Source organism: Chaetodon auriga, chromosome 9 (genome assembly GCF_051107435.1).
Source record: "Chaetodon auriga isolate fChaAug3 chromosome 9, fChaAug3.hap1, whole genome shotgun sequence".
NCBI classification, from domain to species: domain Eukaryota; kingdom Metazoa; phylum Chordata; class Actinopteri; order Chaetodontiformes; family Chaetodontidae; genus Chaetodon; species Chaetodon auriga.
The window spans coordinates 312,926-380,445 of NC_135082.1; the positions used below are offsets into that span (position 1 = coordinate 312,926).

General features: G+C 41.0%; 2 protein-coding genes across 7 annotated transcripts; both read left to right on the forward strand.

Annotated features, from left to right (window-relative positions):
* Window positions 1-2,197: 2,197 nt before the first annotated feature.
* Window positions 2,198-8,935, forward strand: slbp (stem-loop histone mRNA binding protein). 2 transcript variants are annotated; one of them, XM_076738337.1, is made up of 8 exons: window positions 2,198-2,395; window positions 3,593-3,715; window positions 4,620-4,733; window positions 4,825-4,896; window positions 5,102-5,224; window positions 7,040-7,195; window positions 7,337-7,445; window positions 8,360-8,935. In XM_076738337.1, exons 1-8 carry the CDS (start codon window positions 2,337-2,339, stop codon window positions 8,429-8,431), a joined length of 828 nt encoding a protein of 275 aa, XP_076594452.1. In that variant the 5' UTR covers window positions 2,198-2,336; the 3' UTR covers window positions 8,432-8,935. The 2 variants fall into 2 exon arrangements, with proteins under 2 accessions (XP_076594452.1, XP_076594453.1); XM_076738338.1 differs by having other exon boundaries at window positions 4,831-4,896.
* Window positions 8,936-9,643: 708 nt separating this feature from the next.
* Window positions 9,644-56,256, forward strand: immt (inner membrane protein, mitochondrial (mitofilin)). Of its 5 annotated transcripts, none has more exons than XM_076738780.1 (14): window positions 9,644-9,834; window positions 12,629-12,696; window positions 13,554-13,743; window positions 14,146-14,287; window positions 24,913-25,005; window positions 26,200-26,364; window positions 27,255-27,388; window positions 36,111-36,214; window positions 36,924-37,059; window positions 46,847-46,976; window positions 47,393-47,616; window positions 47,787-47,918; window positions 48,337-48,466; window positions 55,153-56,256. In XM_076738780.1, exons 1-14 carry the CDS (start codon window positions 9,799-9,801, stop codon window positions 55,758-55,760), a joined length of 2,292 nt encoding a protein of 763 aa, XP_076594895.1. In that variant the 5' UTR covers window positions 9,644-9,798; the 3' UTR covers window positions 55,761-56,256. The 5 variants fall into 5 exon arrangements, with proteins under 5 accessions (XP_076594895.1, XP_076594897.1, XP_076594899.1 ...); XM_076738782.1 differs by having other exon boundaries at window positions 9,654-9,834; window positions 36,123-36,214; XM_076738781.1 differs by having other exon boundaries at window positions 9,667-9,834; window positions 12,632-12,696.
* Window positions 56,257-67,520: the final 11,264 nt, after the last annotated feature.

The following is a 67,520-nucleotide window of genomic DNA, read 5'->3' on the forward strand; positions in this document are numbered from 1 at the left end:
TAGGAAACTCCGAGTTTCCGGTTTCAGAACAGGTGATTTGAGTTAGTTCAGTCAACTCAGAGTAGGTTAACTCAGGGTTAAGCGCGTGCACCACGACTATAAAAAGCCAACATCAATGGAGCCCCGATTCGACGAGTCACCATGGCGACGGGGAAGAGGAGGGCTGCGTTTTTTACCACACTGGAACTCGAACTCTAAATGCGCTCATACGACGAATTTGAGCATGTTTTTAGAAAAAAGTGTAACACCGCTGCAGCTGCAAAAGAGAGGGAGGCGGCGTGGGGGAACATTGCTGCTCGGGTCAATGCGTAAGTTTAAACGTAGTCCTTTGCAATCACAATAATATTACAGGGGAAAACTGCTTGAATGGCAGCTCATTAATTTATTTCATGTAGGTGCAATCCCGCGGGGGAGAAGTGCACTTGGTAGCAGCTCAAGATGAAACATAAAAACATTGTTCAAACAGGTAAGACACGGCATAATTTAATGGGGGTACCTCATTTTGATCATGTGTTATATTATAAAGTAAATATTAAGTGGCTGTTTGACTGTGCAGTTGTTTTATCACCAACATAATGCTGCGCAAAGAAACGCAGCGCAACACACAATATCTGCTGGGATGTGAGAGCATGACTCCGGCTGGTAATGTTGCAAATGTAAAGACGGATTAGGTTATGTATGTAGATGATGGACTGTGATGTGAAACGGTACCGTTCAAAAACATAATTGTCGGGAAATGCCAGAACATCTATGCGCGGTCTGATAACCATCTCCCGACGAATATTTAATTCCCTGCGCAGCAATGCTGCACCTTCATCCACGGGATCGTTGTCAAAAGGACATGTTAGTGAAAAAAAGTGCCTACTGACTGATTTTTTTAAATAACAGACGGCAGAACTATGTTATCCCAAAACTCGCCTGCTGACGAATGAATGAGGAAATCAAATACCGTGTGCGGAGAGGGCGGAGACAGAGAGAAACTCGAGGTTCATTGAGAAAAACCTGGTCCCGACCAGGTTAGGTTCATAGAGTCTGTTACTATGGTAACTGACCGAGAGCTTAAGTTACCTCTCTCTGTGAAACGGGCTAGAGTTACCCCTCTTTCTCTGGTTTGAGTTACCTCCCTTTGTGAAACGGAAAACTCAGAGTTTCCTTCATTTCAGGCTTAACAAACTCGGAGTTTTCACTAAACCTGCTTTGTGAAACGGGCCCGAGGGCAGATGGATATTTTTGACACTTAAACTGAGTAACTCTTATTTCATAGTTTGAACTTATATAGCCACAATCACCCTGCTCAAGCCAAGATTATGTTTACACAACTCTGTGATAAACTAGCTGCTTTTAAAAACAAGTACAAGGAAGCACACTTTATCATTGGAAGTGATTTTAATGATGCTCCAAATGATCTCATCGACAGAATTCCGGCAAGAACAACCCAAAACTCAAGATTTAAGAGTACAGCCTTTATTTCTGAACAACTCCCAGTTATAGATGTCTGGCGCTTCTTAAACCCAGGCAAAAAAGAATTTACCTGGAGTAATGCTAACAGATCTTTGACTTGGAGAAATTTCTGTTTAACAAAACTACAGTTGAGTTTCGATTTGATGAGAAAAATATTATTTTTGGTTTTTCTCCTCAAAATAATAAGTATAACATTGTGAACCTTTTTATCTTAATGGGCAAATTTCACATTCATAAAGCCAAGATGTCTAAAGCAATCCCGTCATTTACATTATTTTTAATTGAATTGAAACTTTATTTTGGGTCTCTGAAATATATAGAAAATAACAAGAAAGGCTTATCTGCCCTTCAATTTTCGGAATACCTTGATTGAGTTTGTCTGCCACTTTATGTAAATATTTACTTTTCTAACTTTGTGTCTAAGTTATTATTTATTCGTTTAATTTTTGATCCTTACTCCATTTACTCTTTTCTTTTCTTTTTTTCTTCCTCATCCCTGGTTTATTATATTAATTTAATTTGGAAATGTCTGATTGTTTGTGTATACTTTACTCCTGTTAATATACCTTGTTCACTGTTGAATTTAAATAAAGCTTTAAAAAAAATGAATAGACCACAAATATTGTTCACACTGTGAAATAAAGTTTCAAGATGTCAATAAAAAAACTGATATACTTCCGGGTCATTTCACGCAGATCGGAAACTCTATTCGACCCCTACCCGGAGATGTACAGCCACCTTTTCCGGCCATGTGACTTCTTGGACTGTTTGGGGTCGCGCGTCTTTCAGTGTTGGCGGGTATCTGTTGGGAACCTGCTGCAAAGCCTCTTTGTTTAACACAGAAATAATTTACCTCGACAGATATTATTAAGAAAATGTGTGACTGGACAGGAGGCAGAAGACATGAATCTCACAACAGCGAACATGACAACTGGTACGTGTTTAATTTTGTAGTTTCACCTAACGTTACTTAAATCATCGTTATTACGAGATTCCATTGTCTTCATTCACTCAATGGAGGGCATTATGTTCAGCTGAAATGCTTGCTTCGAAATATATTTTTCCAGATGTTTTGCTTGCTGCAAAACACATCTGCTGGTAACGTATGATTGACTAGTTACATAAGCGAGCGCTGATCCTACACCTTTCCTGCGGTAGCTATAACGTTAGTACTTAGTTTGTATCTAGTGACGAGCCACTCCTATCACTGGGACGTACACAACCTGTTTAGTTGTTCGTGGCATGTGTGGAAAGACTGAGAAAGGGGCGGTAAACTCGAACGTCGAGTAAAACAGTACAAGTATTTTGCCGCTTGAATTATAATTTTGCTCTGTGGTTATGTAATCACGTTGATAAGATGACTAATGTATATAGCATGAACCGTAAACCCAGTGGGAAACGACTGTCTGTCGGGATACAACTGAATTAATATAGCTACCTCGCGACCATAAAACATACCCTAAACAGGGTTGGGTGATGGATGAACAGACGATCAGAACATTCGAAAATAGGAAGTAGCAACTTTTTAACGAATTATTTATATTCGATTAAAAAAACGAAAGCTGGTTTATTTACTAAAATTATGCCTCTCTTGTATTATCATTACATTACATTCGAGTCACAAAAATTACTTTCGTTTTCTTTAAAAGATAACGTTCATCAACTGGTCATGTTAGCGCAACCCAGGAGCTTACACTTAAACCACTGTTTTAGCTTTATTTTCAGAATCCTCAAAGAAACTATTTGGATGAAATAAATACTCCGTCCGCTAACATTACACGATAACAAAGATTTTTACCCTGTTTCCTAATTTGCGACTGTGTTTCTTATCCAGGTAGCCGACGGTCTACCACTTTGTTTTGATTAAAAAACGTCGCCATTAAATACTTTAGCTAATTAAACATAGAGGGGCATGTAGTCTGCAAACCAGTTCTGCATTTGATGCATTAGGTAACAAGGCACATTTGGGTGTGTATTGCTGAACTTAGTACTGTATTGATTGTTCGAGACAGGTAGAAATCATCTTTTGAGATATGCCCGTAGTGAAGATTTGTAAAAATTAAGTTGAACATATGCTTGTATATTTGTATGTTTAAATACAATTCTTTATTGTATCTTCCCTGCCTTGGAGCTATGGCCCTTCTCGGTGGTCCCACTGCAGGAAGAGAGGGATCGATGGAAACCTGCGGGCCAACAGAGAGGCACACGGTCATGATAGGGAAACCAGTGGCCACTCTGACAGTAGACATGGCAGGTAAGAGTGTATACCCACAAGAGAAGTATATTTACATTTATATGTGCAAGTGAGCCATCTTTTTAAATAAATCTACACACAGTTGTACACAGTGACAGGTGGATGAAAAACTTAAAGCAGCCCTTCAAGGCTGGGGCTCAAGCTCTCGTGTCCATTGAAAGGCTAGGGCACCTGCATTTTCTATGTTACGTGTCTTTACTCTCACTAAGAGGTGTGCATTAAACCAAAGAGTTGTTGTTCAGCATGTTACTGTAAACTAATTAATAGAAGCATTGTCCAAAAAGCCTAGATTTAAATTTTTTTGTTGACTCAAAATATGGATGTAGGTTATTAGCATAGTTCAGGTCTAGTGTCGACTGTGAGTGCATGCATTTTTAAGATGGGTATAAATTTAATTACATTACTGCTTTGTATTAGGTGGAAATGCTCTCATAATTTTGATTAGGTATTTCTAGTGTACATCACCATTTATCTTAATTATTATCCTGTGTGCCAATCACATACTTAAGCTGAAAAGATTTAAGAACTGTCAAACTCAGTCAAGTGCCTTCTGCAGCATCAGGGACATTTGAAGCTTATCGTCATCAGTCACCTGGGATTTTTTTTTATTTGATACAAGAAGAATGGATTGAAGTGGTAGTTTGGAGTTTGGAGCTTTGGTATCATCTGTCCATCTCTGAAGAAAAAGCATTTTTGGAAGTGATGAATGAGTATTATCAATAAAAACTCTTAAACTGATTTAACTTGGTGCAGGCTACTATGGGCAGTGTTTTCGCACATTTTGTGTCCCTGGGTTAACAAGCTGATCACAGGCCTGTGGGTAGCCACAGCAGCATCTGCAACAGTAACTTTACATTCCCCTCATTATGTTTACTCTGGTATGTACCCCTTGTGTTTTTTTTAGTTTCACCACTCCAGAGAGCACAGGCCCAGTGTCTCGCTGTGGTAGACAGGCTGACTGGGGCAGCCAGGTGGAGGATGATGAGATGAGGAGAGATGTACACAGAGACATGCAGCGGTAACCAAACTCTGCCTCTGTTTCATTGGTTTTTTCTCTGATTTTAAGCACCCTCTTCATTGAGTGCCAACTTCACTGATTGTGTGTTTAGTTACAGGAGAAGGATACTGGGTGCAGAAGTCACCCAGAGAGAGAGAAAGACCTCCTCTGGCTCTTCTGGGAGGTATGTCACCATGTCTTTTTATGACCATTAAACTCAAAATATTAATTGGTTGATAAAACAGTCTTCTGAATGCAGGCCAACATGCTATGAAATGCATTACATCTGATATTTAGAGGTTCCATTCACAATTAGTCGGAACCTGTAGCACCTTTATTGTTTGAGTCTATTTGTGTGAATGGGTGGTAAACCTGTCTGTCTACTGCAGCTGTGACTCCAAAGAGGGAGAGAGCATGGAGACTGATGAGGCTGTGTTACTACGACGACAGAAACAGATAAACTATGGCAAGAACACACTGGCCTACGACCGATACGTTAAAGAAGTTCCAAAGTAGGTCTATGCACACACTCACTCACTCACTCACTCACTCACTCAGTCCGTTTTTTATATATATATATGGGTCAGTGACAAATATGGGTTGGCAAGATCATTCAGGTCTGTCAAAATGTACATCTTGTGTTCATGTTGGTTTCATGTCATTTGAAATCACATTTGTACCATTTTTTTTTACAAAGATCACACGGAATGTGCCTGAAAATGTCAAATGGTGTAACCGAAAAAGAATGATAAATTTGAAATGTTTAATCCACCTAAAATGCATATAAATGCAGCCATAAAAATAATTACCTGATTTTAAAATATCACATGAAAATAGATTTTATAAGGATTACCTCCAAAGTTAAATTTTAGGCTTTTTTAAATACATTGAGTGGGATATATACTGCGTTATGTAAAAAATGTTTAAAAACATGTTATTGCACTGCACTATAGAGGGTTACTTTATATTCCACATTAATTTTTCTGTATATTATAATATTTTCATGAAAAATACTGGTTACGCCAATTGACACTATCCAGTTACACCACCTGACTATGTTGCTTTTATAGTCAAAGGTCACTGTTTCTTGAAAAAATTGACACTGAAAATCAAGAATGACAGTCAAATGAATTCAAGCTTAATTGAACTTTATTTTTTTCAAACAGTTTAAAAGAGACAAAAACGTGTGTGTGTGTGTGTGTGTGTGTGTGAGTGTGAGAGAGAGAGAGAGTGCATGAGTACGTAACTCTGTGTGTGTGTGTGTGTGTGTGTGTGTGTGTGTGTGTGTGTGTGTGTGTGAGAGAGAGAGAGAGATAGAGAAAGAGAGATGGAGAGAGAGTGCATGAGTACATAACTCTGTGTGTGCGTGTGTGTGTGAGAGAGAGAGAGAGAGAGAGAGAGAAAACTACCTTTCACGTCTTTTGAAACTACTTAATTCTGCTACATTATTAAATCAATAATTAATACTTTACACTTAAAAATAGTTCCACATAGTAAGTAGTTTATATTACAACATAAATCAGCATCATAAACTACTGATATTTGATAAAATTGACCTCTAACAGAGAGGTTTGTAATAGGAGTCAAATGGTGTAACCAGTAACACCATTTGACATTTCAATTTAAAATCGAATTTGACAGGCATTATTATGGACACATATGTACACACACGGCCTTTGTGTGAATATTTCAAATATAATTTTTAAAGTAAATACTCATTTTTATAATTATGAAGATTAATAAATGTTTTCCTGGGGTCATACCATTTGACATGTAAACATAAGCATACCTGACCGTACCCCAAAAATGTAAGATTATCTCAAATTTGAAAGTGAGTTACTAACCTTGGCACATGGCAGTTAGTTTCATCAGGGGTCCTTCTCTGTGATGTCATTTCTTGTCACATTGTCTTCTTGCATCATATTACCAAAATAGCTCCTTGAATGGTGGTTCTGAACAACTGTGTTTTATTACTTTTATTTACTATTAAATAAATCTAATGTAAGATTATGCCAAACTAGTTGATAGCATGCTTTTTTGAAAATTTTAACCTTTTTAAGCAAGTTAAACAATTTGGTACCAAGTTTTTAGGGTTACACCACATGACATTTTTGCCATTATCCCCCAAATATTCTCTCAAAATATATTAAAACCATATATTTTAGACTAGGTCTTCAAAAAAAGGAATGTATGCAAGTAATAAAGTTAATTTTAACATTTTAACCTTTTTAAATGTAAGCAAATCGTATGGACACAAAAAAATAAGCGTATATTAATATATAACTTTTTTGTTTCCATTGTATTTCTTTTCCTTCTTTGTTTTCCAGACACATGCGTCAGCCAGGTGTTCACCCAAAGACTCCCAATAAGTTCAGGAAGTACAGCCGTCGCTCCTGGGACCAGCAGATTAAACTGTGGAAGGTCAAGCTCCATGCCTGGGACCCCCCAGCAAAAGACGGCCAAGACAAAGTCCTCAATAACATGTAGGAAGATATTTGGCCTTGAACAAGATACAAGTCACCTGAGGCCTGTAGAGACCAGATCCTATACACAATCTATCCATTATCAGTCCACTGTTCATCATGTTTATGTGTTTTGTCATTTGTGTCCATTTGTGCCTGCAGTGAGGAGTTGGGTCTGGATGATGTAATGGACATTGAGCTGGACTTCCCAACTTTGTCAGACTCCCAGAACGCCCCAGCCTCTCTCACCATATGCAGCCTTTCATTGGAGGTGAGTTTGACTGTTCAGTAGAACTGCATCACACCATATCTGAAGCTAAAAAACAAACAAACAAACAAACAAACACTTCTTTGTGACTTCAGGGGATACAGTAGACATAGGGTTGAAGTTAAATGGGATTAAAAACCCTTAGAAATCTATTTATGTTTTCTACATTTTGAAGTAGCAGAAATTATTAGCGCTAAAGTTTTAGTTACACATTGTTTGATGAGTCCATGATTTGTCGATAATTCTCTAACAATCTCCCAGGAAGTTTCCAATAAATAAATGTTATTGTAAAATGATTTAGTACTTTGTTCATTTGATAAACATCCAATAAATTAATTCAAAGCGAGTAAGAGTCTTTTCATCAGAGCACAGCAAGTCAGCTGAACGTGGAAAAATTCCTGCATTGTTTGTCAACAAATATAGAATTCAACATCTATGGATATTGATGTTTCCACATTCCGAACATTACATAACAAATAATGATTTTCTGTGGAAATCGACAACTGCTTTTAAGGTCAACACAGCTAACGTAACTCTAAAAACTCAAAGCTTTGTCTCCAGTTTCTCTAGATTGAGTACGAAATTCCCAGAAAGATCATTATTGCAAAATTATCCATAAAGAAATCCTGTGTTGACCTAAATTAGATGAATATGTGATTTACCCAGTGAAATATCATATTGCAGCAAATAATGAAAACTTCGTTATGAAGAATTGCGAACAAATGAAGGGGAGAAAGTACACATACAATGTGCAGTCTTTCCATCTGTTGTATATTTTATTTGTTATAGTAAATCTGTTGTGTGAGACATTAACACAGAATATAGAACAACATTACCTGAAGTGGAGATCCTCACTTAAAGCGGAGGGAAAAAAACGCTTCTTTTTTGAACTTGGTTACTTGTGCTCTCTTGCTCAGGGTGAAGACTGTTTGGGGACTCCAATAAAAGTGCAGAAGACAGAAAGCACAGCAGAGCGTGACATGGCATAGCTCACCATTGGCCCTCTCCAAGAATCTCCAATAACATGTACACACACATCTCAAATGGTTCACCCCCACCCAATCCTTAATGTTACCCAGAATGACTCTGCTCCAGATAGCAGTTAATCTACTCAGGGAGTCCTCTTTTATGACAAGATTTTCATTCAATCAGCACTGATATGTGGCCTGGTCTTGCAGGCATCACTCATATGCAATTGATAGGTCACATAATTGCTTTTTAGATTGCAAGAATACATAGAAACTGACTGTGATGAAAGGGCTCTCTAAATACTTTAAAAAAGATAGGCAAACCAAAGGCAAAGTATTTTACTTTTAATGATTGATATTGACAGGATTTTTTTCAAGTATGTACTGATGAGCATTACTTCAGTTATATTGGGCTGTTTGTTTTTACATTGGTTGTTTTTTAATTCAAATGTTACTGTCTTTCATATTGTTGTTTCTTTCATGATGAAGAATTTCAAATAAAACAAACTTGAATGTCTCATTGTCTTTATGACCAGAACTTTGATGGATTAATACTCAATGTGTCTTCCCAGTGCCATTGATTATTTGACACGAGCAGCTACTGAGCTTAATCAGTGTGTAAACTTTGTTACCATTCATGGCTTTATAGTGGAAGCACTCAACTCGTCATTGCTCTGTGTATACTATTAAATTTATGATAACTAGCCCTGTAAATTAAGCTTCCATTTACCTCTACCAGAACTTCTGTTTCATTACTATCCTTGCTGGACTAGGTTATATTTAAATAACTGAACGTTAAATGTTAAACCAAGATGCTCTAAGTGACGCTCTTTGTGACTCCAGTTGGATAAGTATCTGACTTCTGGTTTGTAAACTATCTTGACTCAATGGATCTCTGCAGTCAGCTATTCGTGAAATATTTTGTTGTAACGTCGACAGTGACTGTGTGGTGGCTATCATCGTTTCCCACTTGGGCCACAGAAAAGCATTACTTTGAAGAAAATGAACCTGAAAACGAGATGTTCTCAAATATAGCAGTGTTCACTCATCAAGCAAGCAGCTGTTGAGGTTGTCAACACAACACTTCTGACCAAAACCTGATGACCGGTTAAGTACTAGTGTCTATTTTGATACAGTATCCGTAAATCTCTTTACCAAAGGTGCGCGCGCTATTCCCCTGTTGTCTTCAGTTTTGAGACGCCTGCGTTTATTTCAATTTCTGAGTAGGGAGGCAGTATTGCGCACACAAGCGTTGGAGATACCAAGATTACAAAGAAGAAGAGGGCGAAGGAACTAGAAAACGAGAGGCAAGAGAGAAGGAAGTAGATACTACGAAGTAACTGTGAGAGTTAAATTGATTAGGATTTGATAAAAAGTGATTGAGGACCATGCTGAGGGCTTTTCTAAGAGGAGCTAATGCTCGGGTAAGACTTGTGCCTTAGCAATTAACCACAGCTGTGAGCGGCCATATTGGCATTAGCGTGTTGTCATTCAGTGACCGACAGCCTGCCTCAAAGTGTCATAGCGGATTGTAATAATTTGGATTGATAACAATAATATGCTACCAAACGTTAAAGTTTAGAATTAACGCGACTCTTTATTTTGCTGTCAGAAGAAAAGCGTGATCGATAATATCAGTGCTAGGTCGTTAGTTTCCAGTGACAGATGGCTAATGCCATTTTAACCTTTAGCTAGCAAACGAGTTGAGCTAATGCTATGTTTTAACATTACTGGCGAAGTCAGGCCAAAGGCCCGTCTACCATCTCGCAAAAGCACGGTACAGTCATCTGTGTCTTCATTGTATTTTTCATTATTAATTTATTGTCAACATTTTCAAAATATGCCTAACGCTAGCAAAATTTCCACTGAGGGAGATGTCCCCCCCCTCCCCCCCCCCCCCAAAGAAGTACCTTCTTCATATTAGGCAACTCAATAGCATTTATTTGGCGTAAAACCCAAGGTGTATCATATAGCAACAACACTCAGTGTACCATGGGCCATGTCTATGAAGTACATTTACATACGTATTGCAGCATCATGTAATGCAGCACTGTTTTGATGCTGTCTTTCCCAATTCAACAGTCATAAACCTGATGCTTGTTTGTTTATTTGCACGAATTATCAATGCTAATATATGCTCACATTATCCATTTCATCTGGTGCAATACCATTACATCTTGTGAAATTTTGAAGGTGTCTGTTTTTTCTCAACTGTGCAATAACAATATTTATTATCAATATTGGCAACAGTATTTTTATAAACTGTACATATTGTGCATATACATAGATTCATTATTAGATTAGATTAGATTCATTATTATTTAATTATTCCTTGTTTATATTGCTTGTGTGATATTTAATGTCCTTTTTACTGATGCCCTCTATGTTTGCTATCCACTTTGCTGCTGTAATACCTGAAATTCCTCCACTGTGGGACTAATAAAGGTATATCTTATCTTATCTTATATTATCTTATCCTCAATGGCCTGGCTATGCAACAGTATTTTCTCAAGTGCAATGCAACAAATGACACTGGTAGTTTTCTCATATGGCAGTAGTATTTTTACGGCATGTACCATTTTTAGAAAATGTACATAATGTACATATGCATAGTTGATTTTCTATTCTATAGTCTTTTATTGTTTGTATTTTTTATTATTTTTATCTCCTGTATCCATTTTTATCTTGTCTCCTCTATGCCACTGTTTTTGCTTTTTGTAATACTTGCTGGCTGTAAAGACTTAATGTCCCCCGTGTGGGATCAATAAAGTCTTATGTTACCATCTTATGGCAGAAACAGACATGTACCAACAGGACAGACAGCAGAGGGAGCTTTCATGTAACAACAAAACCAGCAGAGCTTGTGTTGTAGGATGGAGGGTTGAGATAATGTTAGCTCTGGTTATGTTATCCCTTATCACCCCCAGGGAAACAGGGAAATTAGCTATAGAGATCAAAACTGTTTTTTGTAGCAGGTTGCAAACATGTTTGTTTCTGCTTTAAATAGCAAAGTTCAGATCAATCAGCCACCAATATTTCTATGACAATTACCAAATGAGTGACTACTCATCTTTCCTACATGTGTTGTAGTTACTGGGAACTTTGTAGGTACTCTGTTTTGCTAATACCTCACTAAAACTAAATTCCTACTCCTGCAGTGAGCTATGTCCTCTTGCCTGTCCTACACCTACATGCCACACATCCACGCACTCCATGGCGCAAAAGGATGGGGAGGGAGATTACATTGTATATTGTAGTTGTCCTTCTGGACTTAATTGTAGGCAACTTGTTGCATTGCTCCTTGGGAGATCTTTACACTGCTCTGCTTATTGAACGGACTATGCTGATATAAAAAGAAACCAACAAGACTTTTTTTTTTTTTTTTTTTTCCCCTTCATTCTGTACAGTAATACAGCATTTGTAGTCTGGGTTACACTGCTACTGGTGGAGATCCCATACCAAAGTACTTAAATTGACCTATGACGATTATAATTGACCAAACAAAAAAATCAGAATCAGAATCAGAATTGGCTTTATTGGCCAGGTATGAGTGCACATACAAGGAATTTGACTTTGGTTTAAACATTGCACGCATTTCCTTGCATAGGAAAAAAAGGACATGCAGCTCAATGAGGACACAAGACAAAAAAAAAGCCCAAAGACTGAACAAAAAGCTACGTATACAAAAACAATCTATATACAAGAAGTGACATTTAAAAATTGCAGGTATTTATGTTGACAGTGAGAGTGAGTGGTGAATGTCCATGTTAAAAATGTTAATGGATTATGATTGGCCTGTCAGTGGATATATTGGTGTCAGAGGGTTAGTGTTAGTGTCACTGCATGACTAACTGTTCAACAGGGTGACAGCATGTGGGAAGAAACTGTTTTTGTGTGTGGTTGTTTTGATGATCTCTATATGTAAATGAGCTGTATCAGCCATGCATTGGCTGATGTGGTGCATAGACGATTGGCAGTTGGTATCAGTGGCAAAAAACATGATCGCGGCATGCCTGGTAATAAATGCTCTTCTGATTCTATCATTCAACCTCTAAATAGCATGTTAAAGTCATCATGCAATTTAAAAATGCAAAATACATCAGGTAGTGATTACTTAAACACACAATAATAATTTTAGACATTGAAGGTCAAGCAATAACAACGCATGAACGAGCTGTCTGTCGAATATTGATTTCCTCTTATTAACCTGCTCTTCAGAAGACCTTCGGCAGAACCCGTCTAACCAATCTGCAACACTGCCGGCACTACACAGCAGGAGAGACCAGGTAATACATACACACACGCACGCACACGCACACATACTGTACAGAGATGGATTGTGCAAAATTTCAAGTGAGTCGAATGGAGACTTTGCACATTACATTCAACCCTCTCAATGATAGTAAGACATTATCAGAATCAGAATCGGCTTTATTGGCCAAGTATGTGTTCACATACAAGGAATTTCACTCCAGTTTAAACAGTGCACTCATTGTACTTGCATAGAAAAAAAAAGACATGCACCTTAATGAGAACAAAAAAACAAAAAACCCCAAAAGATTCAACAGTTGTCAAACCACATATTGACATCGTTTTTTTTTATACGTTGGTGGCCTACCACAATATCAACACCGGCCAACACATATTGATCTTTTAGTTTTTTGCTATTTAAAATGGGTAAAATTGTATTTCATTGTAGAACTCCACGCAGCACATTGATTCACTTAGCCCCTCCTCGTCCTGCTTTCGCTGTCTCTGACAAACACATTGACAATGGACCCATCTATAGTGTTTCTCACACAAAGATGTAACCTGGGCAGTCTGGCCAGGTATATTAAGGGTTACCAAAGTATGTTTGGCTACCCATTTTAACATTTTTCATTTTCATTTTCTTTAGTCCAAGACAATGGTATCCTTGATTGAGTAGAGACAGTAGAGGTCTCTCCTGCTTACTGCAGGCATACTTATGCCATTATTTTGTAAAAGCTTCTTAGTAAGAGTTGTCTTTTTTGGTGACGTTACAAAACATCCTACTGACGAAGAAGGTCTCCAACCCCCACAGTTACACTGTCATTCTGGAGGAAACATCAACAGTGTTGACATCAAATTCATGTCTGTCCTTTGCTGTCCTCTTCAACCATAGTGGTGCTGCTAAAGTGGTTGCTGCTGGCCTGATGACAGTAAGTGGAGGCATTGGAGGAACAATACTCTATGCCAAATGGGACCCTAAATTCAGAGCAGCTGTGGAGAACAATGTTCCATACTCTGACTGGCTGTTGGGTCTGGCTTTGGGACCTGCTTCTCAAGATGGCGGCCTCCCCATGAAGAAACAGGTCAAGATGTATTCACAGCATGTTTTGACAATGTGCTACGATTAGTTGGATTCTACTTACTGCTCCTCTACAGTAAAGCATTTTGCTCCATATGGGTGTGAAAATGATTTGATGAAATCCATGGCTGGCTCTGTGCTGACAAAATTCAGCAAGGCCCGATGGTAACAAATCAGTTATTTCTCCTCTCTATACCATGTCTCTGACGGCAGGTTATTGACACCTATATATAAACTGTTAATGACAGCAGGACATTCATGCTTTGAATTGTGAATTTGAAATACGTAAAATGTTTTTGTACTATGTTCTATCCCTAAAACATTTAAATTACAGACTTTGTTCATAAGTGATTGTGACATCTGGCTCTGTACAAACACAAAAATGGCTACTGTTTCTACTGTTTAGATGGAGTTGGTGCAGCCTCCCTCTATGATGGAAAAACAAGTGGTGTCCAAAGCCAAGTCAGAGAAAAAGGTGAAGGAGGCAGAAGGGAGTCTAGAAAATGAAATAAGTCATGTCCCAACACAGCCTACAAAGAGCATAGAGGGTAAGTTTCTGGTTTGGTTTGCACTCATACATTATGTGCTGGAAGCTTTTTGAGTTTTTGACAATTGCTGTTAAAGAAGTCTTTCATTTCATTTGGCCATCTTGCTGTCCTGAGGTACTTTATGCCTTGTACTTTGCAGCATAATACCACTGGTCTTATTTCCAGTATTGTGATATCTCATCAGATATTGTCATACTTTATGCTAGTGTTTACAGTATGTTTACTGTTTACCATGACCACATTCTTTCCCTAACCATTACCAAGTAGTTTTTGTTATTTTAGCTTAACCATATTGTAATAATTATTGTTTTGTATTATATAATTTTAATTAAGTAATATCAAATATTTTTATTTAAATAAATGCCTGTTAAGTGTCTATTGACAAATGAGGTAATGGAGTTAAAAGCCTACTGTTGAAAGTGCTTCCAGTTTGCAGCATTAAGAACTGGGTGTCGCTAACGTTCCCAGAAAAAAATGCTATATTAAGTAACTGCTAAAGCTGACTGAACATTTCCTACTGCTGCAGCTTCACATTAACAGCATTTACAAGGTGAAACAGGAGTTGGCTTTCATTATGAAGAAGTCACGGTAAATGCAATGTGTTTGTCAGTAAGATTGATACTGACTGCTATCGTTCGTCAAAATGCATCTCCAAAACAAGAGAGCTGTAATTTTGGGCATTTTTGGACAGTGGATCATTTTGAAATATTGCAGGGAGTAATGGAACAAGAAGGAGCAGCCACTCTGAGCTTTCACTCTGCCGTACACTGGCTCATGCCGTGTACAGCACAAAGTCAGATCACAGTTGCTCACAAAATGATGGAAAAAGGACAATTATTCTCTGAGTTCTTTATTAATACAACAACAGTTTGTTTTGCAGGCCCTGTAAATATGTGACCTCTAGTAGTAAACTGCATTTGCTGTTACCTACTGGTGGTAGGTGGTAACCATAGGCAGGGTCCAAAAATAGCACCCGCCACTCACCATAGAGAAAAAAGTCTACACCAACAAATGATGTAAATTGGGTCAGCTGTTATTGGTGGGTCACTGAAATAGACCTTCTTGAGTACAAACTCTAACCACTGCATTACATAAGTTAAATGTCCATGTTTTGTTTTGTATTGACTTCCTTTCTTTCCTTTATTTATTATTCTGTAAATGTTCCCATGTTAGCCAGCTGGCTAATTTTCCACGACAGTTTTGAAGTCATAAAATGTACATAATGAAGAGATAACAGAGAGAGATAAGATGCCTCATACAACAGTGACAAAAAAATTATACTCAAGACAGAACACAAGCCGTACAGGGACAAGAAACAGCAAAACATCAGTGCAAAAACAGCAAAAACAAGCAACGTGATGTCGTAGCCATGTCATACCCATGCAAGCAACAAAAAGGAAAAGCACAGCTAAGCAATACTAACCACAGCCGTCTTTTGATAAATGCACACATATAGAACCACAACAAACAGTAGACAATAAAATACAACAATCATTATTTGATCTCGATAAAGTGTTAGAAAATTACACCCGCCAGAATCAGTGCAAGACTGTTTGGTCAAGCCTGCACGGTAGTTCATCCAAAAAAGCAGTTCAAAAATACAGCCCTGTTTCTCAAAAAGTTGGGACACTGTGTAAAATGTAAATAGAAACAGAATGCAATGATTTCAAAAGCATTGAAATCCCATAATTAATTGAAAATAGCACAAAGACAACATATCAATTCAATCAATCAAAACTGAAAAATTAATTAAATTTTGTAGTGGCGTTAACTGCAGATGGAGGGCCAGAAGTGATTTTCTGTAAGGAAGCACTATAACACACACTCAAAATGCTGATGTTTTGCATCGTTTCCGGTTACTCAGATCTATCAGACCATGAAGCCAGGGGGAGCTTTTATTGAGTACCAAGTGTTGTTGTTTATAAGAGTGAAAAATGCAAGAAATTGACCGAAAAAAGCTGAAAAAATTGCTTGATAACTGTCTGCAGTCGGGAGGGGTCGAGTCGGCTAATGGTGGAAATGGTGTAACATTAGTTATTGTTTTAAATCTATGGTGATAGACTTAAAGTCATGGCTGCAAGCAACACAACTAACACAACTTAAATCAGTGTTAACTGTTTCACATAAGACAGGTGAATATAAATAATGTACCCTGTCTTGTTGCAAGATTCACCACTCTGTGACAGACTGTGCTGGCAAATAGTGCATTCTGTCTGTATACAGTATGCAGTATATAATGTCATTAAAAGATTCAGAGATTTTTAAGAACTCTCAATACGCAAGGGACGGGACAAGGCGGAAAATCAATATTGGATGGCCTGTTACGCTCACTCCTGAGAATTTGTTTTGGACCCAAAGATGCAGACCAGAGACGGAGATATAAAAATACTCAATTTATTTTAAACTCAATGGGTGAAACAGAAAACACACTCATTAGATACAGAAATAAACAAAAGGCGCATTCAAAAGGAGTTGGGAGAAACTAAGGAAGTTCCGATGAAGTGGGTTTGAGGCAAGGCACGCACTGACGCGGCGGAAGACACTGAAACACAAAAAGCACACAATAAGTGGCAGTCCAAAAATAGTTAACATTAGCAACTCAACAGGAGAGGAGATAGCGTAGTGTAGTACTCACAAAACACGAACAAAGGCACCGCCAGGGATTCAAGACAATCCGGTGTGCACCTGAGGAGGTGGAGTTGGCTGGGTGTAGGTGAACACCCAGCTGGACAGACAGAGGAGAACAGACCAGCAACAATAATACTGGGGAGCACGGAAAAAGACAAACTAGGGATAGAACAGGTCTGTATGGAGGCAGCGTCCTCTGGGCTAAAGAGGATAAGATAAGATAAGAAAGGACTTTATTGATCCCACATCGGGGAAATTTAGCCGTTACAGCCAGAAGGTTACAAAAAGCAGACACAGTGGCATAAGAGGTCAAAAAATAAAAATATAAAAGTTTACAAGATACAGAATAGAAAAAAAAACAAGTATGGTATGTACATTTTTACAGATTATAAAAATGTGATGGGATCTGGGAAAACCCATTGGATGTCGAGCTGGCACTTTTCCAGGAAAACGTGAAAATAGGTCAAAAGTCAAAATATTGGTGAAATTGGGCTTTCATTAAATTATTATTTTACAACATCTTGTCTATCGTTCCTGAAAATATCTCATTATATTTCGCTTATTTAATACATTAAAAACGTTATTTAAATTAAGCACGCTGTTTGTTGTTATTTCCTGCGAATGAAAAACGAACAGCACATGAAATCCGCCCCTAACGTGTTAGTCTGCATAGCCTACGAAGATGGTTTATCAATCATAGTTAGCGTGACCTGATGTCCCACTTTGTGCGGGACAGTCATGCATTTCCGTTACTTTTCACACGTCCTGCAAATTGTGATGTTGTCGCGAATTACTATTGACAGTGTTGCTAACAATTCGCGACCACGTCGCAATTTGCGGGATGTGTGAAAAGTAATGGAAATACATGACTGTCCCGCACAAAGTGGGACATCTGGTCACCCTAATCCTCAATACATTATTTTGACACCTCAGTCAGATGCTACGAGATACGCAGAGAGAGATGTCAAAACTTCAGAGACCGAGAGAGCCTGAGATCCCAGTTGGCAATGGGCGAGAGGCGGGGTACACCCTGAACTGGTCGCCAGCCGATTGCAGGGCAACATAGACAGACATACAGACATACAACCATTCACACTCACACCTATGGACAATTTAGAGTCACCAGTTAACCTAATGAGCATGTTTTTGGTCTGTGGGGGGAAGCCGGAGAGAACCCGCGCATGCACGAGAAGAACATGCAAACTTCATACAGAAAGGCCCTGCCCGACCTGGGGATCGAACCAGAGACCTCCTTGCTGTGAGGCATGTGCCGCCCCAGAATACTATTGTACTTAAGAAAAATACTCTTTTACTTGAGAAGTACTGGATTTATGTATATGCACAATATATACTGTTTATTAAAAATACAGTTGCTAATATGGAAAAAATAAATACTGTTATTGCATAGTTGAAAGAGATACACAACTTAGAAATTGTACCAGGTGAAATGGATAAATGTGACCAGATATTAGCATTAGAGCATATATTGGCATTGAAAAAGTAGTGCAAACAAAAAGTGGGTATGATGTAGAATTGAGAAGCATCAAGACAGCGCTACATTAGTTGATGCTAGAGTTAAACAGATAAACAGGAGCTGCTACCGTCTCGTGCAGGGGATGGGATGGGTTCTCCATGATTGATGTCAGCTTGGCTAACATACTCCTCTCACCCACCTCCTCGATGGTGTCCAGAGGGTAGTCCAGGACAGAGCCGACTCTCCTGACCAGTTTGTTAAGTATTTTTCTGTCCCTCTCAGAGCTCCTACAGCCCCAGCTGACCACTGCATAGAAAACTGCAGATGCCACCACAGAGTCATAAAATGTTTTTAACAGTGTCCTACATACTCCAAATGACCTCAGTCTTCTTAACAGGTGTGGATGCCTTTGGCCCCTCCTGTACAGGGCATCTGTGTTATTTGTCCAGTCCAGTTTGTTGTTGAGGTGAACACCAAGGTATTTGTAATCCCCCACGATCTTAATGTCCAAGCCCTGGATGTTCACTGGTGTAGTCTGTGGTACATTCCTTCGGATATCAATTACCATCTCCTTCGTCTTGCTACCGTTTATGTGCAGATTGTTCACTCCATACCAGTCAAAGTTGGTTACAGCCTCCCTGTATTCAAATTTGTTCCCGTGATACTCGTCCAACAATGTCTGTATCACCGGAGAACTTTTGGATGCGGCAGCTAGGGTTGGTTGGTAATCCGGTAATAAAGTATCCCGTGGTATCTAAAAATAGCAATGGTATCAGTTTCATTACCATTATTAAAAAAAATAATGCTGCACATATAGGTCTATAGGGGCCTAACATAATTGTAGAATCATCATAACAAAAATGTCCTCTCCATTCAATGTATCTGGTTGAATTTTTAATCGAGAAAAAGGTGACTGTGCAAAAGTACATGCTAAAAAAATGAACCTGAGCAGTTTTCCAGATGTTTTAACACAGGTATGTCCAGGCGCTCATTTGGGCGCATCTGGGCAGAGTACCGTTATCTTGTCCAATCATACGGAGAAACTCCTTGGTTGAAAACACTTTTTCAGCCTTTTTTCTGCTTGCTATTGTTCTTATCTCTCATAAAAGGACAAAATGCAAATAAAACAGTAAAATAACACCTCGGGCTGTTCAGTCCTCTGTGCCACAGTCAAGAGAATTGAGGGGCAGCACCCTAATTCACCATAGAAACACCAATGACGATCCAGAAGGAAGTAACCCCAGAGATAGATTATTGCATGAAGAACGCTCCCTCCACTCTAGAAACCCCCTCCTCTTTATGTAAACAACCAGGACCTTCGTGATTGATCTCAAACTAACTCAGAGTCATAGGAGGAGACATTAGCAGTGTTTTTTTCGAGCTGGAATATAGCTTTTGACCACAAAACAGCAAAGATAAGACATACTTTATGATTTACCGAAGTTTTTTTCCTGCTACTCTTTGGCTGCTAGCTTGCTGAGTTTTCATCGCACAGTGAGGAGGCAGACATCTTTGTGACCATTGGACTCTCTGCTTTAATATGATACAGGCTTGTGTGGTTTGCGTGATGTGGTGAAATCAGCAGATGCAGTACCGTTGACGTGCGCTATTTTCGTGTTTTCCTTACATGCGCATATAATTTTTTGGGGTATGAATTATGTTTTGTTTGGGTGGCAGTGCTTGTTAGAAGCGTTTTTTGCTGAATTTCTCCCCATCATTCTGGTATGCTACAAGTTAGGATTAGTGCTTCCTAGTGTGAGTATTGACTGTCTGAACTACGCACATGTCATGCTGCCCTGCAAAGTGATTTTTAATTAGTCAGGGTAATACCGTATACCCTGGAAAAATGTAGGGAAGGTTTGACTGTATCAAAATTTGGATACCGCCCATCCCTAGTGGCAGCTGTCGGTGTTGAGTCTGAAGTCCGATGTGTAAAGGGTGAAGAGGGCCCCTGTGGAGCCCCCTTGCTGCTACCATATTGGACACGTAGTTGCAAAGCCTCACATACTGAAAAAGTGTTTTCAACAGTGGAATTTCTCTATATGCTTGGAGGAGTTTCTCTGTATGCTCTATGGTACTCTGCCCAGATGCGCCCAAATGAGTGCCTGGACATACCTGTGTTAAAACATCTGTCTTCCAGATGAAAGAAAAAAAAAATACTGTCATATACCATGAAACCTTTAGAATTTTGAAAAATACCATGATACACATTTTTGGTCATAGCACCCAGCACTATCTCAAAGAATATAACTAAGCATATAAACATAGAATAATAGCAGTTGTTAAAAATATAGCTAAGTATAACTAAATATATTGTTATATGATATGTATTATAGAATGCACATTGTATAATATTATAATAATATAATAAAATACAATACAACTTAGTATATAAACAAGTATTTACAGCAGTTCCTGAGAGGGAGTGAGCCAGCGCTATAAACTATATACCAGAAAACATTGCAAGTTGCAGATGATAAATAAATGTAAACAATAAACAGTATATCCAATATTGCAGTAGTGCAAATCATAAGTAACACTGAAATATTGGAGTTTGTGAGGTTGGTAGATTAACTGTTAAAGTTACTATTGTACAGTGTGATGGCTCATGGCAGGAATGATTTCCTGAGGCAGTCCTTGTGACAGCGGAGCCGGAGCAGTCTATTGGAGAAGGAGGTCCGCTGTCTGTTTTACGAGGTGGTGAAGAGGATGTTCAGGGTTATCCATGATGGATAGCAGTCTGTCCAGTGTCCTCCTCCCCACCACCTCCTCAAAAGTGGCTAAATTAGAGCCAATAATGGAGCCGGCCTTCCTGATCAGTTTGTTCAGTTTGTTGGTGTCGCGGGCTCAGATGCTGCTCCCCCAGCGCACTGCAGCAAAGAGGAGTGCGCTGGCAACAACAGACTGGGAAGAGATCATCCTGGTCATCCTGTTCCTTCTGAAATCAATGACCATCTCCTTGGTCTTGGCCACGTTAAGTAGCAGGGGATTTCTACCAGACCATTCCACAAAATCGTCCGCTGCTGCTCTGTATTCCTTCTCTTGTCCATCCTTTATACACCCTATCACTGTTGAGTTGTCCGAAAACTTCTGTAGGTGGCACAATGCAGAGTTGTAGTGGAAGGTGAAGAGAAAAAGAGACAGAAACAGTTCCCTGTGGTGTTCCTGTACTACTTTCCACAGTCTCAGACAGAACATTGCCCAGTCAGACAATCTGTGGTCTGTCTGTCAGGTAGTCGGTAATCCAGGAGATAGTGAGCGCGTCGACTCCCATCATTCGCAGCTTCTCACCAGGAGCAGCAGCTGGATGATATTAAATGCACTGGAGAAATCAAAGAAAGTGATCCTCACAGTGCTGCCACTCCAGGTGGGAGTAAGCGCGCTGTAGGTGTATGATGGCATCGTCCACTAGGCTTGGGCGGTATGCTAATTTTGATACCGTCAAACTTCCTCCACATTTTACCGTGGTATACGGTATAACTGTGACTAATTAGAAACCACTTTGCAGGGCAGCATGACATGCGCACAGTTCAGACAGTCAATGCTCACACCAATCCTAACTTGTAGCATACAAGAATGCAGCTAAAAGCCTCTACTAAGCATTGCCACCCAAACGAAACATAATTCATACCCCAAGAAAATATACAAACAATACATGTAACGAAAACACGAAAATATCGCATGTCAAAGTTACTACCTGCCTGATTTCACCACTTCACGCAAACCACACAAGCCTGGTACTATATGAAAGCAGAGAGTCTGCTGATCACGAAGATGTCTGCCTCCTCACTGTGCGACGAAAAGTCGGCGAGCTAGCAGCCAAAGAGTAGCTGAAAAAACTTTGCTAAATCATAAAGTATGTCTTATCTTTGCTGTTTCGTGGTCAAAAGTTATATTCCAGCTCGAAAAAATGCTGCTAATGTCTCCTCCTATGACTCTGTGTTAGTTTGACACCAATCATGAAGGTCCTGGTTGTTTACATAAAGAGGAGGGGCTTTCTAGAGTGGAGGGAGCGCTCTTCATGCAAGAGCAAGCAAAAAAAAGGCTGAAAAAGTGTTTTCAACAGAGGAGTTTCTCCGTATGCTTGAATGAGATAACGGTACTCTGCCCAGATGCGCCTAAATGAGCACCTGGGCATACCTGTGTAAAAACATCTGGAAAACTGCTCAGGTTCCTTTTTTTAGCGTGTACTTTTGCACAGTCACCTTTTTCTCGAGTAAAATTTCAACCAGATACATTGAACGGAGTGGACTTCATTTTTGTTATGACGATGCTACAATTATGTTAGGCCCCAATAGACCTATATGCACTGCATGTTTTTTAATGATGGCAATGAAACTGATACCGTTGCTATTTTTAGATACCGCAGGATACCTTATTACCGGATTACCGCCCAACCCTATCGTCCACACCCAGATGGGGTTGGTAGGCGATGATTTCTCCTGTATCAGAGGTGGGCCAGGACCAGCCTGTCCAGCATCTTCATAATGACTGATGTAGGGGCAACGGGTTGGTAGTCGTTGGGGCCAGATGGAGACTTCCTCTTTAGAACAGGAACCACACAAGAAGTCTTTCACAGCACTGGGACTCTCCGCAGGCTCAGGCTTGGGTTGAAGAGGTGTCCCAGGATCATGTACAGCTGGCTGGCACTAGTCCTCAGGACTCTGGAACTAATGCCATCAGGCACAGCAACCTTACCCAGGTGCAGCAGCTCCAGCTGTCTTCTTACCTGGCACACAGTCAGGCAGGGGATGGTGCTGCTAGTGGACGGGGTGCTGTGAGGGATGTGGGAGTTTAGTCCAAGGGAGGGATCACCGGGGGCGGGGGGGTTGAGGGTTGGACAGAGCAAGCTTGGGCAGAGGGTTTGGTTATGGCTAGTTTCTTCCTGTTTAGCAGACTTTTCAGTTCACTGGTGATCCAGGGCTTGTTGTTGGGAAAGCAGCGTACAGTCCAGGTTGGCAGTTTGGTCTGCTCACAGAATTTGATGTACTCTGTGATACACTCAGTCAGGCTGTTGATGTCCTCCCCATGTGGCTCACACAACACATTCCAGTCTGTTATCTCAAAGCGGTCCTTCAGTGACTCGTTATATAGACTCATTATTATGATTGGCTCCAGATTTATTCTGCTGCACTGGGTGCCACTCCTGTCAGCTCAGAGCAGGAAACTAAAGCTATGGATCCATTCTGCCGTGTATCAAAGGTTCAGGCTGGTGGTGGTGGTGTAATGGTGTGGGGGATATTTTCTTGCCACACTTTGAACCCCTTACTACCGATTGGGCATAATTCAAATTCCACAGCCTACCTGATTATTGTTGCTGACCATGTCCACCCCTTTATGACCACAGTGTACCCATCTTCTAATGGCTTCTTCCAGCAGGATAATGCACCATGTCACAAAGCTCAAATCATCTCCAACAGATTTCTTGAACATGACAATGAGTTCACTGTACTCCAATGGCTTCCACAGTCACCAGATGTCAATTGAATAGAGCACCTTTGGGATGTGGTAAAACGGGAGATTTGCATCATGGATGTGCAGCCGACAAATCTGCAGTAACTGTGTAATGCTGTCATGTCAATATGGACCAGACTCTCTGAGTAATGTTTCCAACACCTTGTTGAAAGTATGCCAGAAGGAATTAAGGCAGTTCTGAAGTCAAAAGGGAGTCCAACCTGGTACTAGTAACGTGTGCCTAATATAGTGGCCAGTGTTTGTATATAATATGAAGGTAAATGGTAAATGGACTGTGTTTGTATAGTGCTTTTCTCATCTGAAGACCACTCAAAGGGCTTTGACAACTGAGGTCTGCATTCACCCGTTCGCAGACACATTCATATGGTAGCTAAGCCATCTGCTCGTATATACTCATGTATACATTCACACACCAATGGCACAGCATCGGGGGAGCGGTTTTTCTTTTTTTTTTTGAGGTGAGGTGCCTGTTACATTTTTTTGACTCCCAAATTGTCCATTCTGGCATTTCACTGGCATGCTGAGACATAACTCCCACAACCTCTCCTACCCTGTCCCTTGGCAGTTGGATCAAATGGACAATATGAAAATATCAATTATCTCCCAAGCCCAGCATCAACATGTGTCAATTTGATGCCAGTGTGGACTTAGACAGAAAACTAAGTGTGTGTTTTTTTTTTGACATTTGTCATCCACCATTGATGTGTGTTGTGCTTTTGTCCTAACTGATGATAGTTGGCAGGAAAGTAGTTGGCAACTATTGTAGTAACTGATTAATTTTCCTTTTTTCACGAAGAGTACATGCATTAGCTCTTAAGAGCTTGTGCACCATAATCCAACATCTTAAAAGCCAAACAATGTCAGTGTAATTTCAGACATCCAGTGTTTACAGTGATCTCATTACTTTGTACAGTTTTGTGTATAGCATCTAGCACTTTTGTTCGTTTGATTTTTTTCAAGGGCTTATGAAAGGTCTGCCACACAAGCTGAAATACATGCAACCCCACAGACTGTCTTTGTCTTTCTGTACACTACCCCCCACCCCCAGAGGCTTCAGCAGAGGCGACTCATATTATCTCAGCCATCAGTGAGGCCACATCAGTCCCTGCTCCATGTGACACAGAGACAGCAGCAGTTAAAGGTAACAACATTGACACTGACCTTGTGATCCTTATTGAAGTTTACTTTCAGAGGAGGGATTGAATGTAGACTTTCTAGCCTGTATTATCAACTGGCTATAAGGGCCAGCCCACCATATTCCCAGCCAACCTGCAGAATATTAATGAATTTGGAAAACTGGGGCATCTAATCTTACTCACCAGTAGAAAAGGTCCAGTCTGTCCTGAGATTGACTCTGGATCAGTTTGTCAACTGCTGGCAAGGAGCCAAAAAGTCTGTATTTCATAATTCACTTGCTTTAGGGATAGTCACAGAGAATCACAAAGCTTGTGTATTAGATGCAAGAAGCATCACTTTGGTTTATTATGTGTTATTCTGTTGTACACATTTGTATTCAGTGAGTAGTATTAGTAGTGAGTAGTATAGTTAGTATTTTTGTTTGTTTCCTCCTGCCTCCTGAAGAAGAGGTTTTAGTTGATTCATTTATTGGTGATTGAACTGTGTGTTTTGTGTTGAAAAAAAAATCTGTATTTCATAATTCATCCTCTTAAGGGATAATTACGGAGAATCACAGAGCCTATATATTAGAAGCCAGATGCTTCACTTGATTTTATTTTTGTTGACTAACTGTTGTATCAAGTCCCAGAAGAAGAATTTTTAGTTGAGACTGTTCACTATCTAGTTATCATTATGGATTTTCCATGTTTTTTAGGACTGCTCATACTGATATAGAAAATATAAAAATAATTTTGTAAGAAAATGAATTCATTAAATAATTAAATCATTGATCAGTAAATTGTTAATGACGTTGACCATACAGTGTAGCTGGAGATCATTCACAGTGATCCTGTCCACTGATGAACGTGTCTTTGTCGGAGCTTATTTCCCTATTGGTGACACCGTTGTCATGTTGATGCTAACTGCTGGAGAGAGTGCTGTGTGTTGTTGCCGGAGAGTTCACTCATTAACGTTACGGCAGAGGATTTGATATCACCTCCGAAATTGCAGATACAGAATGTGTCCCCTTTTCTCTAGTAGACAATAACTAGTGTAAATGTTACTGTCAGAAATTGATGTGAACTAACTGTCACTTTAGTGTCAGTTAGTCCATGTCTGCTATGGTTTCATGCTTGCCCAGTATATGATATTTAGTGAAAAAAAAAAATTAATTGCATGTGTTCACATGCACGAGTGTGTCTGTCTCTGTCTCTTCCAGAGGAGTGTCAAGACAGCCATGACCATAAGGATAAACTCGTGACAGCAGTAGTTCACTCTGACACAGAGTCACCTGCAGCAGTCGAATCACTGAAAGAACGTCCAGCAGAAGAAGTGGCAACTAGACTGGCTCAACAAGAGCAGGAGGAAATGGACACCCTATCATGTAGGCTGGCAACACATAAACACACACACAAGGAAATCAGTTACGCATCAACCACCTGAGTTAGTGGGAGCATGTGTTAACTGTAATTTTTGTCGTCATTTTATAAATGGGTATTGTGCAGTTGTGCCCTTACAAAGTTAATTTGTCACAAATTGTACATTTAAGTGAAATAATAACACTCTTTTTTTGACAATATGATTGTGATATACTGTATAATACAACTTCAACAGATTTGTGTGCAAATATTGCCAGATGACAAATTAAAGGAAAGGCCAGCTTAATGTGTCTTAATAACTTGCTTTATTGGTCATGTAAAACAAATGCCTTGTGACATTCCCCAAGAGAAAATATATGCAAAACTGTTGAGTTCAAACCTGCATTGTCTCCCCTTTCTGGCAGTGAGAGTAATTACACGAACCCTGTTGAGGTGCTTATGACACCATGGGCTCCACCATACTTACTCTAGACTACTCTCTTGCTATGCTGGCCACTTCACTTCTGGCAAGCCAGTCTTTGCTGGTTGACATGAAACACATCACTGCTGGTGTGGCAGCGTGGGGATGTCACTTCACACACCAGATTTAAAAACTCGTATCCTGCGAAAGAGAGATTTATCTGCTGCTGGGCTTAATTAGCATTGTGTCAACTCGACTGGAAACAGCTTGAATGTAAGGGACATTCACTTGTATGCAAAAGTCCGACACTACAGTTTTAAATTAACTGTACTACCTTTGGCAATGTCTTGGTAATGTTGTAGAAGAAGAAGATATGAGTATTCCTCTGCATCAGCTTTGAATTCTCTTTTGCCTCCTCTTCTACTCTTCATCCTATGTAACATTCTCTCTCAAGGCGTCATATTTCCTGTGTGTGTATCTCTGACCATTTTTCAGCTGTATCAGCCAGTCTTGAAGACTCACTGGCCAGCTCGGCTAAAGCTACACTGCAGGCCATCGGAGCTCAGGAGGCAGCCCTTCAGGCTATCTTACGGCACACACATAAACTGAAGGAGGCTATGGAAGCAGAGGTACAGAACACAATGCCACTGACCACAAGGATGATACAGTGTTGCTAGTACAAACGTGATTAGATTTACGCATGTGAATTGGTGTGTCAGAGCCAGTGGGTGGGCGCTGTACTGAACTTTCCAAATGTTATAGAATAATGGGGGCTGGGATAATTCAGTTCCATCATTATCACAATTTACTGTCTGCCATGATGGCGGACATAAGAATCATACCGGTCATCATTACACAGGGATTTCCACTGACCAAAATTCAAACTTACAATGCAACTCATTCAACAAAATCATTTTCTGACTGAAAATATATTATGCCACTAATTATTCATTTAATAAGATTGTTTTTCTAATATTTACCATTGTCCACTATTCATTAAATCTTTTAACAATGATGATGCACAACAGATGACAAAATAGCCAAATATGATCAATTTTCTTTTTTATATTTCATAATGGAATAAAATTAGAACTGTAATGCCAAGTTAGGAAAATGTGAATATACAACTGAACAAACAGTAGTAGCTTCAGAAAAGGACTTTGACTTTTGTCATGATCACAGGTTGTCTTTGTAATTTTGATTCAAGTGGGCAGACTTTAAAGCTCTTGTAGGTAAGATCGAGACGAGAGCAGACTTAAGCTTGGTTTATGCTTCGGCGTCGCGGCGACGCCGTACCTACGGCGTACACTGTACGCCGTCACTGAGCATTCATAGTTCTGCGTCGAGGGAACGCGTTGCTCCGCAATTCACCGCCAAGCCGCTAGGGGGGTGTGTCTGTGTCTTTGTATGGTTTCGGGGGGCTCTTGCTGCCGCAAAGAGGAGTTGTAGAGGTGGTCGTACTTGCGTACCTCCTCGATAATTCTTTCTTCGGCTTGGTCCAGTTTTTCTTGTAGCTCTCACCACAGAAACTTTGAAAATGGCGGTGTTGTGCTGCGACCATAGGGCTGTGACAGAACCGAAAAATACGTTCTGAACGGACCAATCACAGTCCTCGACGTTCACGTCAGGATTTTTTGGAGGTGCGCGTCAGGCTACGGCGTAGGGTCCGCGTAGGGGTCTGCATCGACAGCGTAGGTACGGCGTCGCCGCGACGCAGAAGCGTAAACCAGGCTTTAGCCTGAAAATTTGAACCAACTCAAGTTCCACGTCCCTCCCCGTCCCTCTCTGCTGCGCTCATGCCCTGCCTCCAAGCCCCTCCTCCCTGCAGTATCTGCGCCGCTGCCGTGACAACCAGTAACGTTAGCCTTAGCATCTGAAACAAGCTAACTCTGCCCAGCCGCTACATCACAGTCGCTAACATACCGTACGTGCTGCGGAGTGTTACTGTAACAATCACCATATTAGCTTTATGGTTATTTGTTGTCTTAGCCATATATGTTGTTGGCAGTGGCGGTATGGACAGTTTCTCCTTTGCGGGTGGCTGTTGCTCCGCCATAGCTTTCACTAGCCTCCTGATGCCACTCACAGAGCTGTTTGACTGAGCGGCAGCCGGCAGCATGAGTGGAGGGACGGGGCGGTTCGCAGCGTGTGTCAGTAGTGATTGACAGATGTCAGACACTCCCTCAGACGCTCCTCTGGCTCTGATTGGTTGTTTTGTGTCGGGCGCGGTGGATTCTTACAAATTGCAGTAGGAGCAGTAGGTGGGACAAATGGAGCCAGTTTTTTTTCTCACAGATTACATGTTTCATGTACTGCTGTCTGGGCATAGGGACAGTTTTAGCAAATATGACAAAAATTACTTTTATACAAGTTACCTACTGCAGCTTTAACTAATATGACCCTGTCAGAAAACAAATACCAGAGGGAGAGTAGACACACAAACACATGAGGTGAGCTGCTGACGAGCTCTGTTTGAGCTCATGATGGGCAATCAAGGATAACCCTCATCCCTGAAGTATTGTGGTTTTAGTGTCTGTGTCTATTTGTTATTCTAAAAGAACTGAAATCAGCACAGAGTTTAGTGCATGGTTGGTGACATGAGAAGAGGATCTGAGTGGGCCCAACCATGTGGCTAGCAGACTGGCAGTAGGAAACTAGTTTTTCACTGGGGTTCAAGTAAGGCCGCATTCTCCTTTTTGTTGGCAACCAAAGACATGTAGCATATGTTGTGGCCCGTTAGTAGCCGGCATACTGAAGCTAGAGTTGGGAGTCTTGGAGGGACCTTTCTGCGTCAGCAAGTATAATGTTAGAAGAATGGCTTAGGATTTGATCCTCCAGGTCCTCCAGCTACTGTCAATATCCACAGCAGATGTAAGAAAAACCCTGATGAGAGTGAATTTGAATAAAGCTGCTGGGCCCAATAACATCCCTGGCTGTGTACTGAGAACATGTGCCAGCCAACAGATTGATTTTGTTACTGACATCTTTAAGTTATCACTGTCACAGGAGTGTTTCTACCTCTTTCAAGACAGTCAGAATCATCCCTTTACCTTAAAAGTTTCGCAGTGTCTAGTCTAAGCAACTACTACCCTGTGGCGCTCATCCCAATTCTGATAAAATGCTTTGAGAAACTGGTTCTGTGGCACTTCAAAGACACTTCCCAGCCAGTCTGGACCCTCCTTAGTTTGCGTTTAGAACCAAAAGATTCACAGAGTATGCCTTCTCCACTGCCTTCCACTTAGTCCTCACACACCTTAAAAATAACAACACCTTCATCAGAATGTTGTTGATTTCAACTTTAACACATTCACAGTGGGGGAAATAAGTATTTGACCTTGCTGATTTTGCAGGTCTGCCTACTTACAAAGAGTGCAACAGTCTATAATTTTAATGATAGGTTCATTTTAACAGTGAGAGACAGAATATCACCAAAAAAGTGGAATAAGACATTGTATGCATTTTAGGAATTTATTTGCATATTTTTGGTCAAAAATAAGTATTTGACCCCCTGGGCAAACAGCATGTTAATATTTTGTAGAAAAGCCATTATTTGCCAGCACAGATGTCAAACGGTTTTTATAGTTGGTGACAAGGTTTGTGCACATTTCTCCTCCCTGCAGACAGCCTCCAAATCATTCAGGTTCCGAGGCTTTCACCTGGCAACCCGAATTTTAAGCTCCCTTCAAAGATTTTCAATTGGATTCAGGTCTGGAGACTGGCTAGGCCACTCCAGAACCTTGATATGCTTCTTCTTCAGCCACTCTTTTGTTGCTTTGGCGGTGTGCTTAGGGTCGTTGTCGTGCTGAAAGACCCATCCTCGACCCATCTTCAGCTCTCTCACTGAGGGAAGGAGGTGCTGGTCCAGAATTCCATGGTACATGGCCCCCTCTATCCTCCCCTCAATGCGATGGAGTTGGCCCATCCCCTTGGCTGAAAAGCACCCCCAAAGCATAATGTTGCCACCACCATGCTTGACAGTGGGGATGGTGTTCTTTGGGTTGTACTCTGTGTTCTTTGCCTTTCAAACACAGCGAGTTGAGTTGAGCCCAAAAAGTTCTATTTTGGCCAGTCGAAAATGTCTTCAAAATTATTATTACGTGACTAGACTTTAACAACAAAAAATAGGAATTATGCGGCTTGGCATGGCGAGCAAAAATGAAAGTTTCACGAAGATTAGAAAGGTGCGTTTTCTGCAGAATTAAATCAGGCCACTCTGTGTAGTTGTGAGCAGCAACAAAAAGACTGAGGAAACGACGGAGCGGAAAAATACTTGAAAACTAAAGACAAAGAACTTACAGAAACAAACGAACTATTACACATAACAGAACAGAACTTAACACAAACTAAGACAGAACTAGACGAAAAAGAACTGAACTAAAGTCCACTGTGCGCGACTAACTTTATCATCGCTCCAGGGTGTGTCTAATCAATAGGACGTCACGCATGTGGGATGGTTCGCAGACGCGCAACGTGATTTCATTTCACAGAGCGAGAATTAATTAATGATTCATACGAGGGCTCATCTGTTTCTCACTATGGTCAATTGAATATATTTTAACGTGATCCGTTTTCAATGGCACTTCAACAACAACATGCATGTTCACTACATGCGGGAGACAATTCTTATGAATAATGACAACATTCAACAATAAACATGGTAGCATTTTCTAATACTAATCCTAATAAACATGATGACTAAGGGTATAACTATTTTAATATGATGAAGGAATAAAGAAGGGCAGACTATATTTGCTGATATGATTATCGCTATTATGGTTACTTATTAATAAATGTCTCCCGCTAAGCACATTCAACCTAACCGCTATGAACCTCTAGATGGCGGTATGGTTCCATGGTAGAAACTCAGAGAAAACCTTTGAAATAGTTAAATTCACAGTTTCGTCATCCTGTAAGTTAGAAACACCAGGAAAGCATTGTTATTGTACAGATCATGATCTTAGCAATGTAATAACATCTACAGTTAAATCAAACATTGAGATTTGGTTAATTTGGTAGGTTAAGAAGAAGGCACACAGACATACAGAACAGTTTATTTCAGGAATGTCTAAATTGCAACCCATCAGCATTATCTGGTTTGAAGATTCCTTTGAGGCATGGCATTTGTCCATCCAGGCAGTTTTATTGTCCTTAACTCCCATGGGCTATCAAGAAAGAGTTGGCACCTCCATGAGAACGTCTTGAGCAGATGTAAATTTGAAGGGAAGGTGTTATCAGTGACTCTTGTTGCCCTGAAAGAAGGTGAAAAGTTGTTCTTCAACCAGACATCTTGTCTCTGCCTGAGTTCACACCTTCCTGTGAACCTTCCAGATGGTCAATAACTCTTAAAAGTCTGATTGTTTTATCACTACACTTCCCCTGAGAAATGCAAAGAGGGGAGAAAAGGGTCATCTACAGACCAGTTCTGCTACATGGTCAGTGGTGAACTTCAGGTGGGCCTGTACATGTGCCTTCTTGAGCAGGGGGACCTTGCGTGCGCTGCAGGATTTCAATCCATGACGGCGTAGTGTATTACCAACCGTTTCTTTTGTAACTGTGGTGGGTGCTTCTTCCATTTCCTGATAACTGCACCGACAGTTGATCTTTCCTCTCCAAGTTGCTTTCGGATTCCCTTGTAGCCCATCCCAGCCTTGTGTAGGTCAACAATCTTGTCTCTGATGTCCTTAGACAGCTCTTTGGTCTTGCCCATGGTGAAGATGTTGGAATCTGGTTGTTTGGGTGTGGACAGGTGTCGTTTATACAGGTAATGAGGTGAGGCAAGTGTATTTGATGTAAATAATTAGTTGGGATTGGGGGTGTGTCTTAAAGAAAGACTTACTGGCTTGTGGAAGCCAGAATACTTGCTGTTTGGTAGGGGGTCAAATACTTATTTTTCCTCATCAGATGGTTATCAGTTTTTATGAATTCATATGATGTGATTTTCTGGAATTTTCTTTGGGATTCCGTCTCTCACTGTTAGAATGTACATATGATTAAAATTATAGATTGTTGCATTCTTTGTAAGTGGGCAAACCTGCAAAATCAGCAAGTGGTCAAATACTCATTTCCCCCACTGTAACACATCCACCCCCATGAAATTTATTGGCAAACTTAGCACTCTTGGCTAGAGTACCACACTCAATAGAACTGGATATTGGACTCCTCACAAGCAGATCCCAGACAGTTTGGATTGGTGGTCACACCTCTTCCACACTGGAGCCCCTCAGGACTGTGCTCTCAGCCCCCTCTTGCTCACACTGTACACCCATGACTTCAACGAGAAAATGGGCTCTTGTGGTTCAGAGTGTCTAAGTGGAGAGAGGTCAGAGAGCCGCAGCAGTGCTAGACATTTGCACAGGTTTATACAACAATGATTTTAGGAAAGCAGTGCTGGGCTTGCATGGTAGTGTTCCAGAAACCGAGCGAGTTTTGTGAGCTTAAGCACCAACCTAGTGAATCAGATCTTTTAAAAACAGGAAGTATCAGTAGACTTGTGACTTAACTCCTGTGATGCCTGTGCAAAAATCAAAGACCTACTCAGTAAAGTGTATACACTACAATGCATACTTGAGCTGTAATGTTGACAAGCATTGTGGATGCACATTGAGTAGACCTACAGTACTGTAGTATGCTGTAAACTAAGAATGCTTTCAAAAATGTAAGTGTTAGTTTATTTTCATCAATTAACAAAATATAGTGAATGAACAGAAGAGAAATCGAAATCAAATCAATATTTGGCGTGACCACCCTTTGCCTTCAAAACAGCATCAATTCTTCTAGGTATACTTGCACACAGTTTTTGAAGGAACTTGGCTGGTAGGTTGTTCCAAACATCTTGGAGAACTAACCACAGATCTTCTGTGGATATAGGCTTCCTCAAATCCTTCTGTCTCTAAATATGTGATGGAATCTGGGAAAACCAGTCACATGTTGAAATTTTACCTTTTGGAGATTTTATCATTACATAGAAGCTTATTTCAAGCTCTTTTCAAATATGTTTTCATTATTTTTATATCTGGTTTGTATCAAGTGTTATGATCAGTAGGATTTTTTTGGAGCAGAATTTTGAGAAAACCAGGTTTAAAGACAAGGATTCTAAATTAGAACACGACCAGCTACCTCAAACTCTCTCCGTCTCTGAAGTTTTGACATCTCTCTCTGTGTATCTCGTAGCATCTGACTGAGGTGTCAAATTAATGTTTTGATGATTAGGGTGACCAGATGTCCCGCTTTGTGCGGGACAGTCATGTATTTCCATTACTTTTCACACATCCCGCAAATTGTGACGTTGTCATAAATTGTTAGTGACACTGTCAATAATAATTCGCGACAACATCACAATTTGCAGGACGTGTGAAAAGTAATGGAAATGCATGACTGTCCCGCACAAAGTGGGACATCTGGTCACGCTAACTATGATCGATAAACCGTCTTTGTAGGCTATGTAGACTAATACGTTAGGGGCGGATTTCATGCACTGTTCGTTTTTCATTCGTAGGAGATAACAACAGAGTGCCTAATTTAAATATCATTTTTAACATATTCAACAAGCGAAATATAATGAGATATTTTCAGGAATGATAGACAAGATGTTGTAAAATAATTTAATGAAAACCCAATTTCACCAATATTTCAACTTTCGACCTATTTTCACGTTTTCATGGAAAAGTGCCAGCGCAACATCCGATGGGTTTTCCTAGATTCCATTACATATAATCCCAGACAGAGTTGATGTTGAGATCAGGGCTTTGTGGGGGCCATACCATCACTTTCAGGACTTCTTGTTCTTCTTTATACTGAAGTTCTTAATGGCATTGGCTGTATGTTGGGGTTGTTGTCCTGCTGCAGAATAAATTTGGAGCCAATCATACGCCTCCCTGATGGTATTACACGATGGATAAGTGCATAGTTGAGTCACTTGGCCTTGTTTCATGTCGGAGGTATGGCTTTGTGGCTGCAACTCTTCTATGAATACCACTTCTGGCCAGACTTCTCCGGACAGTAGATGGGTATACCTGGGTCCCACTGGTCTCTGCCAGTTCTGAGCTGATGGCCCTGCTGGAAATCTTCCAATTTCGAATGGAAATAAGCTTGATGTATTTTTCATCTGCTGCACTAAGTTTCCCTGGCTGACCACTGCTTCTACGATCCTCAACGTTGCCTGTTTTTTTGTGGTTCTTCTAAAGAGCTTGAACAGCACATCTTGAAACCCCAGTCTGCTTTGAAATCTTTGTCTGGGAGAGACCTTGCTGATGCAGTACAACTACCTTGTGTCTTGGTGCTGTGCTCAGTCTTGCCATGGTGTGTGACCTGTGACATGAAACTGTCTTCCACAACGTCACCTTGGTAGGAGAGTTTGGCTGTTCCTCACCTGGTTTTAAGCCTCCTACACAGCTGCTTCTGTTTCAGTTAATGACTGTTTCAACCTACATGTGAAATTGATGATCATTAACACCTGTTTGGTATAATTGGTTGATCGTACACCTGACTATAATCCTACAAAATCCCTGATTTTTTTTTTTTTGTGCAAGTCTACCTATAAGAATTGATCCTGGTTTGGCAAAGGGTAGTAACACCAAACATTGATTTGATTAAGATTTTTCTTTTGTTTGTGCACTTTGCATTTCGGAAATTGATAATAATAAACAATTAGTATTTATATTTTTGAAAACATTCTTAAATTACAGCATTTTTTTCACACCTGTCTAATACTTTTGCACTGTACTATATGTCAAATTTGTGTCTGTTGTCTGCAAGGTTGTTAAGTAGTCCAAAACATGCACCCATGCTAGGTGACGGTTATGAAGTTACTCACAGCGGTAAAACTTAATGCACTGGTTGGAAAAAGGAGGCCAAATGACAAAAGGAGTGGAAAGAAAGGTTGTCCACCCTGCCAGACCTTTCAGTCAGTCCTTGGCATACTGCCACCAAAATGACAGAGCTTCACTGCTAATACTGTTGCTGTATCAATTTGGCCACAAAAAAACCAGCTGCCCAATGTTGGATTACAGTTGTGGTCCAGATAAGCCAGTTGAACTGGTAGCAGTGGGGAATAGTGTTAATGATGACCATCAGGTGAGGTGTGGGACTGATAGCAGTTTCTTATCTATCTGAGTCTTAAATGGACTAGATACACAACGAGTGGATCAGCAGTGAGAAGTTCACTGGGGTTCAGGTAAGTCCTGTGTCCTGAAGGCATTCAGCGTATGTTGCAGCCTGTTAGTAACTGGTACAACCATAAGGGTTAGTGGTAATTAAATCTCCCCCACCTAACAACTAAACTTGTGCTGTGCCAGTTTTAATAGGCAACGTAATTGTTTTGCAGTAGAGTGATTACAGTTCTTATAAATCCAGGTTCCCCCGCAGGAGAAGTCAACCCAGTGGAAAGATCTGGAGACTGCTCTTTCCGATAGAACTTGCACTGTGAATGATGCTGCAGCTGCTCTGTTAAAAGCCAAGTAAGACATATGGCTAAATGCATGCACACATGGACACACTCAATGTAAAAAGGTATAATATTAATAATTTCTTCTAATGTTGAAGGAGCCGCTCCTTATTGCAGATGAGACAGGTCGCCTCTGATAAAAAATGCTCAGGAAACCCTGAACTGCATTAAATACATGAAGGGTTTGGGGATATTACAATATCATGGCATGACATGAACTTGTCTGCCATTGGAGAAATACCGTTTCTTCTACGTTATGTGCTTGCTCTGGGTTTATTAAACCATTGTAGCAGTATTTCAAATCAATAAGCAAGACAGTTTTATGGCAGGATTGGATTTTTGTAGGATTTTGCATCACTGTGATGATGAACATCCATTTGGTTTGGTGATTAGCCAAGCACAGACATTCATGTTTTATTTAATTCATAAATAGTCTCTCAACTTTTTTTTTCCCAGAAAAGGTACTATATTGATATGGCATAATATGTGATTGTGGATTTTATCCCTATAGTCCTCTCTTAGGCCAGACATACACCAGATTAGATTATATTGCTTAAATATTGATGATGGACGAACTATAGGTCACATGAACATGTATGCATTCAGGGAAAGGTTGCTAAGCCAGAATAGATATATTAATATCGACATTACCCTGATTTCACTTTCAAATCTCAAACTGTGTTTTTCCTCCCCTCAACTCTCCCATTTCTCTTTTCCTGTAGTGAAGCCTTGGACAGTCTTAAGTCAGTGATAGACAAGTCTAAAAGGCTGAAGGTCAGTGCTGTTCGCCCACTGGTTTTAGCTGCAGAGGAGAATCTCCATAACATGGTGGTGGACTTAGACAAAGTGGTCACGAAGGTAAGTACAATAAGCTAATTAACCTTCTTGCTAAGAGATTGATGTTCAGATGATAGCACTCTCATGTCTCACACTAAATATGAAGCTACAACCAGCAGAAAGTTAGCTTAGCTTAATTGAACACAATGACTAGACACAGAGGGAAACAGCTAGCCTGTCTTTGTCCATTGATAGTAAAACCTGCATCTCTAATGCTCACTTAATAACACATTACATCTTGTTTGTTTAACCTATACAAAAACAGCTATTTTAGAGGGAGTTATATTTCTGACAAATTCTTGGCTGGGACCTGCCAGGTAACCAGTGGCTGCTCCAGGAAGTTACAGGTCCCAGCCCAGAAAAAAAAAAAAAAATCAATAAAAATGTTTTTGTGTTAGATGTAATTGCAAGATTAAGAAAATACTGCCATCAACCAGCAATTACAATGCTAACATGCTACACAAAGCATGATACTGATGGGAATGCAATTAGTTTTGCAGGTATTGGGCACATTGTAATTGTTTTATTTTATTTATTTATTTGCTTTACATACGTAAGTACAAAACAGAAGTACGAAATATAAAAGTATGTGTGAGGGTGTGGTAGAAATCTGCTATGGCTTGTAAGAAAACAACAACCATAGCAAGACATACAAAAGGTAAAATACAAACATAAAGAATCATCAATCTAGACTTTCAATGCATTGTAGACGTGATCTGAAGTCACAGAGGTCCTGTAAGACACCATGTAGGCTTTGGTTGCATCTCTAATGCTCACTTAATAACACATTACATCTTGTTTGTTTAACCTATACAAAAACAGCTATTTTAGAGGGAGTTATGTTTCTGACAAATTCTTGGCTGGGACCTGCCAGGTAACCAGTGGCTATTCCAGGAAGTTACAGGTCCCAGCCCAGAAAAAAAAAATCAATAAAAATGTTTTTGTGTTAGATGTAATTGCAAGATTAAGAAAATACTGCCATCAACCAGCAATTACAATGCTAACATGCTACACAAAGCATGATACTGATGGGAATGCAATTAGTTTTGCAGGTATTGGGCACATTTTAATTTTTTTATTTTATTTATTTATTTGCTTTACATACGTAAGTACAAAACAGAAGTACGAAATATAAAAGTATGTGTGAGGGTGTGGTAGAAATCTGCTATGCCTTGTAAGAAAACAACAACCGAAAGACATACAAAAGGTAAAATACAAACATAAAGAATCATCAATCTAGACTTTCAATGCATTGTAGACGTGATCTGAAGTCACAGAGGTCCTGTAAGACACCATGTAGTCTTTTGTTGCATCTCTAATGCTCACTTAAAAACACATTATATCTTGTTTGTTTAACCTATACAAAAACAGCTATTTTAGAGGGAGTTATGTTTCTGACAAATTCTTGGCTGGGACCTGCCAGGTAACCAGTGGCTATTCCAGGAAGTTGCAGGTCCCAGCCCAGAAAAAAATATCAATAAAAATGTTTTTGTGTTAGATATGGTATATGTAATTGCAAGATTATGAAAATACTGCCATCAACCAGCAATTACAATGTTAACATGCTACACAAAGCATGATACTGATGGGAATGCCATTAGTTTTGCAGGTATTGGGCACATTTTAATTGTTTTATGTTATTTATTTATTTGCTTTACATACGTAAGTACAAAACACAAGTAGGAAATATAAAAGTATGTGTGAGGGTGTGGTAGAAATCTGCTATGCCTTGTAAGAAAACAACAACCATAGCAAGACATACAAAAGGTAAAATACAAACATAAAAAATCATCAATCTAGACTTTCAGTGCATTGTAGACTCGATCCGAAGTCATAGAGGTCCTTTAAGGCACCATTTAGTCTTTTGTTGAAGGGATCCATGAATATTTGGACAAAACCTTTGTGAATGCTCTCCTGTTACTGGAGTATGTTCTCAGAGGCCATGTACCTGTACAGTGGTGATTAAGTCTGTCTCACTTTTCACAACCTTTGATAGCATGATTTCAGTCTTGCAATGAGAGGAAGAAATTTCAGCCATTCAGCCTTGGTATTTAGATTGATCCAGTAGTTGAGAATCCAGCATCTTAAATTTAGAATGTCATATTGATTGTCACCCCAGCTTAGCAGTCTAGGAACAATATTACAAAGGATTGCATTGATTTTAGGTGAATTATCTCAAGCCAAAGCTCTCAGGACAGCATATCTCAAATACAAAATTTGACCCGTTTATGGCGATACATGAAAAGTCAGAGCATCACCTGGGTTAGTAAAATTCATCCAAAAGGGGAACCAAATACCAAATTTCTTGGCCGTCCATCTAATAATTGTTATGACATGTAACTAAAAACCACAAATGTCAACCTCAAGTTGGCAGTAGAGGAAAAGTTAGGAAATCATAGGTCTGTAGGATTCATCCTCTTGGCACCATGAACGTTTTAAAAAGTAATATTGCCAATGGGGGAAGTAAAAGAAAATTGCACCTAGAAAACTTGTGAAAAATTGTGCATGGTAAGATAAATAAGTACAGTGATTTCCACTATTTCACAGTTGATAAGAATAAATAAATATAAAAATATATACACTGAACAAAAATATAAATGCAACACTTTTGTTTTTGCTCCCATTTTTCATGAACTGAACTCAAAGATCTAAAACATTTTCTATATACACAAAAGACCATTCTCACTCAAATATTGTTCACAAATCTGTCTAAATCTGTGTTAGTGTAATGTTGGTCCGCTCCTCTTCAATAGCTGTGCGAAGTTGCTGGATATTGGCAGGAACTGGAACACGCTGTCGTATACGCCAATCCAGAGCATCCCAAACATGCTCAATGGGTGACATGTCCAGTGAGTATGCTGGCCTTGCAAGAACTGGGATATTTTCAGCTTCCAGGAATTGTGTACAGATCCTCGCAACATGGGGCCGTGCATTATCATGCTGCAACATGAGGTGATGGTCGTGGATGAATGGCACAACAATGAGCCTCAGGATCTCGTCACGGTATCTCTGTGCATTCAAAATGTCATCAATAAAATGCACCTGTGTTCATTGTCCATAACATACACCTGCCCATACCATAATCCCACCACCACCATGGGCAACTCGATCCACAACGTTGACATCAGCAAACCGCTCACCCACATGACGCCACACACGCTATCTGCCATCTGCCCTGAACAGTGAAAACCGGGATTCATCCGTGAAGAGAACACCTCTCCAATGTGCCAGACGCCATCGAATGTGAGCATTTGCCAGCTCAAGTCGGTTACAACGACGAACTGCAGTCAGGTCAGGACCCCGATGAGGACGACGAGCATGCAGATGAGCTTCCCTGAGACGGTTTCTGACAGTTTGCGCAGATATTCTTTGGTTATGCAAACTGATTGTTGCAGCACTTGTCCGGGTGGCTGGTCTCAGACGATCTTTGAGGTGAACATGCTGGATGTGGAGGTCCTGGGCTGGTGTGGTTACATGTGGTCTGCGGTTGTGAGACCAGTTGGATGTACTGCCAAATTGTCTGAAACGCCTTTGGAGACGGCTTATGGTAGAGAAATGAACATTCAATTCACGTGCAACAGCTCTGGTGGACATTCCTGCAGGCAGCATGCCAATTGCACACTCCCTCAAAACTTGCGACATCTGTGACATTGTGCTGTGTGATAAAACTGAACATTTTAGAGTGGCCTTTTATTGCGGCCAGCCTAAGGCACACCTGTGCAATAATCATGCTGTCTAATCAGCATCTTTATATGCCACACCTGTAGGGATGGGTACCTTTCACATCTGAATCGATACGATACCGATACTCGGTACCTGCGAATCGATACTGGTATTTTTCGGTACCTGTTTTCGATACTTTTTTTGGGGGGGGATATGTGTTTGGTAATTAAAGTTATTTTGTATATTTAAAAAATAGTCAAAACTTCGGAATTTTGAACATTTATTCTTCCACTGACGTAACCGCGTCACCGAGTCCTCCGCTCTCGCCGACGCATAACGTCGAAATGTGGTACCGACGGATTTCCCGTGAATCGATACTCGGTACTTCAGCGGGAATTCGGTCGGTACCAAAAAAGTACCGAAATTCGGTACCCATCCCTACACACCTGTGAGGTGGGATGGATTATCTCGGCAAAGGAGAAGTGCTCACTAACTCAGTCTGAAAGAGCCACAACAGACTTGTTTTGGAGAGCAAAGATGATGGCAAATTAGCAGTGCTAATGATAGTGAGTAATTATTATTCAAGTTCAAAAGGGCAACCAGTCGAAGTTATCTTTATTGTACTAGATGCTACAAAACTGCAAAGCTGATTCTAAGCAAGGCGCGTTTGTCATCCATCAAGTGGATTAGTCATGCTGGTTCAATCAACCAGAGAAGAATAACAGAAAACCTGAATGTATTTTACCAACTTTCTCAGCTAAGAGGATGGATCTGTCATGGCCAGACACAAAGGAGAAATCATACTAAAATTTGAGCCTTAGCCCCAGTAAATGTTGCAATCAGTAATTCCATTTCCAGTGACTATCTGACTTAAGGCTCGATGGAGAGAATAGCAACTGCAGACAGCCTGTCCTTTTCTAAATTTAAGACTTTTGAGTGTCTTTTCTTTAGTTTGGTTGTGAAAAGAATTGGATTGAACTGTTTTGGAGTTGTGGGAAAAACAAAATGGACTACTCACAAAGTATCTCATAAAAGTGAGTACACCCCTCACATTTTTGTTTATATTTTATTATATCTTTTCATGGGACAACACTGAAGATATGCCACTTTGATACAATCTAGTCAGTGTACAGCTTGCATAACAGTGTAAATTTGCTGTGATCTCAAAATAACTCAACACACAGACATTACTGTCTAAACCGCTGGCAACAAAAGTGAGTACACCCCTAATTGAAAATGGCCAAATTGTGCCCAAAGTGTCAATATTTTGTGTGGCCACCATTATTTCCCAGAACTGTCTTAACTCTCTTGGGCATAGAGTTCACTAGAGCGTCACAGGTTGCCACTGGAATCCTCTTCCACTCCTCCCTGACAACATCACAGAGCTGGTGGATGTTAGAGACCTTGCGCTCCTCCACCTTCCGTTTGAGGATGCCCCACAGATGCTCAATAGGGTTCAGGTCTGGAGACATGCATCCATCACCTTTACCCTCAGTTTCTTTACCAAGGCAATGGTCATCTTGGAGGTGACCACTGCATCTTGGAGGTGTCGTTATCATGTTGGAATACTGCCCTGCGGCCCAGGTTCCGAAGCTCTGCTTCAGTATGTCACAGTACATGTTGCCATTCATGGTTCCCTCAATGAAATGTAGCTTCCCACAGCCGGCAGCACTCATGCAGCCCCAAACCATGACACTCCCACCACCATGCTTGACTGTAGGCAAGACACACTTGTCTTTGTACTCCTCACCTGGTTGCCACCACACACACTTGACACCATCTGAACCAAATAAGTTTATCTTGGTCTCATCAGACCACAGGACATGGTTCTAGTAATCCATGTCCTTAATCTGCTTGTCTTCAGCAAACAGTTTCTTGTGCATCATCTTTAGAAGAGTCTTCTTTCTGGGACGACAGCCATGCAGACCAATTTGATCCAGTGTGCAGCGTATGGTCTGAGCACTGACAGACTGACCCCTTTAACCTCTGCAGCAATGCTGGCAGCAGTCATACGTCTATTTTCAAGAGACAACCTCTGGATATGACGCTGAGCATGTGCACTCAACTTCTTTGCTCGACCATGGCGAGGCCTGTTTTGTGCCCTGTTAAACTGCTATATGGTCTTGGCCACCGTGCTGCAGCTCAGTTTCAGGTTGTTGGCAATCTTCTTATAGCCAAGGCCATCTTCATGTAGAGCAATAATTCTTTTTTTCAGATCCTCAGAGAGTTCTTTGCCATGAGGTGCCATGTTGAACTTCAAGTGACCAGTATGAGAGAGTGTGAGAGCGATAACACCAAATTTAACACACCTGCTCCCCATTCACACCTGAGACCTTGTAAAACTAACGAGTCACATGACACCAGGGAGGGAACATGACTAAGTGGGCACAATTTGGCCATTTTCACTTAGGGGTGTACTCACTTTTCTTGCCAGCATTTTAGCTGTTTAGTGCCAGCTGAATGGATGATGGATTCTCACAGCCAGACAGTACAACTTCAGCATCCTCAGAGCCTGGCTGGATGGGTCCCGGGGTTCTTACAGCTCATTGCTGTTTCACATTGAAAGCCAACACAAAACAATTCCAACAAAACTTGGCTTTTCTTTTTACGTGAACACTGTTGCCTTTTATCTGCAACTGCTTTGCTGGGCTTATGCCAAGCCCATGCATGTTACAAGCGGCACTTAAGTGTGGAGGATGGAGATTGACTTGAGATCCAGCCTCAAGTGGCAAGGAACAGCTTTTGGTACTTCCGTATTGGCTTCATGTTTCAGCCCCAGAGGTTGCCGCTTAATGTTATGCTTGTGACATGAAGCTTTAGCTTCAGTTTTTCAGTATTATATCATGTACGCAGCCATCAAGTACATACTTAATAAATAACAGAATAATGCAGTTTATTGATGGAGTTCAGGAGCCAAAACACTTCTCATTAAAAAAACAACACATCAAAAATACTATATAACACACAACATTAATCGCATAACAAAAGGTGTTCTGCAAATGTAGCACAGTTTTTGGACGTGTTTGGGTAGAGACTTCCAAAGGGAAGAAGCAGTTCAGTTCACTTGTAGCTATTTATATAGTGCCAAATCACAACAGAAGTTGTCTCAGGACGCTTCCATATAGAGCTGGTACAGACCAAACTCTTTTTATCTACAGAGATCCTTATGAGCAAGCACTTGGTGACAGTGGCGACGAAAAACTTCCTTTCAACAGGCAGAATCCTCAGGCAGGCTCTGGGTGAGTGGCCATCTGCCTCGACCGGTTGGGTGAGAGAGAGAGCAAGAGACAAACAAAGAGAGACAGACAGAGAGAGAGAGAGAGAGAGACAGAAATGTAATCACAGTAACAGTGACAGTGGATGTAGTAATAATAGAAGTATGACTAATAGTAGTAGCTATTGTAGTTGATGTCAGGCAGGGCCATGGCAGTAGACGTAGCTGTAATCCACAGACCAGATTCAACCACTATCCATGGGAACCTGCGAGACAACCAAGCACAAAGACTCCGGGAAAGAAGCTTAGTTAGTAACATGCCTTGGTAGGACATGAAAATGTGCAGATGGAGAGGCAGAGAAGAACAGAGGGGCTTGGTGTGTCTTTGGAGGTCCCCCAACAGTCTAATCCTATAGCAGCATGACTAGGGGCTGATCCAAGGCAATCTCGAGCCAGCCCTAACTATAAGATTTATCAAAAAGGAAAGCTTTAAGCCTACTCTTAAATGTAAAGACAGTGTCTAGCTCCCAGACAAAGACTGGAAGATGGTTTCACAGGAGAAGAGCTTGATAGGTAAAGGCTCTGGCTCCCGTTCTGCTTTTGGAGACTTTAGGAACCATAAGTAAGCCTGCATTCTGGGAACGCAGTGTTGTAGTGAGGTAGTATGGTACTATGGACTCTTTAAGATAAGATGGTACCTGACCATTTATGGCTTTGTACGTAAGGAGGAGGATTTTAAATTCTATTCCAAATTTTACAGGGATCCAGTGCAGAGTGGCTAATGTCAGAGAAATATGATCTCTCTTCCTCGCTTTTGTCAGAACACGTGCTGCAGCGTCCTGGAGAAACTGGAGGATATTCAGCAACAAATTTTGGCAGCCTGATAGTAAGGAATTGCAATAATCCAACCTGGAAAATATGAATACATGGGCTAGTTTTTCTGCGTCATTCTGAGACAGGATGTGTCTGATTTTTGTAATGTTATGTAGGTGAAAAGGGCAGTCCTTGAAATTAGTTTTGCATGGGTGTTACAGGACATATCCTGATCAAAGATAACACGCAGATTCTTTACAGTGGTGCTGGATGCCAGCGCAATCCATAACTGCTATATTATCAGAAAGTGAGTTTCTAAGGTGTGGGGAACCTAGTTCTACAACTTCTGTTTTTGTCCGAGATTAGCAACAGAAAATTGCAGGTCATCCAGGTCTTCGTGAAGACACGCTTGTAGTCTAGGTAACTGATTGGTTACTTCTGACTTCATTGATAAATATAGCATGGTATCATCTGCATAGCAATGAAAATTTATTGAGTGTATATATAAAGTGAAAAAAAATTGCTCCAAGCACAGAACCCATAGCCAGCTTTAGCGAGGACAGAGGAGTCATCATTAACGTGTACAAACTGAGAGCGATCTGAAAAGTAGGATTTAAACCAGCTTAGTGCAGTTTCATTAATGCCAATGAAGTGTTCCAGTCTCTGCAATAAGATACCATGGTCAATGGTGTTGAATGCAGCACTAAGATCTAGTAAGACTAGTACAGAGACAAGTCCTTTGTCTGATGCAATTAGAAGATATTTTATAACTTTAACCAGTGCTGTCTGTGTGCTATGATGCACTCTAAAGGAAATCCTTGCAGCTATGGAGAAGGATCTGTCACCCCAGGTCCAGTGCTTGCTCCTGAGTTGTGGAGACACACCCTTTTACAAGGTTCTCATTTAAAATGTGTCACATGGAAGTGTTAGACAGACTTCTTAGCTGCCTCACAGAATTAAAGTGTTAGCTTTAGATTACTAAGTACACTACAAACTCTGCTAGTCGTCATATTTGTCGACAAAATTCACGGTCATCAGCTGGAAATGAGTATCTGCATTGTTTCAACAATGCAAATTTCAGAAGTAAATCTCCTGCTGTTATCACTGTAAATTCCATATGTGGAGAGAATGGAAAGCTTAACAGGCATAGCAACAGCAACTAAGGACGCCGGGACATGGTCAGTTTCTTTAGAAGATTGTTCAGTGTTGGAATGAAACATAATTTTCTTAAAGGCTGAACTTAGAAATGTATGAGATGTTGTTTATGGAAACTTGTAAACATTACCTAAAAAGAAAAAGAAATCAATGTGATGCAGCTATCAAGGCCTCTTTGTAAATCCGCTGTAAGATGTAAGGTAGGCTCTTACTGGTACATTATTCAGAATCAGAATCAGAATTCCTTTATTGATCCTGATTCTGATTATCTGAGTATTATTTTATGTCCTGTGTGCATCCACATAATATAGATTGCATTTCCTTTTTGTAACTAAAATACGGTCTCATAGGTTTGCCCACCTATGGCTCAGATCAGTTCATACATTGAAAAGTTTGATGTAGGTGTAGTTAGAGCTGTGATTGGGTGATCTGGTGGTTTGTCTGTCAGGTCTATTTGTTTTCTGAAGCCCACTGAAATGTAGCTAATTTGAACTCAAAAGGATTAAACTTACAAAAAGGAAATGTATTTGAAAATGATGAATGCAAAGGTTTTAAGATAAAAAGATCTGTGTATAATCAGGGTTTCAACTCATATTATTTTGAGCTGCTCTGATGGACAAGAGCGGAATAGCTACCGAAACTGTGACATTTTATCACTTATAAATGAGAGGAAAAGCGATTAATTTAGTGACACTTTGTTGCAGAGAGAGAGACTTAACAGTCCTGATGGCCCAAGGATGAATCATATTACTAATGTGCACTGTGATCTGAGCCTGCCCAAACATACAAACATTTGTTAAAGAACATGTCAAAGCTCCAGTGATGCTTTTGGCTGCACCCAGCCATCCTAAAGTGGAAATTTATTTCAGACACTTGTATGGGGAATGGTCAGCTGTTTTGGCTGTTTGACAGTATTGCTTGTCAGCACATAAAGCTGCTAAATGTGTGTGTCTGTGTGTTTAGGTGCACTCTGCAGAGTCGGAAGCTAAGATTGTCTCCCAGTACAGTGAACTTGTTAATGAAGCCAAACAACAGTTCCAGAGGGAAGTAAGCAGCCTTACCCCAGAGATCCAGGCCAACTGGAAGGGGCTCAGTAAGACACACACACACACACACACACACACACAGTTTTGGCACAGTGATTCAGTATGATAACACTCTTGATCTTCATTAAATAGTTGGCAATAGAGAGTGACAGGAAAACATGATATTTTACATGGTATTTCCAGGTTCATATCCAGCTAAGGACTTATCCATCTCCCCTCCTATCCCCTCCCCTGATTTTCTGTCTGATTTTACTGCATGCCACCCACCCTTTTATATAAACTTTCAAAATGATGTACTGTCAATATTAGTACATCGTGTATACTCTATACTTTTATGTATATGCATATGACATGGAACTGGGACATACTAGTGCTCTCCCTGATCAAGATAAACACCTGAAATTGAGTTCTTTAGATAAATGAGACATATTTGGAAAAACTATTTTATGTCTTTGTATGTGAGCTGGTAAACTGTCAGCTGATGACCTGAATGCCCTGATCGCCCATGCACACCGGCGCATTGACCAGCTGAACCGAGAGCTGGCTGAGCAGAGAGTCAGAGAGCAGATTCACATTGATGCAGCACTGGAGCAACAGAAGCTGGAGGACCAGAAAGCCTCTGAGAAAGCTGTTAACACTGCCATGCAGCACATCAAGGAAGAGGCCCGACTGGAGCAGGAGAGGAAGGTATGGAGGGGATAGAAGGTGGTTCAGAGTTTGCGGCCTTGATCTTCATTTGAAGCTGCCAAGGTTTAACAGTGCAGTGCCGAATACATCCAGTGCATTGGCAACTGATGCTAGGAGATGACTACAAGGACTACAGTATCATAATTTAAATTTTGTGTGTGTGTTTGTAGCTGTCTGAATTAAGGGAAGTGATGGAGGCAGAGATGAGGACTCAGCTCCGGCGTCAGGCTGCTGCTCACACAGACCATGTCCAAGATGTCCTTAAAGTCCAGGAGCAGGAACTGACAGCTGATGCTGAGCAGGTTTCCACACAACCCTACATTCTACACATGCAGTAAAGTCAAATATCAGATATTGACTGAATTATGTTTATGGCTGTCTGTTGAATATCAGTACTTTTTGAGTATTGACAGTCTCAGGTGCCAAGTATCACAAACTGTGATGTGTATGAGAAATTGTTAAGAAATGCTTTGTCACATCTTTAGTATTCTTATTCTTTGATCACATACTACCTCATTAAATCATTAAAGTGAGAACACTGTCATACACTCTTAAGTGAGGATTCTGGAAGCTGCATGGCCAGTACAGTTGAGAAGATTGAGTCAGTTTGGTGCCTGAATTGTCCACCTGTCAACTCTACTCACTTGTCATGGTGCATGTCTCTGACAACTTGTCTAGCTGCAAACATTCCTTCAAAGCTCTGCTGTGTTTTGTTTTCAGGTCCTGAGCAGTAAGTTGCTGGAACAAGAGACCCGCTACCGTCAGCTGAACCAGGAACAGCTGGATAACTTCACTCTGGATATGAACACTGCCTACGCAAGACTGAAGGGGATGGAGGAGGCCATAGACAGTAAGATAGACATACACACACCACACTCTGGAACAAGGATTCAGAAATACCATTTTAATGAAGAGTATTTACCGGGACAATGTGATATTCTCATACCTAGCCTGTCTTATCTGGTGACATGTGCTGTCCTCAAATGATTTTATAGACTGTTTTGTTGTTTCATCTACAGCAATGCATCACATTTAACAAGCTCATGATATGTTTTCTACCTGTAAAGTACCCAGTAACTACAGCTGTCAGATAAATGTAGTGCAGTAAGTACTATTTTTACTAGTAATATTTTCCTTTGAAATCTAGTGGAATAGAAGTATTAAGTGAAAGAACGAGTAAATAGCCAAGTACAAGTTCCTCAAATTTGTACTGAAGTTCAATTCTTCAGTAAATGTACAACCTGAAAATGAGACAAGTAACATTAATAATGAATGTTGATTAAATGTGGTTAACACTGAAGTAAGAGCTTAGTGACTTGAACACCTTATTTTCCACAACCTACTTCATCCAAATACTGGGGGTTGTGATGTAGAGCTGTTTAGTACGTACGTTTGTCCATCCTATGCCCGTGAACGCAATACCTCAGAAACGCCTTGAGGGAGTTTCTTCAAATATGGCACAAAAGTTACCTTGGACTAAAGGATGAACTGTCCATGCATGCAGCCTGTTGCAGTCGCTCCTATTGCTTTTCTTAGTTTTACAAATTCTTTTGCTCTATTCTTGATTAATACCTGTAATTTTATGACCATCATTTTGAAGCTGTGCCCTCTCCAAACATGCTGACTGAGAGAGTTATGGTTTGTTTTCTCACTTTGAATTACTTCTCTCACTGGGACACAGCACCGATGTGCAGCGCATTGTTTACTCTAGAGATCAGCTGATCGCGCTGAGGCCGGCCGGCTTGGTGACCAGAACATCAGAGATCCCGCTGAAATCTGGAGGAAAACACACAGAGGATACAGGGGAGGACAGAAACAGCGGAGGAAAAGAGCTGGGTCGAGACAACAGAGGCTTATTGAGAAGAGGAGATATAAGCCTTGTCTCCCCTCTCTCATCATGGGCAACGTGAGGTTGCTGGCAAATAAGGCAGATGAGCTAACAGCACTCGCCAGGAGCCAGAGGGAGTACCGGGAGTGCAGTCTCATTTGTTTTTCTGAGACATGGTTGCATCAGGACATACCCTATGACAATGTCTCTATCAGGGGCTTTCAGACTGTTCGGGCCGACGGGAATTGCACAGAGAGCGGTAAGCAGTGTAAAGGAGGGGGGCTCGTTGTTCTAGTAAACAACCGATGGTGTAATCCTGGTCACATTACCATCAAGGAACGTATCTGTTGCCCGGACATTGAGCTGCTGGCTGTTGGGCTCAGGCCATATTATTTGCCCAGGGAGTTTTCACATGCCATTATCGTAGCTGTTTACATCCCCCCCTGCCAACCCAACGTTGGCATGTGACATCATTCACTCCGCCGTGGCCCGTCTACAAACTCAACACCCAAGTGCGTTCATCGCTATCTCAGATGACTTCAACCACGTCACCATGGCCACTGCCCAATTTCACTCAGTATGAGAGAAGGAGAGAACAAGAGAGGAGAGAACCCTGGACTTGCTGTATGCTAACGTCAAGGATGCATACAGCTGCTCCCCCCTCCCCCCTCTGGGCAGGTCAGACCACAACCTTGTGCACCTCACTCCCTGTTATGTGCCTCTGGTGAAGAGTCAGCCTACGACCACAAGGACAGTGAGGAGATGGTCAGAGGAGACATACGAGACACTGTAGGGCTGTTTTGAGGTGACAGACTGGCAGACACTCTGTGAGCCGCATGGCGAAGACATTGATGGGCTCACAGAGTGCATCACGGACTACATCACTTTTTGTGTGGACTCCACTGTCCCAGCCAGGACTGTCCATTGTTATCCAAATATTAAGCCATGGGTGACAAAGGACATCAAAGTCATCCTCAGGTGGTGAGAACGATACAGAGGGAACTGAAGGTGAAAATCAAGGAGGCCAAGGAGAAATACAGGAGGAAGCTGGAGTGGAAACTCCAGCAGAGCAACTTGAGAGAGGTCTGGAGTGGTATGAGGACCATCACTGGCTTCAGGATGAACAGAATTGAATGAATTGAATCAGTTTTTTAATAGATTTGACACTTCAGGCCTGGCTCATCCCCCCTCTGACTCCTCTGCTGTCTGTCCTGGACGACAATCATCAACCACTCCCCACTCCCCCCCTACTTCTCCTTCTCCTTCTTAAGCCTGGTTTAGGCTTCTGCGTCGCGTCAACGCGGTACCTACGCCGTCGACGCAGACCCCTACGCGGACCCTACGCCGTAGCCTGACGCGCACCTCCAAAAAATCCTGACTACGCGTCGCGTCGATGCGTAGTGACGTGAACGTCGAGGACTGTGATTGGTCCGTTCAGAACGTAATTTTCGGTTCAGTCGCAGCCCTATGGTCGCAGCACAACAACACCGCCATTTTCAAAGTTTCTGTGGTGAGAGCTACAAGATAAACTGGACCAAGCCGAAGAAAGAATTATCGAGGAGGTACGCAAGTACGACCACCTCTACAACTCCTCTTCGCGGCAGCAAGAGCCCCCCGAAACCATACAAAGACACAGCCGCACCCCCCTAGCGGCTTGGCGGTGAATTGCGGAGCAACGCGTTCCCTCGACGCAGAACTACGAATGCTCAGTGACGGCGTAGGGTGTACGCCGTAGGTACGGCGTCGCCGCGACGCCGAATCCTAAACCAAGCTTTATACCCCCCATCCTCCTGTGTGAGCCCTCTTCACACCTCCTCAGACTGTCAGATCAACCTTACTCCCCAACCTGAGGACTAGACCCCTCCCCCACCTGTGACCTCCACAGTGTGCTTCACTGATGACCAGGTGAGAAGACAGCTGATGAGACTCCACTCAAACAAGGCTCCAGGCCCTGATGGTGTCAGCCCCAGGGTGCTCAAAGCCTGTGCCCCCCAGCTGTGTGGAGTTCTTCACCATGTCTTCAACATGAGCCTAAGTCTCCAGAGGGTCCCCATGCTGTGGAAGACGTTGTGCCTCGTTCCTATGCCAAAGACATCACGGCCCAGGGCCTCAAAGGACTACAGACCTGTGGCACTGACCTCCCACATTATGAAGACCCTGGAGAGACTCGTCCTGGAACAGCTCCGGCCCATGGTCAGTCCACTCTTGGACCCCCTTCAGTTCGCCTATCAGCCCCGTCTTGGATTTGAGGACGCCATCATCTACCTGCTCAACCGTCTCTATGCCCACCTGGACAAGCCGGCGAGCACTGTGAGGGTTATGTTCTTTGACTTCTCCAGTGCATTTAACACCATTCGTCCAGCTCTACTGAGTGACAAACTGACAGCTATGCAGGTGGACGCCCCCCTAGTGTCCTGGATTGTGGACTACCTGACTGGCAGACCACAGTATGTGCGCCTGCAACACTGTGTGTCCTCTTCACCCTCTACACCACGGACTTCAACTATTGCACAGAGACCTGCCACCTTCAGAAGTTTTCTCATGACTCTGCGATAGTTAGATGTATCAGTAAGGGCGATGAGGATGAGTACAGGGCTGCTGTGGACACCTTTGTCACATGGTGTGCGCAGAACCATCTGCAAGTAAATGTGGCAAAGACTAAGGAATTGGTCGTGGACCTGAGGAGAACCAAGGCACCAGTGACCCCTGTTTCCATCCAGGGGGTCGGAGTGGACATTGTGGAGGATTACAAGTATCTGGGGGTACATATTGACAATAAACTGGACTGGGCAAAGAACACTGACGCTCTCTACAGGAAGGGCCAGAGTCGTCTTTATTTTCTGAGGTGACTGAGATCCTTCCAACATCTGCTGGACTATGCTCAGGATCTTCTATGAGTCTGTGGTGGCAAGTGGTATTCTCTACACTGTTGCGTGCTGGGGCAGCAGGCTGAGGGTGGCGGACGCCAACAGACTCAACAAACTGATCCGCAAGGCCAGTGATGTTGTGGGGATGGAGTGTGACTCTCTGACAGTGGTGTCAGAGAGGACGATGCTGACTAAGGTACGGACAATCTTGGACAATGTCTCACACCCACTTCATGAGGTGCTGGCCAGGCACAGGAGTACGTTCAGTGAGAGACTCATCCCACCACAACTCAAAACTGAACGCCACAGGAAATCATTCCTGCCTGTGGCCATCAACCTGTACAACTCCTCCCTCTGAATGGCCCTTGGACTTTTCACTGCCTGATATTGTATTATACTGATTCATATTTGTCGAAATTCAATTCTGCACATCCTCTGTATATACTCTGTTTATTTTTCTCAGTATATATATTTTGTTTTAGTTGGTTTATTAGTTGTACATTTTGTTATATATATATATATATATATATGTGTATGTGTGTGTGTGTGTGTGTGTGTATATATGTATGTATATATGTATATATATTTTTTTTATATATATATATATTTTTTTCTTTCTTTCTCTTTTCTTCCTTTCTAACTTTATTCTGTAAGGAGTACCTGCAAAAAAAATTATTTCCCCTCGGGGATCAATAAAGGAATTCTGATTCTGATTTACATAACATTCTGATGTACAAACTGAGAGCGATCTGAAAAGTAGGATTTAAGCCAGCATAGTGCAGTTCCCTTAATGTCAATAAAGTGTTCCAGTCTCTGCAATAGGATACCATGGTCAATTGTGGTATCTGTTTAAAGTATGTAAAGGTATGAATTTGGCAGAATAGGAGCTTTGAAAATTACATCTTGATATTACACATGTTCTCAAGGACGGCATCAGGTGCGCTGTTAAACCCTGTTATATAGGGGTCAGTGACAAATAAGGATTGGCAAGATGAGAAATTCAACAACTTTTTAAAATTCTGTTTTAAAAGCATTCATCAGGTCTGTCAGAATGTACATTTTGTGTTCATGTTGGTTTCATGTCATTTGAAATCACATTTGTACCATTTTTTACGAAGATCACACAGAATGTGCCTGAAAATGTCAAATGGTGTAACCGAAAAAGAATGATAAGTTTTAAATATTTAATCCGCCTAGAATGCATATAAATGCAGGCATAAAAATAATTACCTGATTTTAAAATATCACATGAAAATAGATTTTATAAGGATTACCTCCAAATTTAAATTTTAGGCTTTTTTTAAATACATTGAGTGGGACATATATTGTAATCATCCTTTGTGTTCTAAATAATCTTTGACAAATTATGTAAAAAATGTTTAAAAACATATTATTGCACTGCAATAGAGGGCTACTTTATATTCCACATTAATTTTTCTGTATATTATAATATTTTCATGAAAAATACTGGTTATGCCAATTGACACTAACCAGTTACACCACCTGACTTTGTTGCTTTTATAGTCCAAGGTCACTGTTTCTTGAAAAAACTGACACTGAAAATCAAGAATGACAGTCAAATGAATTCAAGCTTATTTTTTTCAGTGTAGAAAAACAGTTTAAAAGAGACAAAAACGTGTGTGTGTGTGTGTGTGTGTGTGTGTGTGTGTGTGTGTGTGTGAGAGAGAGAGAGAGAGAGACAGAGAGATAGAGAGAACTGCCTTTCACGTCTTTTGGCAAGGTAATTGGCCCTTGCAGCAGGATCAGCATTCATGCGTGCTCTGTGCCGAGCCACTTTTTCTTTGCTTGAAAGTGGCATCTGTTGGGGGAAAAGAGGCTCCATTATGTTGTATTAATTATGAAATAGCAGAAATTTAATAAATTGTGTATTACAGATGTAGTTTTTAATTTTTGACTAACATTTATCCTGTCACTGAATTATTCAAGTTTTGTCTTTTTAAAGCTGCTGTTCATGTTCAAAGGTAGGTGTCACTGTACACCTACTTAATTCTGCTACATCATTAAATCAATAATTAATACTTTACACTTAAAAATAGTTCCACATAGTAAGTACTTTATATTACAGCATAAATCAGCATCATAAACTACTGATATTTGATAAAACATATGTACATACACGGCCTTTGTGTGAATATTTCAAACATAATTTTTAAAGTAAATACTAATTTTTATAATTATGAAGATTAATAAATGTTTTTCTGTGGTCATACCATTTGACATGTAAACATAAGCATACCTGACCATACCCCCAAAATGTAAAATTATCTCAAATTTGAAAGAGAGTTACTAACCTTGGCACATGGCAGTTAGTCTCATCAGGGGTCCTTCTCTGTGATGTCATTTCCTGTCACATTGTCTTCTTGCATCATATTACCACAATAGCTCCTTGAGTGGTGGTTACACCACCTTGGCACTTCAGGATTTTGACTTGACGGACAAATTCCCCAAATAAAATCTAATATTCTGAACAACTGTGTTTTATTACTTTTGTTTACTATTAAATAAATCTAATGTAAGATTATGCCAAACTAGTTGATAGCATGCTTTTTGAAAATTTTAACTTTTTTAAGGAAGTTAAACTATTTGGTACCAAGTTTTTAGGGTTACACCACATGCCATTTTTGCCATTATCCCCCAAACATTCTCTCAAAATATATTAAAACCATATATTTTAGGTCTTCAAAAAAAGAAAAGTATGCAAGTAATATGTAAGTTTATTTTAACATTTTAACCTTTTTAAATGTAAGCAAATCACATGGACACAAAAAAATAAGTGTCACGTCATTGACCCATAAACTCCTTCCTTTGTTTTGAATGCAGGTCATGTGATAGCAGAGGAGGAGGCCTATAAAGCTCACCAGCTGTGGCTCTCTGTGGAGGCTCTCAACTACACTTTAAAAACTGCTGGTGTTGGTCTCCCCACCATGCCTCTCGAGAGCGCTGCTCAGGCTGTGCGAGACAGCTGCCATGACAATGACTTTGCTGTGGCACTGTCATCGGCTCTTCCAGAAGAATCCCTCCACCGTGGCGTGTACAGTGAGGCCTCTCTCCGTGCCCGCTTCAACTACCTGCGACCACTGGCACGCCGGGTAGCCCTCATTGATGAATCTCACAACTCCTTGTACCAGTATTTCTTGTCCTACCTTCAAGCTGCACTGCTGTTTGAGGATAAACAGGAAGCCCCGCCTGCCCAGCTGTGCAGTGAGGACTTAGACCCATTCAAGCTTCTGTCATATGCGAGCTACTGCTTAGAGCATGGGGATCTGGAGTTAGCAGCTAAATTATTAAACCAGTTGAGAGGAGAGGCCAGGAGAGTGGTGGAGGACTGGCTGACTGAAGCTAGACTCACATTGGAAACCAGGCAGGTAGTCAGTTTGCTGTCTGCTCATGCAAATGCTGTGGGGTTAGGAGCCACCCAGGTTCCATAGGCTGCCACTCTCACTTAGACTTGTAATCTTTGAAGGAATATCTCTTTGAGCATCAAATAGTCACCCACTGTAGGCTTGAAAGGTAGCTCAGTAGAGGCTGTATCTTATATCATTGAGGACGAAGGCAGCTGAACTTTGCTTGGATTCACAACAGCAAGGGCAGAGTGTTTGATGCTCCGATACCCACTTTTCAGTGTTGTATTTGTTTAAGTGATGTTAAGTTAACCAAGTGATAAATGTTAAGATGCAGCATTGGTGTATTTGTTTCAAACCACTAAGTCACTGTGGACAGTTATTTGTAAAAAATTTAATTGATGCACCCTTTCAATTTAGTCTTGTCAATTCAGGCCTACAGGCTAGGTATTTAAGCCTGGCTAATATCTGTTTTCCCTCCCTTGCATAATGGAAAATTGATCCTAACATTAATTTAAGAATTTGTCATGCTGAATTTTATTTTTTACCAATGCTACATGTTATAATAAATCATGAACAAAGATGCTGTCTGTTAGATTTCTTCATTCCTCCCTCAGAACTGTTTGAAGGACTGAATTCATAATCTTATATGATAACAACAGAACATCAGTGTGAGCTGGATCTACAGTATTGTTCATTATCACAGTCTGTCAGTTAACATCACTACTGTAAATAGTCTCATTCTCATTCATCTAGTGAAACAGAAATTACCAAGTAACTGAGAAAAAACTGCCATACAATTTACCCATAGCTTTATTATCCAGCAGATGGTCAGTACTACACCCCCTTGGAAAGTATTGCAGCCTGTACAGGCTTTTTGTAGCCTTCCTGAAAAAAGGTTACAGTTTTGTGGGATTCTTTGGCTGTCTAGCACACACTGCACTTTGAAGTCTATCCACAGATTTTCAGTGATGTTTAAGTCAGGGGACTTCGAGGACCATGGAGAGACCTTCAGCTTGGTCCTCTTCAGGTAGTCTATTGATTGATGAAACTGATTTGAAATATTCCCCATGCCACTTGCTGCAACACAAGCCCAAAGCATCTCATGGGGTAAGTAATACATTAATCTTCCTTATAATTTTGAAGAGAATGTTTCAGCTTTTGCTTTATGCTTTTTGGAGATCAGTTCACAATAAAAGAAATTTAGACCAGGTATGCCCAAACGTTTTCATGCTACTGTATACCAAAATATCATTAGCATTAAAGATCACCATGTATATAGACATCAACAACGCTTGGCAACATAGTAATAAGTAAATAAGACCTTGACCTACACTGTCACTCATCACTCCTCTGTTTCACAGCTGAGCAGGGTCAGTATCAGCAGCAACAAATTTCAAACAAGCTGGGACAGGGACAACAAAAGACTGGGAAAGTTGTTGGGGTCAAAAGACACTGTTTCCTCTTGTTTCATCTGCATGTAGAGTACGATATATGTGGCTCAGGAGGTAGAGGGGTTATCCACCTATCAGAGGGTCGGTGGTTCGATTCCTGGCCTTGGCAGTCTATATTGCCAAGTATCCTTGGGCAAGATACTGAGCTCCAAAACGGCCCTTGATGCTGTGCCAATGGTGTGTGAATGTATAACGCTCATAATGAGTAGGTGGCTTAGCTATTGATAACTCTGTGCGCGAACAAGTGAATGCAGACTTCAGTTGTAAAAGCACTTTGAGTGGTCTTCAGACTAGAAAAGCGCCATACAAATACAGTCCATTTACGCATAATTTGATTCACCTTAGATGCAGTAATTTATATTTGTCTTCTGTGAATGACGTGACACTAAACACCATGCATGCAGGCTATTTGAGTCCAAACGTACCATGAAGTTGATCCTGGTCTTTCTAATGATGTAACACACATGGCAAACACGTTTTATGCATATATTGTTTCTGTTCTTTATAAGGATTTATTGTGATTTTAGAAGTGTGCATTAATTAACCATTCACACATATACCCGTACACCAATGACACAGCATCAGGAGCAATTTGGGGTTCAGTATCTTGCCCAAGTATACTTGAACATGTAGGCGCCAGGGATTGAACCACCGTCTGTCTGATACCCCATATTGTTTAGCCTCATACAATGTCTCTCCTGCACAGCTATCCTGCATTTCTTTGATCTGGCTGCCACAGATAGCTTGATCAAGTACAGGTCAGACCACCAAGCTTCTGGCCTCTGCATTTCTTTGATTTGGCAGCCACAAACAGCTTGATCAAGTACAGGTCAGACCACCAACCCTCTGGGAGGCCTGCAAACGAGAGGTTGCAGTATTTTGATTTCAAGCATCTACTGTCTGAGGAATGGCTTAGCCAGGCATAGTGTGGTGCAGATCATCAAGTTGGGGAGTCCAGTAGTGAGCATGAGGTAAGCACTAGTGATGATTATTTTATTTGCCAGAAATGGTGGAAACAGCTAAGTCTTCCAGGTGAAGGACAGAATGATGCAGAGAGATGTGCCAAGTGTGCAAAATACAGCATATTTCTTTGTGTCTCAAAGACAAAAAACTGCTTCCTAATTCATAACTTTATTGTTAATAATGTGTAAGAAGATTACATTTGGTTTATATGTGTTTCCAATATTCATTAAATAAGAAAGACAAAATTAGAAATACAGACTAAATAAAAATAATTACCAAACTGATGCTTAATGTACTTAATGTACTTTTTGTGGAAAACTGACCCAATGTCAACTACAAGGGACATGTTTATTAAAAGAATTTATTTGGGGAAAAATGATCTCTGTGATGTTTTTCTGACATAAATTACTTACTAATTATGTTAAAAGAAAACAAACAAAACAAAAAGCTCTATATTTTAAAATCTTTTTCTTCCGGGTCTCAGAAGAATATCCATTTTAAGCAAGACCTGAAGGCAGGTATTTACAGGATCCAAACCTCTTGCGTAGGTCCCACAGAGCAACCTTTCATTTCATTTCATTTATTTATTTATTGAATTGGGACTGTGCACATTAATCAACATATCAGCACTAGGCAACACTAGCACAATAGTTAATTTCATCCGTGGTCCCAAGGCAGGTTGTTGCAAACAACATAAAACAAACCTAAATAAAAACAGGATCACAGACATTACATACAATATAAATGAGAATTTAAGATCACAGACAACGTACAGTACATAACTTAAAATGTCTACATATATGCAATACAAACAAGAAGTTAAGATCACGGACATGATGCAGTACATAAGTTAAAAGGCAGGGAACGGACACCAGAAAGGAAACCTGTATTATGTGTGGGGGCATAATTGCTTTGTTTTTAACCATTGTTTGACTTTTTTTTTTTTTTTAAATGTCAGATAGTTGTCACAGTCCCTGATGTGCACCGGTAGCTTGTTCCACAGGTAGATTGTCTACTTCTTACAGACACCACCATTTGACTGAATTTAGTCCTACACCTAGGTACATTACAGTCTCCCCTAGTTAGCGCTCTAATATTTATCCCATTATTGTTCTTTTTCCTTATGAAATCATTTAACGGTGGTGGTGCAAGCCCCTTTAGAACTTTAAGAAGAAGAAGAAGAAGAATCAGAGGGACAATCCCCTTTATTGTCACACAACATACATGCGACCACGCCATGCAATTGGTGAAATTTATCTTCCGCATTTAACCCATCTTGGTCCTTGTTCCTCCGTGGCAGACCAAGAGCGGTGGGCTGCCATCCAACCGGCGCCCGGGGACCCAGTTTCCTTTGTCACCATTGGTCAGGTGGTGATCTTCTTGCATGTTTTTAGTGGGGGTTTTTTTTTATGGAGGATATCCCAGGTGAACACGGGGAGAACATGCAAACTCCACACAGAAAGGCCCCTTTTTCCTCGAGCAGCAAGCATCAAAGGCATGGTGGAGGACACGCCCCCGGTGCCCGCAGCGAGAATCGAACCCGGGACCTTCTAGCTGTGAGGCCACAGTGTTGCCACCATGCCACCGCTTTCATTTAATGGCATTGAATTAATTGTGCCCAATATTTCTGCTTCTGTAAATGGTGAATTTAAAAAATGTTGGTCCTGTGCAGAGACTTCAGGTAATTTGTAATACTGAGGTAATCCTTCAATTCTTCCTGTGAGTATCCCCTTTGTGATTTATAAAGATTATTATAGAAGTCGAAAAAAGTTTGGTTAATCTCTTTCGGGTGATATTATCCCTAAGATATATTGCTTTAATAGTCTTTTTGGCTTGCTCCCTCTTTATTTGATGAGCTAATAATTTACCTGATTTGTTCCCAAATTCATAATCCTTTTGTTTGATATAATTCATTTTCTGTATGATCTCATCTGATATCATAATATTTAGTTTTGCTTTGGCAGCAGTCAGTTGCTTCCAGTTGTCCTCTGTAGGCGCTTTTTTTTATGAAGGTTTTCCCTTTCTATTACTTCTCTCTCCAGTTCTTTTCTTTTGGCAAGTTTTTCGTGATTTTTAAATGAAACATATGAGATAAGATGTCCTGTAAGTGTAGCTTTTGCCACTTCCCAAATAATATTGGGCTCTAAGGAGGGATCATTGTTTTCTTTAATACAGTTTGTTATCCACACACGTATGTTTGATTTAAATTCGTTATCTTTAAGAAGAGAAGAATAAATTCTCTATTGCTTAGAGATAAACCTTTTCTGATCGCATTGGATCATTAGATAGATTCTGGAGTGGTCTGAGAGGATAATTGGATTTTTTCTACACTTATCATATAGGATATCGTATACATATAATTAGAGGGAACAAAAAGTAATCTAATCAAGAATAAGAGTTATGAACATTTGAAAAAAAAGTATAATCTCTAACACTTGGGTTTAATTCCCACCAGACATCAGTTAGACCACAATCCACACTCAGTTTGAGAAGAACCTTAGCAGATTTAATAATAATAACAACAACAACAACAACAACAACAATAATAATAATAATAATAATACATTTTATTTATAATGCACTTTTCAATCCAAGAAATCTCAAAGTTCTACAGCACACATTACAGCAAAAACATAAAAAAAATTAAAAAGAGTACTTAGACTATATTAAAAGCCTCTTTAAAGAGAAAGGTCTTTAAATGTTTTTTAAAAGCACCCACAGTCTGTGGGGTCCTGAGGTGGCTGGGCAGGGAGTTAGCAGCAGTGCAGAAGGCCCGATCTCCCATGGTCTGGAGCTTGATTCTGGGAGTGTGGAGGAGGTCTTGATGTGCAGAGCGTGTATTCCGAGTTGGGGTTTGCTGGGTGAGGAGTATGGTGGGGTGTTTCCGTAAATGCACTGATGGGTGATGAGAGCGATTTTGTAATTTATTCTGGCAGTGATAGGAAGCCAGTGAAGTGTGCGTAATACAGGGGTGATGTGTTTGTGTTTCCTGACTCTGAGTAGGATCCTGGCTGCAGTGTTCTGAATTAGTTGTAGCTTGTGGAGACTTTTGCTGGGGGTCCCAATGAGCAGGGCATTGCAGTAGTCCAGCCTGGAGGAGATGAAGGCGTGGATGAGCTTCTCAGCATCAGATACGGTGAGGGAGGGGTGGAGTCTGGCAATTTTCCTTAAGTGGAAGAAGCAACGATTTACACAGATGTTTGATGTGGTTCTCAAAGGTTAGGTGAGGGTCCAGTCTGACACCGAGGTTGGTGTCAGCAGATGAAATGGGGATATTTTGTCCGGAAAAGGCAATGGTGGTTATGGAGGATGATTGGACCTGGTGGGGGGTAGGGATGTATATCGTTAGGATTTTATCGATACCGATACCGATCCCGATACTCCTTATCGGTACCGATACTTATCGATACTACAACATGTAATTTTGTGTAAAAAATAAAGACGTTACAAGATGTTAAAAGATTCAACCTTTTTTTAATTACCACAAGGTAATAATAAAGCTTCACAGAACAGTGTCAGAACAACATCTTGTTCAAACCAGACTGTAAACAGACAGAGCCATACATGGTAATATACTGGAGCCTGTACAAGGCATACATACAGTACATATTGACACATGCGCACACACATACACACACGTGCTCGCTCGCACGCATGCATGCCCGCATCCATCCATACATCTGCAAACTTACCGTGACTTGACATCGCAGAAACGAAGCCGCAACCTCTCTCTCACAGAGACTGCATCGAGCCACGTTATCATTAACTTTGACAAAGTACGCCCAAACTTTTGAGCGCTTGACCCTCACCGACATGATGGCTCAGCATGAGCTCATCACCTGTAGACGGCGGCAGTGACGTAATTACGCGACGGCTGGGTAAACGCAGATAAAAATCTCCAAAATAAAGTTAAAAAAAAAAAAAAAAAAAAGGACCGATAAGAGTACCGTTAGGCAAGAATCTTAACGGTACCCTGGTACCGACCCAATTACGGACCGGTACCGAAAAGTACCGGTCCACGGTATACATCCCTAGTGGGGGGTGCCACTAAGTATCAGTATACCTGATGCCTATTGAACTTCTTTGAGAAGTAGCAAATAGGGTGGTCAATACCGCGGTCGTCCTCATGCAGCTGCACCGCTGGCACTCACAACCGCCTCCATCTTGAAGGGGAGCTCAAAGTTAGGAGCAGCTAGAACAGGTGTGCTACAGAGGAGGGCTTTGGCTACCTGGAAGGCTTTTGTGCAGCCAGAGGACCATTCGAATGGGCGGGAGGTACTGGTTAAACTAGTGAGTGGAGCCACAACATCAGAGAAATTCCTACAGAACCCGCGATAATAGCCAGTCATCCCTAAAAAACGGCAAAGTTCACGCCGCGTCTGAGGCATAGGGAAGTCGAGGATGGCCTGGACTTTATCAGCAAGGGCTCGCACCTGATCCTGACCTACCTGCTTACCTAAGTAGGTCACAGTGGCGCAACCAAACCTACATTTGGCCAGGTTTAAGGTGAGGGAAGCCTGATTCAACCTACCAAAAATTGTACTCAGCGTTTTGATGTGCTCAGACCACGTGTCAGAATATGCCACAATGTCATCTAGGAAGACCTCACAGCTCTTAACACCACCCAGGACTTCGTGCATCAGGTGCTGGAAAGTGGCTGGCACATTCCTGAGACCAAAGGGCATCACAGTGTACTGTAGGAAGCTATCTGGAGTCACAAAGGCAGAGATCTCTGAAGCACGGGGAGTCAAAGGGACTTGCCAATAACCCTTTAACAGGTCGAGCTTTGTGACGAATTTAGCTCTGGGGCAGAGGTTACGAGTCAGCCTTCGTCACATTATTGACTTTTCTAAAGTCGGTACAGAAACAAGGAGTTTTGTCTACTTTTGGGACCAGAAGGCAAGGAGAACTCCATTTCACTGGAACTTGGCACAGCTAATCCGTTCTCCAACAGATAGTTGACTTCTTGTTGGAGAAGTGCACGTTTTGTAAGGGTTAACGCGGTAAGCATGCTGTTTGATAGGAGGCTTATCCCCCACATCAATGTCATGAGAGATGGCAGTGGTACGAGACGGAGTATCAGAAAACAAAGTCAGGTGATTTTTGATTAACTGACAGATGTCTTTTCGAGCAGGCAAGTCTAAATGTTTTAAATGATGTTGCAAATATTTTAGGTAGTCTGAGTTTTGGAGACGAGAGCACGTGTCTCCGTGGATAAGATGTAAGCCGTTGCTCTCGGGGCTGTATTGGGACGGAGCCACCTGCGCAACTGTGGACACTACAGCTGGAGGAACGGAGGGAGAAACTGGAGAACAAATGAAATATGGCTTCAGCAATGAATGTGGCACACACAGGATTTTCTCTGACAGTCAGGGGTGCATATGACATAATCAGTCTCACTTAACTTTTTTTGAATGTCATAAGGACCACAGAATTTCTCCTGGAGGGCAGAACCGGGGAGTGGAAGTAGGGACAACACTTAATCACCAACTTCAGATCTTCTCTGCACAACTTCTTTATCGAGCTTTCATTTTCCCCTGGGACGTTGAAAGAGCGCTGCACGCAGTCTTGCAGGCTTTGTGCAGACACTCTCTGAAAGAGCTCACATAATTGAGCACACTTTGGCTGGAGCTAGCCATTTCTGACAGGTACTTCTCTCTCAGCATGCATAGGGGACCGCACACGATGTGTCCAAACACCAGCTCTGCAGGACTGAAACCTGTCGATTCCTGCACACATTCTCGTGCAGCTACCATGAGGAATGGCAAACCTTCATCCCACTCTTTTCCTGTTTCTAAGCAGAATTTCCTAAGCATAGATTTTAATGTTTGATGGAAATGCTCGAGTGCGCCCTGAGACTGTGGATGATACGCACTGGATTTTTGGTGCTGAATGGACAGCGACACCAGGACCTGGGCGAACATTTTTGACAGAAAGTTTGAGCCTTGATCTGTCTGAATGGTTTTCGGCAACCCGAATGTGGAGAAGAAGTTGATGAGAGCCTTGATCTCAGCTTTGGTTTTCAAGATGCGCAGCGGAATGGCCTCGGGATAACGAGTGGTGGCGCACATCAAAGTCAGGAGGTACTGATGGCCGGATTTTGATTTTGGAAGCGGACCTACACAATCAAGGATTATGTGTTCAAAGGGTTCACCTAACACTGGAACTGGTTGCAGTGGAGCCGGAGGAATCACCTGATTTGGTTTACCGCTTTCCTGACAAACGTGGCATGAATGACAGGATCTGGTCACATCGCCTTTCAAACCTGGCCAAAAGAAATAACGCAGGATACGCTGGTAGGTCTTTTTTATTCCTAAATGGCCTGTGAAGTTGTCATGTGCCAGACTAAGAACTTGTGGGGAGGAGGGGGGGCACCAGTTACGCATTAACACACCGTCGTTAATGCTATAGACAGAGGGGCATGTGCTTGCGTTGGCCACAGATGAGAAACAGTCAGCCAGAGAGGGGTCAGCTTGTTGTGCTTTGATGAACTCGGTCCTGTTGACAGAAAAACACGTTAGCATCAGCTGGTAAGAAGTTATCGTACACAGACGTTTGACATTTTTCTGTTGTTGTTTCTTTTTTTTCCCAGCACTTTTCACAACATCCCCCGAACACAGAAATGATTCAGACAAGTCCAGCATATCACCAAATTTACGCAACTGTGCACGTGTGACAGCACAAGCGGAGAACACAACAGCCAGGTTGACAGCAGCAGGAACAGAAACATGCGAATCAGCAACAGGGGTTTCAACTACTTCGGAGTTCGGAATAACTTTTTTCCCTGCCAGATCATTGCTGAGGATCATGGCAACCCCTCACACAGGCAACTTAGTGCACAAACCAATTTACACCGGGCGAGCAACAAGTGGTGATCACAGAAACACAGTGTGGAGTGGTGCTCTCAAAACGCTCATTTTCACTCCCCACACCAGAGCATCAGAACCACAAAATGAATCGGGTGAAAAAGGCAACACTGTTTGCAACATCAGAGACTGTGCAGCTCAATCACGCATCATGCAAAATTGTGATTGGCACCTGATCCTCCTCCTTCCCTGTCAGAGAGACAAAACCTTTAGAAACAAAGGGCCGGTAACTCTTGTCAATCTCATCTGCATCGTCAGTGTCGATTGGAGGCTGAGCAGAAGCAGGCTGCACAAAACCCACACTCTTCGGCTTGTTGGCACTCTGACTATGGTTTTTACACTGGAGAGCAGGACAATTAGCAAAATCTAAATTAAAATGTAAAATTGTTCTAACCCCCTGCATTCTTAGAACAGCAAACCTAAACCTAAACGATCGTTGACGGTAACATTCAAAGCTTTATTAATGTGCACAGGGGCTTTGATAGGGAGGTTCAGGGTTTTGGAGTCCCAGACTCCAGCTGTACAGACTTAAAACCCACAGCGCTGAGTCCCGAACGTCGCCTCACATGTGATCCTGCCGACAACGCCAAGTTTGTTCTGGCAATTTTGTACTAAAAAGACTAAAAAGAGTTGTTCATTGTCGTTCTGTGAGTTTATTCTGACACCTGCAGATGGACTCCCTTCTTGTTGTCTCGAGTGTGAGATGACAAGAAAGAGCCCTGAGTAGGAGAAGTTGATAGATTATATACAATATATTATCTTTGTAGACAGGATGAGCAGCACAATAGGGACATCATAATGTGTTGTACAATCAGGACACAAGGTTCACTTAATCAGTGCATAATAACATACTGTACATGGTTACATGGTCAGCAGATTATGACACACGCACACACCTAATCATATGACATGGTTGTTCATTTGGCTTTAAGACAGTGAATACTTATGATTGAGTAAAGAGAAGATGAATAATAAGAATTCCTGTTACATTAGTACTAAAATACTGTACAGTATGTACAATTCATGTCTGGTGTTGCCATCTAGTGGTTGAACAGGAAAACCAAATTAAACAATACAATGTAACACTGTAAAGTTAGCTATCTGACTTTTATTTATTATTATTTTACTCATTGAACAGGTCGTCTTAGCCATCATCACAACAGTTGGCCCCCCCTGAGAAATTTGTCAGGAGCCGCCACTGCTACATGTGCACGTCTGTGTATGGCAGTGGTGTAACTTACTGATCCTTTATTTCAGACTGCAACAGAGAGCTCCACTGTGCATGAGCTTCGGAAATGCTTGGGAAAATATAGTTTGTGTGGATGCTACCATATGACTTGGTCAATGGCATAACTAAGCTGCTGAAAATATTTTGATTCAGAAACAATTGATGCTACCACCATGCTTCTGAGAAATGTGGTACTGTGCAACGCTCATTCAGATTTCCAGTTTGGAGGATCTGCCCAGTGTCAGCCAGGAAGTGTTGGTACACTGTGGGTACATCTCAATTTCTTTATTTGATCGATCCTCACTCCACGCTTGAATTGGAAATTATTCAGGTCTGCCATCATGAAGGCCATTCCAATGTTCTTATTTCTCCTCTGAGGAGTAAGGATCAAGGAGAGTTCTTTATGGAGACATGAATGAGAACACAAGAAACTGGCCTTCACTGACGTCTTTTTTTTTTTTTCAGACCAACACACACCCCTTTAACCATGTCATGTCACTGCAGTTTTATGCTGATATGGATAGACAAACAACAAAACTAACTGAAGCATAATTCTCCTAGGTTATAGATCTTATAATGATCTAGTCAAAATAATCAATGTGATTTTTGTGTATGTGTATAACTGTCTCCATTTAGTAGAAAGATTTCTTCCTTCATGATCTCTTATTTCTCCTTTTTATCTTTATCATGAACAGCAGTCAGGGAGGTCAATAACAGTTACAGTCAGGGAGAGGAGAGCCTGTTGATCAAGTATAAAAACATTTTTATTGTATATCATTATTTATATTTGGTCACATGGGATCCCCTTGGTGCTGTAAGTTATTTACATATTTTCCACTTTGCCAAAACATTTGGGATAATGAGTAATTTCTTCAACATCAACATTCTAAAACACTAATCATAACTTGCATTATTGAATAAGTATTTACAAATAGAACATCAATAAATGCAAACACAAATAATTCTTTAATTAAAAAATGTGTTCTGCTCATGAAATGGCTCATGTGCATTCAACATCTGTGCAGTAAAATCCATTGTAGTTGCAATGATCCATACAGAGTCTTAAATACAGAAATGAAAAATGCAGAGTTTTGATATTATAAATGTGTAGACATTTGTCAAACAGCCTGTTGTAAGAACAAAACAAAGAGAGACTTCAACCATTACTGCACTGTTACTGGGCACCCTCAGTATTATTTCAAGCAGAACCTCATGAAATTAATTCTTGTCCAATTATGCTAAGCCACTTACTCACCTACTAGTGAAGTTCTTGTTTTGATTTTCAATCCCCTTTTACCTATGAAACACTGTTATACTGGTCAGCTGTTTCTGAATC

Bases quoted from the DNA above. Each gene is read 5' to 3' on its own strand.
- slbp (XM_076738337.1), top strand. From the start codon at position 2,337: ATGTGTGACTGGACAGGAGGCAGAAGACATGAATCTCACAACAGCGAA. The intron at 4,734-4,824 runs GTAACCAAACTC...TTGTGTGTTTAG, and splicing joins GTACACAGAGACATGCAGCG to TTACAGGAGAAGGATACTGG. The intron at 7,196-7,336 runs GTAGGAAGATAT...TTGTGCCTGCAG, and splicing joins GACAAAGTCCTCAATAACAT to TGAGGAGTTGGGTCTGGATG.
- immt (XM_076738780.1), top strand. From the start codon at position 9,799: ATGCTGAGGGCTTTTCTAAGAGGAGCTAATGCTCGG. The intron at 13,744-14,145 runs GTCAAGATGTAT...TCTACTGTTTAG, and splicing joins GCCTCCCCATGAAGAAACAG to ATGGAGTTGGTGCAGCCTCC. The intron at 37,060-46,846 runs GTAAGTACAATA...CTGTGTGTTTAG, and splicing joins TAGACAAAGTGGTCACGAAG to GTGCACTCTGCAGAGTCGGA.